Genomic DNA, 60948 nt, shown 5'->3' with positions numbered 1-60948 from the left:
ACCCCAGCATTCATCCACCTCTGAGGGCTGTTGTGTGATTTGATTACGGCAAAATCCTCTCCCCTGTGCAAAAGAAAGCAGCTGGATCAGGCCTGGCTGGCGAATGAGGACAGACAAAGGGAAGGATTTAAGTGGCAGGCTACAACTTTACTAACTTAACACAGGGGTATTACATGCCCTGCCTCCCCCAACTCTCACATACCAGGCATTTGAGTGGATCTAGTTACCAGGCTCCCACAATACACCCCCTAATTTTGGGTAGATCTTTCCTCAGCCTACCCCTAGGATTCTGCTCACTCTTCTGAACCTGTCACCCAAACCTTCATGAGAGGGACAGAGGGTTCCAAAAAGGGCCCTTGGTCTGTGAAGACTTCAGGCCTCCCCTTTTCCCATAGGCCCAAGATCCACCAGGTCTCTTTCGTCTCTGGGAGCTGGCTCTTTTGGCCTTTATTTGCCCTAGACAATGGGGTCACCAGCAGTTAGCTTGGTCATACTCCCCACCCACACTGCCTAGTACCTATTTCCTACCTGATCCAATCCCTAATGTCCCAAAGCTAGATGTTGGTCCCTGTGTCAGACAAGTACACTCCATTGTCCCCCAAAAATTCAAGTAAATTGTAATGGATGCCTCTATGTGTGATTATGGGATCATCAGTATCCATAATGATTCTGGTAACCTTATGGTTCATATTATTTCATGCCACCCTCTTGCCAAAACCATCCTTCCACAATCCGAGTGTGGTTTCAGACCGTCTTGGGGCACCACTAGCATGAATTCATTGCACAGCAGATCCAGATTTATTTACGTAACTAAGGTCTTTGCTTCCATCAATTGTGAAGCATTATGGAAGGTGCTGTCTAGGTTCAGTTGTCCATTGAAGTTCATTCATGTGCTCAAGATACTTCATGATGGGATGACCATCACTGTCCTCTATATTAGGTTGGAGACAGACCTTTTCACCATCCATACTTGTGTTAAGCAGGGCTGTGTTATTGCCCCACCCTTTTTTCCTTCTATCTTGCTGGAATCTTGATTCTTATTCATATACTTCTGGAATCGGGTTTCAGCATCGCATGGATGGCCAGCTCTTCAATCTGTGACGTCTTCATTATAAAATTAAAGTAATCAGGACTCTTATTACCAACCTCCAGCATGCTGACAACTGTGCTGTCCTCACACACATTAAGGCTGACTTGAAATCCACCCTAGATCTCTTCTCAGGTGCCTATCACAGCCTGGAACTTTCCCTCAAAATTGGGAAGGCTAAGGTTCACCACCAGCCTTTTCCAGCACAAGTCGCCTCTGTTCTCCCACAAATTGTCATTGGTGGCGAACCCCTGGAAAACGTTGAGCATTTCCCTTAACTTGATAGCCACCTCTCCCAGGCAGCCAATCTTGATGTGGAGATTGAACATAGGATCCATTGTGCCCACGTATCCTTCAGAAAGTTGCTTCATCATGTCTTTATTGGATGGAAACTAAGATCCTGGTCTACTATTCAGTAGTCATCCCCACCCTTCTTTGTGAGTGTGAGACATGGGTGACATACTGACGCCCTCTTAAGTGTCTGGAGCAGAACTAACCGCACTGCCGTAGGAAGATTCTCTGTATCAGATGGGAAGACTATCGCACCAGTGCCCGCGTTCTCTCTGCAGCTAACATCACCAACGTTGAGGCGAAGATTATGAAACATCCACTTCGGTATTGTCTATTTAAAAACAAATAAAAAATGAGTACATAAAATTTGATGACAAAACTGTAATGAATCGGCCATTAGTATATTGTGTTGAAGCAGGCCACAAGCTTATGAAATGCTCTGGTGGGCCATGTATGGCCTGTGGGCCATAGGTTGGGCACTCCTGATGGTCGGTTGTAATTCACCTATAAATAAGTGCAGAAGAGGCATGAGCTCATCCCACAGTATGCCTCTCCTGCCAAACCACTGAATGCAGATTTCAACACTGAAGATCACCTGCCATCCACTCACCAACCTAGCTGCCTTCTTGTTAGCCCAATGCACTATAGAGTGCCCATGAGTTGGGACATCAGCCTTGTTTGGGATATTTCCTGAAATCACAGGCAGGGTTAGTTACTCTCCTTGTCTGCCCCAGTAACATCTCCCTAGGGGCAAACATAGGTCTTGCAACAGTTCTTTTTCCAGCACTCTGTTGCCTAGCTCCTCTGGGAGTTAAAACCCTCTGAGGCTGCAGGTGTTTCTGCCTCCATCCTGAAGGAATGTGTGCCAAAGTTAGCTGTATTGAGCCCTAAGTAGGCTAATGCCATCTTCACTGCTGCATCAAACTGATAACTGGTCAGGTTTCTGACATCCCCATGTACAAATAGTTGATCTTGTTTGTGGGTTCTGTATGACTAGAAAAGCTTTGACTGTTTTTACAGGCCACAGGTGTTCATTCAAGCATCTGTAGAAGGAAGAGAGCCTGAAACATAAGCCCATGTATCAGAGGCCTGGTATGAGGTCTGAGGCCTGAGCTAAAGTAGTCAAAACTTTGCTGATATAAAGCAAAGTTAAGCTGTGTGCAAGAGGCAGGCCCTGCTCACAGAATTTGGCAAGATTAGGGCTGATATTGCAAAAACATATATTCCTAAGAGTTTCTAGGCACAAAGCACTCACACAAGCACCGTCCAGAAAGGTGGTACCAGAACATCCTGACACCAAACACATTCCCCAGCGATGACAGGAACACGCTGACCCATCTTAAGGATAAGGTCAGGATGACCACATGATGAATACGGATGTTTTGATCAAACCTACAGGTACAAGGCAATGGGTGGCACCCAAATATGTCAGAGAGTGGCATCCTAATACATCAAGGGTGATACATAACTTGTTTATATCGGTGTATAAAGAGGTATCTCAGAGGGAGTGTCTTTGTCCAGCTGAGGGGGCAGTAGAAAGTCCCACCATTGGGACTGAGCCGTATCCATTGTCATGGGCATACATGTTCTAGTGTAACTGTAGACATTGATCCAGGGACCTAGGACTGTGCTTTGCTGACAATAAACCTGACCAAGTGCCTTTGCACCTTAACAGATTTTGTGGTCATTGGGCAGTTCACTTGAGATATACTGTGCCATCTATCTGCGCAGGGCTGAAACAGCACACAGGGAGAACACACATGCAGCCGAACATCTGATGACAGCATTCTCTTAGCATCACCAAGGACACCGGTTTGATCTGTTTTTGAATACCTCATGTGCAACTGCTCCTGTGTAAACCATATGTCCATTCATTCTGTTCCTTTCCTTCGTACAATTGTTTATTATATTTTTATTATATTTGTATAATATGTTTATATTCTGACGCACCCTGTGGTCTGGTTATTATGCAGGTGTTTGTTTATGATTATCCTATTGTATTTCTGTATTTTGGTTTTGCTGAATGGAGCTTAAACAGCTAAGCCTATAGTCTCATTACAACTGGAAGTATTGCTGCCTACCTGTGTACTTACAGGTTATTACTAATAAAAGCTTTCGTGAGATACAGCTCACTTCATGAAGTGAGCTGTAGCTCACGAATGCTTATGCTCAAATAAATTGTTTAGTCTCTAAGGTGCCACAAGTCCTCCTTTTCTTTTTGTGAATACAGACTAACACAGCTGCTACTCTGAAACCTACTAATAAAAGGTTATATTACCTATGTTGTAACCACATGTTCCTGTCTGTGCTCCTTGTTCCTGCCTGTACCACAACATGATACAGTTTTGGGGCCTTCTTCTGCAGACCCTAACTCTGGCATGTAGTGTTCAATGTGGGTCCCTTGGGCAGTTGCATGGAAGATTTCATGATGGTATTTATTTTAACTATATATTGGCTTCTGGTGAAGGATAGAACTTGGGCAGAGGACATTGAAGGCCCATTGAAGTAGGCTACTCTGACTCTACAAGATTAGTGTTCAAACCACTGTGGAGAAAAGTGAACTTGCACTGAAGTTGGGTTAGATCAACAAAAAGAACTGCCTAAGGGTACGTCTACACGTTGAACTGGAGGTGAAAATTCTATCTTGAGGGGACAACATACCGATGCTAGCTCCGATCAAACTATGGGCTAAAACCAGAGTGTAGCTGCAGCAGTGGGAGGGGCTAGCTGCCCCAAGTACAATCCTGTCCGAGACCTAGATATACATTCAAAAAGGCCTAGCGCCCTTTCCCCCTGCCATTCCTAATTATGCTGCAATGGCTACACTCTATTTTCAGCACCCTAGTTCAATGAGAACTAGCATGGGTAGGTCTCCTCGAGCTGGAATTTATACCTCCGACCTTAAGGTTTAGACATACCCCAAGAGACTTCAGCATTTGTGCTCAGTATTCTCAGGGTACCAGGTAAGAGTACTGAAGGGGGAAAAAAAGCAACAGCAGCAGCTGGCATTAGGCCTATGGCCTGCTACTCAGTGCTCACGTTGCCTGACCTAGGTAAAGCTGCCTAGGAAAGGGAACAAACATAGGGCCATATTAACTATGCCCAATGAGGCCCGACAACAATTCTGGAAGAGTTGATTTGCTTGTTTTTAGGCCAAGAGAGAGAGAAAGAAAGAAAGAAAGAAAGAAAGAAAAGGAAAGTTAAGCATCCTGTATGTGGGTGGGATTTTTTGTTTCTGTATCATGAAACTTCTTTGTTATGTCTTGCATAACCATGCACTTCAAAAGGCCTCCTTCTGTGCCCACCTACCCCTCATTGTTTTCTATATGTTTTGGTATTTTTTAGTTTTACGTTTTCCTGTCCTTTTATCTGTGTGTTTCGCTAGTACTATTTTGTGATATGGGTAGCCTGGGGTCGGGGTGGGGTGGTGATAACACCAAATACGTTTTCCGGTTCAGTTTGGTGAAAAAATTCTGCTCAGGAGAGACAATGTTCTGACCGTTTAAATATATCAGCTATGCAAAGTTACAAGTTACCTGCCCCTAGGACTGTCAGAGCTTTGTGCCTGATCCTCTACCCATTTACTACAATAGGAGCAGACTGAGCCATTACAATCTAACTTGGAAAAGATTCATATGTAGCACAAGTTAATACTTGGTGTAACTCCACTGACTTCAGTCAGTTATATGAGGGATGTATTGGGCTCATTAATTTTTCAGAATTATTTTTTAACAGCAAACCTGTTCTTTACCTCTGTTCTTTAGCTAACATTTTGATGAACATTTTATTTTCACAGTAAATTATTTCCCCATGTTACTCTGTTATTTTTTTTAAATGAACGTAGGCTTTTTTAGTTTTTTACATTTTACTAATTCAAATATCTCAGTAGTCCTATCTATATTAGTATTAATATTCAAATACAGTATTAGTTATAAGATGCCAAATCTTGTAGTCCTTACTCATAGGAGCATAGGAGTTACAATACCATATTAAATGGACAATCCATCATTTCAACATTCTATATCTAACACTGGCTAGTCCCAATGCTTTTATAAAATTAAATTTTAAATTTGTCACTTTTAAATTTGTCACTCTTAATTCATTGGGTGTCTCCTTGTTCTTTTATTATGAGAGAGTAAGTCAGTCCAAGTAAATTCTTTATGTTACTATATACAATAAGCACCATACTTGGTATGTTAAAATAAAAAATTATGCTGCAAAGCCAAGTGCTCAAAAGTAAGGAAATGCCAGAATTAAGGTGACTTGTGGAAACTTAATTCTTCTGCCTTGTGCATTTGCATTACGATACAGTCTTTAATTACATAATAACATACTGTTCTTTCCACACAGGGTGGATAAAAGTTGATGAGTGTTTTTCAAAAAATAAAAAAAAATCAGATGTTGTTGATTTTTTTATTTAAATTATATATTTTTCTTTTTACAAATAAAACGGTTTAAAATGAAATCTGACTTTAATACAAAATAAGCTAAGGGCCAAATTTATAATTTAGTTGTAAACGTGAAACATTTTGACAAGAAAAGTTCATGTTTCCTAAATATTTAAGATTTTTTTAAAATTTTATATGCCGTTTTGTGTGTTTGATTAAATTCCAGTTACTATCCAAATGCAGGTTGACACAAATTGTAAGCAAAAGTCAATTATCCAGTAAATAAACAATATACCATTCACTATTTTCTAGCATACTAAAAATGTACAATTAATAAGAATTTGAGAATGTTAAGCTACATAATTGCTTAAATAAAAGTATATAGTTATCATGTATACTCCTAAATAGGAAAAAGATGTACCAAATCTAGTGTAAAGTCTTTATTTAGTTGTAAATCAACATATTTTAATGGTTATATCAACCAGTGAGAATGCACTGTTTTTTAGAAAATAATTGAAGTACAATGGAAAAGTCAATTAAAATAGATGATTATGGCTTTCCACTTGGTAGAATTAAATCACCTTGATTTCAATCTATCCACCCTGTTTCCACAGGACCCTTGTCTCATTTAGTGTACAAGATGGATCGTGCTCAGAGACTGAATCACAGCTGAGTAGTGAATGAGGCTATTGTGTCAAATTGTGTGTATTTCCTCAGCCTCAAGTGCTGTAGAAGTTGGAAGGTGGGTAGAGAATGAGGCTGGGGAACTACAGGAAATAAGTATTGGGGGGTAGCCGTGTTAGCCTGTATCCACAAAAACAACAAGGAGTCTGGTGGCATCTTAAAGACTAACAGATTTATTTGGGCATAAGCTTTCGTGGGTAAAACACCACTTCTTCAGATGCATGGAGTCGCATGCATCTGAAGAAGTGGTGTTTTACCCACGAAAGCTTATGCCCAAATAAATCTGTTAGTCTTTAAGGTGCCACCAGACTCCTTGTTGTTTTTACGGGAAATAAAAGATTGGTCTTGTGGTTAAGGCAGTTGAATGTTGCGCTGGAGAACTGGAATCTATTTCTGCCTTTGTCACAGAGTTCCTGTGTTATGCTAGGCAAGTCACTTAAACAGAATTTTTTTCTGTTGCCCACTAACTGTGTGTTCTTCATTTTCTGAGGGCCCAACTAGATACACCTATGAGCTGACATTCAAAAATGCTGAGCATGTCCAACTCCAATAGAAGTCAATAGGAGATGCAGATACACTCAATAGCTGTAGCTATAAAGGTAGTATAGTTTGGAGAAATCAGCACACGAGTAAGAAGCAGGTGATCCTGAGTTCTAATTGTGGCTCTGTCATTGTCTCAGTGTATAGCCATGGGTAAGTCACTTTCTCTCTGTTTCCCTATCTGTAAAATGGAGAAAGTAATATTTACTCACTGTGATGTTTAAAAAAGAGAGGGTAGGACAAAAGCCAACCATGAGGCTATTAACAATTCTGTATACAGTAAAGGCTTTGCGTGGTGTTCCGTAAATAAGGCAGGGGCCACACAATGAGGATAAAAAGAAATGTTGAACAGCTGCCTTATTCCCTGAGAATGTTTCATCCTGTTCACAGAATGAGGCAAGAGAGTTTTGTGTGTTTAAAAAAAAAAGTACTCATGTAATTAAAGATTTTTTCATAATGCATAAGAATGGCCAAGAGTCCCTCCAGCCCAATATTCTGTCTTCCACAGTGACCAGTGCCAGATGCTTCAGAGGAATGAACAGAATAATGCAATTATCAAGTGATCCACCGCCCATCATCCAGCTTCTGGCAGGCAGAGGCTTAGGGACCCCAGAGCAAGGATTGCATCCCCTGCCCATTTTGGTTAATAGCCACTGATGGACCTATGCTCCATGAACTCATCAAAGTCTTTTTTGAACCAGTTTCACTTTTGGTCTTCACAACATCCCTTGGCAACGAGTTCCACAGTTGATAATCATTGTATGAAAAAGTACTTCTTTATGTTTGTTTTAAACCTGCTGCCTATCATTGTCTGACTCCCTGGTTCTTGTGTTATGTGAAGGGGTGAATAACACTTCCTTATTTGCTTACTCCACACCAGTCATGATTTTATAGATCTCTATCATATCCCCCCGAATCATCTCTTTTCTAAGTTGAGTCGTCTCTTTTCTAAGCATGCACACAAGAGGACAGAATTAAGGTTTCTTTACTGTCACATACTTGAGTGAGCTGTAGCTCACGAAAGCTCATGCTCAAATAAATTGGTTAGTCTCTAAGGTGCCACAAGTACTCCTTTTCTTTTTGCGGATACTTGACTTTGCAACCTAAATAAAATAACTTCCTTTTAACAGTTTTTGTACATAACTTTGTAAGTATTTTCAAAAGAGGAGAAATAAAAAAACAGCCTGTTTTGGGCAACTGTATCAATTGCCCCTCCACATCATCACCAGAGTTTGAACCCTGATCCTTCCATGCTTAACTGAAAGCCTGACTACATTAGCTGGAAGTAGCCAACAGAGTTAACCACTGTGGACCAGCTATTAGAACAAGATATGTAACACTGAAATAGCTGGTTACATATGCAGGAGTAGCCTCATTTTACGAAAATAGACAAGCAGAGATATTCAGTAAACTCTCTGTGTCTAAGGGTCTTACCCCCTGTTCTCTATGTCTCATTCTCCCTCCCCTCAACCCCCCCTCAGCACACATGGAGCTGCTGCCAAATCCATTTTCTCTGTGTCCCGTCTGAGGTTCAGCTCTGGGGAATGGTGCAATTAGGCACTGGGGCAAGGCACATGCACAGATCATCAGAATCTTTATGGGGTTTGTGGGGAAATGAGTCTGGAAATTAGAGTTTTCAGCTGTTTATAACTTAGCCAAATATGAGCGGATTTATATGGTACAAGCGAAAAGCACATCCCTGGCTCCAAGGCAATCCCTCTACTAAATTTCAAAGGTCTTCTGCCAACAATGGAAGTGTTAGAGCTATTTTAAGAAAAAGGTCATAAGAATGTAAAAATATATAGTACTGGTTGGTTTGTAAATTTAAAACTTGAAGTTTAAGAAGATTTCCTTAATAAAATATTTGGTGCTCTATATTTTGCCATAAAGTCACATGTGGAACTGCCCATTAAAATAGAGCTAGTCAGGAATTTTCTGTCAAAATGATTTTTTTTTAAATGCAGTTTATGAAAAAGTTCAATTTTTCTAATTTATATTTTTCACTGGGAAAATCAAAATGAAATATATTGTTTCAGTTTGGTTTGATGTGAACTGAAACATTTGAACTGAACCAAAATATTTTTTTTCAACCCAGTTCGATGTTACATCTGTATCTGCCTATGATACTGCAGTGCCTCATGGGAGCTGTAGTTTGGATACATCATGCCCCATTTTCTCCTATGGCAGGGGTGGGCAAACTACAGCCCGCGGGCTGGATCTGGGGATGGCCTGTGGGATTGCCACCCCCGTGGCACTGCTGACACCATGCCACTCCCAGAAGCGGCTGGCACCATGTCCCTGTGGCCCCTGGCGTGGGGGGCAGAAGGCTCCGTGCACTGCCCTCACTTCCAGGCACCACCCCCGCAGCTCCCATTGGCTGGGAATGGGGAACTGCGGCCAATGGGAGCTTCAGGGGAGGTATCTGGAGGCACAGCAATGGCAGTGCGTAGAGCCCTCTGCCCCCCCTCCCCCAGGGGCCGCAGGGACGTGGTGCTGGCCGCTCCCTGTAGAGGCGCGGCGCGGGGCCAAGGCAGGCAGGCAGGGAGCCTGCCCCAGCCTCTGTGCGTGCCGCTGCCACCCCGGAGCCTCTCCAGGTAAGTGGCGCTGGGCCGGAGCCCAAACCCCTCCTACACCCCAACTCCCTGCCCTGTGCCCCCTGCACCCTTCCTGAACTCCAACCCCCTGCCCTGAGCCCCCTGCCGTACCCCACACCCCTCCCTTGAGCCCCCTCCTGCATTCCGCACCCCTTCTGCACCCTGACCCCGTTCCCTGAGCCCTCTTCATATGCCCTGCACCCCTCTTCTGCCCCAACCTCTTGCCCTGAGCCCCTTCCTGCACAGCGCACTCCCTCCCACACCCCGCACTCCGTCTGTCCCGCACCCCAAGCCCCTGCCTTGGCCCTGCATGCAATTTCCCCACCCAGATGTGGCCCTCAGGCCAAAAAGTTTGCCCACCCCTGTCCTATGGGCTGGGCTACTTGGCTGGACTACAACTATCATGATGTCACACAACCTCCCCTCTGACTAAGCTATGTGGTGCATCATGGGAATCAAACAGCTGTGGTTGCACTATGGGAGATATAGTCCAGCCAGCAAACCTGGCCAATAGGGGAGAATGGGAGCAAGAGACACCTGAACTACTACTCCCATGAGGCACCACAGCACCAGAAGCAGATGCAGTTGATGCTGAAGTGCCTCAAAACAAACCATTTTGGTTTGGTTCAACAAATGCATATTTTGACATTTCCAAATCATTTTTTTCAGAGCTTTTCATGCTTTGAATAATGTCTATATTTTTGAAAATAAATGTTGAAATATAAAAATTTCCTATGGGATGGAAATTCCAATTTTCACTCAGCTCTAACTGAAACCAATGTGGAATTCTGTATGAAGGTCAATGGTTGTGAACAATGTGGGACAGACCTGGGAGGGCCAGCTGCAACAGTTCCCATCCACCTGGGTAGGACATTAGCATAGGCTGTGTCAGTGTTGCTAGAGGTAATGCAGAGATTTGCTTTGAGGTGATGTAAGCCCATGTATGGTGTCTGCACAAAGCAGAGGTAAACTTTGTGCACTGGTTCAATTATACTGATTTAGAAACAAATGTGGTTAAACCAAAACAAACACCTCAACTGGATGCTCTTAAATAGATGTAAACCTTACTTATTCCAATTTAGCTTAATTCAATAAAGGTTTGATCCAGCTGCCTACACGGATCTCATGGATCTTAATGAATGCTGCTTCATGACATGTGAAGGTTGGATGGTGAGGTAGAAATCAGGCAGCTTTTTATATTTATTTGGATCCTCACTGTTTAATAGGAGTCAAATTGGAAAAAAATGTAGTGGTTCTTTCTAAAGCTCCACCCTCAGGAGATGCAGGTAACCCTAACTTTGCCATGTTCAAGCTTTTGTGAGCTCCACTTTACAACCAGAACCTTCTTTTAATGAAGATTTTTATCTTTCTTTCTTTCTTTCTTTCTTTGTTTTTTAAAAAAGAGAAATGATGAATAAATGTGCAGCTATAGAAGGCTATTTCTTCCAAGAGGCAAGGGCCAGGGCTCTGACCTTTTCTGCTCTCACATAAACTGTCATATACTATTTATTTAACAAGTTTTACAGAGAATAGAATAATCATAGAATCATAGAATATCAGGGTTCGAAGGGACCTCAGGAGGTCATCTAGTCCAACCCCCTGCTCAAAGCAGGACCAACCCCCAACTAAATCATCCCAGCCAGGGCTTTGTCAAGTCTGGCCTTAAAAACCTCTAAGGAAGGAGATTCCACCACCTCCCTAGGTAACGCATTCCAGTGCTTCACCATACCCCTAGTGAAAAAGTTTTTCCTAATATCCAACCTAAACCTTCCCCACTGGAACTTGAGACCATTATTCCTTGTTCTGTCATCTGCTACCACTTAGAACAGTCTAGATCCTCCTCTTTGGAATCCCCTTTCCAGTAGTTGAAAGCAGCTATCAAATCTCCCCTCATTCTTCTCTTCTGCAGACTAAACAATCCCAGTTCCCTCAGCCTCTCCTCATAACTCATGTGTTCCAGTCCCCTAATCATTTTTGTTGCCCTCCGCTAGACGCTTTCCAATTTTTTCACATCCGTCTTGTAGTGTGGAGCCCAAAACTGGACACAGTACTCCAGATGAGGCCTCACCAATGCTGAGTAGAGGGGAACGATCATGTCCCTCGATCTCCTGGCAACGCCCCTACTTGTACAGCCTAAAATGCCATTGGCCTTCTTGGCAACAAGGGCACACTGTTGACTCATATCCAGCTTCTCGTCCACATGAACCCCTAGGTCCTTTTCTGCAGAACTGCTGCCAAGCCATTCAGTCCCTAGTCTGTAGCGGTGCATGGGATTCTTCCATCCTAAGTGCAGGACTCTGCACTTGTCCTTGTTGAATCTCATCAGATTTCTTTTGGCCCAATCCTCTAATTTGTCTAGGTCCCTCTGTATCCTATCCCTACCCACCAGCGTATCTACCACTCCTCCCAGTTTAGTGTCATCTGCAAACTTGCTAAGGGTGCAGTCCATGCCATCCTCCAGATCATTAATGAAGATATTGAACAAAACCTGCCCCAAGATCAACCCTTGGGGCATTCCACTTGATACCGGCTGCCAACTAGACATGGAGCCATTGATCACTACCTGTTGAGCCCGACAATCTAGCCAGCTTTCTATCCACCTTATAGTCCATTCATCCAGCCCATACTTCTTTAACTTGCTGGCAAGAATACTGTGGGAGACTATATCAAAAGCTTTGCTAAAGTCAAGGAACAACACATCCATTGCTTTCCCCTCATCCACAGAGCTGTATACATAATACAGCTGAATTTCACTCAACCTTTTTATGCACAGATTGATTACTGAAAGATTTTCTATTTAATGTGAAGTGTCAATGGACCATGCCAGATTGTATAGCTGTAGAAATATATTCAGTGTACAAGCATAAAACACATTGTAAAAGTTCTTGTAAGATGACCAAATCAAAACTGATGTTCACTAGACTATCAGTATGCATATGTAGAAATTAAGCACTATGTCTCTGTCAAACGTCAAGTTTCCATCATGTCTCACTGATACACTCGAGTTATTAAAAATCAACATTTTTGGTAACTGAAAAAGTGTACGTTTTCATGCTCTGTGCTTGAAAACACCTGAACCATTTTTGCTTTAAATTTCACCCAGGCAATGTTCCAAATTTCAGCCAAAAAAAGTAAATGTTTAAGAAAGTTATGAGAAATTGAAAGGGGCCATTTAAAATGAAAATATCTAAGCAACCCTAGCTATAAGTATAGCTACAGATTCTGGGCAAATGTTTTTCTTTTGAAGGCAACTGAATGAGAATAATTTACACCCGCTGAAGATGTGACCCTCTGCTTACAATACAGGGACCTCTTTTTTGCTAGCTTTTGGAGGAGTGTTCCTAAGACTTCACTTCAGCTAGTAATACATGAGGGGGTATAGTGGTGGTTGTTTTTTGCGGTGGTTTTATTTTTTAAACTGGATTATCCTTGTGGGAAAAAAACTGATTTAAATTACAGGGAGAAAAAAGTTCAGAAATTCATACTAGTTTTACAAACCCCAAAATATAGTTCAACAAGGCTGCAAAACCTCATAATTTAAATAGCTTGTCCATCCTTTGTTCCATATATTCTCTCTCTTGCAAGGTTCACAATAAGTGAACACTATGGTTAAGTCTGAGAAGGAAGAACTTTCTATTCTAACTGCTATTTTCAGTTTTTTGTAAGTTTCTTACACCTTTTGGGCTGAAAATATCCATGCTTGGGTGTCAGTTTGTGCATGCATTCAAGCCTCAATTCGGCAAAGGAGTTATGCACATGCTTAAATCCATCCTTCTTCAGCAGCGTACTTAAGCATGTGCTTAAATTCAGCCATGTGGCTAGGTCTCATTGACTTCAATGGGACTGAAGCAAGTGCCTACAGTTAAGCACTTCCTTAAGTAAATTGCTAACTAGGGATGGACTTAAGCATATGCTTAAAGTTAAGAAAATGCTTAAGTGTTTTGTCTCACACAATGTGAAAAATCAATGGCACCTGCACACTTGATTCAACCACCTAGTGAGGAGGGCTTTAAACTAGATTTAAAAGGGGCAGGTGATAAAAGCCTACAGGTAAGCATAAAAAAGGCAACCTTAACAGAAGAATCTGCTAAAGTCCTTTGCTGTCTATACAAAAATGCAAGAAGTAAGAAGAATAAAAGGAAGAACTGCACCTATTATTTATAAGATAAATTATGACTTAACTGACATTACAGAGGTCTTATGGGCTAAATCTCACCCTGAAATATTGGTACAGAGGAGTATAGCTTGGTCAGGGAGGACAGCCAGGGGGAAAAGGAGGAGGTGTTGCATGATACATCAAGAATGTATACACCTGTTCCAAGGTCCAGAAGAAGGTGAGAGGCAGATCAGTTAAAAGTCTCTGGGTGTGAAATCATGGTAGGGGTCTACTACAGACCACCAAATCAGGAAGGGGAGGTGGACGAAGTATTTCTAGAACAAATAATTCAAATATCCAAAACACAAGACCTGGTAGTAATGGGAAACTTTAATTAACCAGACATCTGTTGGAAAAGTAATACAGCAAAACAGAAAATTTCCAATAATTGCTTGAAATGTGTGGGGGACAACTTTTTTGTTTAAAAAAGCAAAGGAAATAACCAGGCAGGAAGCCATTTTAGACTTGATTCTGATCAACTGGGAGGAATTGGTTGCAAATCTGAAGGTGGAAGATAATTTGGGTGAAAAGTGATAATGAAATATGCTAGATTTCATGATGCTAAAGAAATGAAGGAGTGAGAGCAGCAGAATAAAAACAATGGACTTCAAAAAAGCAGACTTTAGCTCAGAGAACTGGTCGGTAAAGTCCCATTGGAAGAAACTCCAAAGGATAAGGGGTTCAGGAAAGCTGGCAGTTTCTCAAGGAGACAATATAAAAGGCACAACTGCAAACTATCCCGATGTAAAGGTATGACAGCAAGAACAGTAAGAGACCAATATGGCTTCATCAGGAGCTCTTTAATGACCTGAAATTCAAAAAGGAATCCTACAAAAAGTGGAAACATGGACAAATTGCTAAGGAGGAGTACAAAGAAAGAGCAGAAGCATGCAGGGACAAAATCAGAAAGGCCTAGGCACAAAATGAGTGACACCTAGTAAGGGACATAAGAGGAAATAGTAAGAGGTCCTTTAAATACATTAGGAGCAAGAGAAAAAGGAAGGAAAGCATAGATTCTCTACTTAGCAGGTAAGGAGACCTAATAACTGATAACATCAAGAGGCTGAGGTACTGACTGTCTATTATGCTTCAGTAAAATGGTGATGAGATACTCAGCACAATGAAGATTAACAAAAAGGGAGAAAGAACAGAAGCCAAAATAGGGAAAGAACAGGTTTAAGAATATTTATATACGTTGTATGTATTCAAGTCGTCAGGGCTAATGAAATTCATCCTAAGGTACTGAAGGAACTAGCTGAAGCCATAGGTGCTGACTTTAGCTGGGGCCAGTGGGTGCTCGCACCCCCTCCCGCACCCCTGCCCCCACCCCAACTCTGCCCCCCGGCCCCGCCCCCGTTCCAACCCCTTCCCCAAATCTCCGCCCCCGCCTCCTCTCCCGGGCGTGCTGCATTTCCCCTCCACCCCCCTCCCTCCCAGGCTTGTGCGCAGCAAGCCTGGGAGTGGGGAGAAGCAGAGCGGTAACACACTCAGGGGAGGAGGCGGAGCGGAGATGTGCTGGGCGAGGGGGTGGGCGCAGGGAGGGCCGTAGGAAGCAGAGGTGAGATGGGGGGGAGTGCAGGGGAACCGCTCCCTGCCCCAGCTCACCTCAGCTCCGCCTCCTCCCCTGAGCGTGCCACCGCTCCGCTTCTCCCCCCTCCCTCACAGGCTTGCCACGCGCGAAACAGCTGATTTGCGGCAAGCCTGGGAGGGGGGGAGAAGCAGAGCGGTGGCAGCGTGCTCAGGGGCGGAGGCGGAGGTGTGGTGGAGGTGAGCTGGGTGGGGGGGCCGGCAGGGAGCTGCCGGTGGGTGCTGAGCACCCACAATTTTTCCCTGTGGGTGCTCCAGCCCCAGAGCACCCACGGAGTCAGCGGCTATGGCTGAAGCAATCTGGGAACCATTAGCAATTATCTTTGGCCTTCTCTACCCTACAAAGTTTTGTCAGCAAAAGCTGCATTTTGCCGAGAAAACGGTGGAGGTGTACACACCACAAAGCTACTTTTGGCAGCAAAACTGCTGTTTTGCCGACAAAAAAAAACCATCTTGATGAGAGGCGTAAAGCTTTTTGTGGCAAAGTTAAAGCGACAACACATCAGTGTAGATGCTGCTGTTTGTTTTGTTGACATAACTGGCTTCCACCAGTATCCCACAATGCCTGCTGTGACTGCTCTGCTCACTGTTTTGATCTCGGCTGCCCTGCAGGCCTGCACCCCTCCCCTTTCAAAACTGTGACGTATCTGACAGCTGAGCGTGCTGCTCTGCTCCGGGAGCAAAGAGCAAATCATTAGTGTGGAAAGCTCCTGTTCTCCACTCCACTAGGAACACAGCAGCAGGCAAACTGCTGCTGCAGAGAGTGTGTGTGTGTGTATGGGAGGGTGGGGGAGCGGGACATTGCTGTGCTGCGTTGATATTCCTCAGCACCCAGAGCTCACAGAGCTGCTCAGGATGCTGCTCCCCACAGCTGAGGAGGCTGTGGGAGAACTCAGAGGGAATCACAGAACCATAGGCAGGCTGGCAGAGCAGGCTGCTTCTTCCGGGGTGGGAGGGGCAGAAGAGACTGCTGTGTGGAGCAGAGCCAGGAGCTGATGTGGGCGTGGGGGGTCTCCCCAGGCCTCAGGATAGGTCAGTCAGAACCATTCTCCGTTCCCACTGCCCCCGCCACTTCAGATGAAAAGCAGCTGACAATCTACTAGGATGCCCATGGAAGGATCGGATTGAGAAACCTGCATCATGCGACACTGTACCTGCCCCATGAGGCATTGCAAACCCTTTCCAAACCACCCTGTGGCCAGTTGCACAGTGGGATAGCTACCCACAGTGCACTGATCTCTGTATTGATGCAAAAGCTGCTAGTGTGGATGCACTCCGCTGACACAAGGAGCATAGTGTGGACATGAACCAGCAGTTTTAATTATGGTGGCATAACTTTTGCTGACAAAACTTTGTAGTGTAGACAGGGCTTTAGAGAACCCATGGAGGATGGGAGAGGTCCCAGACGACTGGAAAAGGGCAAACAGACCTATCTTTAAAAAGAGGAACAAGGAGGACCCAGGTAATTATAGACCACTCAGCCTAATTATGATACCTGGAAGATACTGGTACAAATTATTAAACAATCAGTTTATATGTATGTACAGTATAATAATGTTATATATAAGTATAATAGCCAGCATGGATTTGTCATGCCAAACCAACCTGATTTCCTTCTTTGACAGGGTTACTGGCCTAGTGGATGTGGGGAAGCAGTAAATGTGATATATCTTGATTTTAGTATGGCTTTTGATCCAGTCTCACATGACATTCTTATAAGAAAATTAAGGAAATGTGATCTAGATTAAATTACTCTAAAATGGGCGCACAACTGATTGAAAAACCATACTCAAAGAGTAGTTATCAGCGGTTCACTGTCAAACAGGGAGGATGTATCTAGTAGAATAGAAGAATATAAAACTGGGTCAGACCAATATCCTGGCTTCCAACAGTGGCTGGTGCCAGATGCTCCAGAGGGAACGAACAGACCAGTTTATTGAGTGATCTATCTCCTGTTGTCCAGTCCCAGCTTCTGGCAGGAAGAGTTAAAGGGACACCCAGCGCATGAGGTTGTGTCCCTGACCATACTGGTAGGGATCTACCAAATTCACGGCCATGAAAAATGTGTCCCGGACCACGAAATCTGGTCTCCCCCGCCATGAAATCTGGTCTTTTGTGTGGTTTTACCCTATACTATACAGATTTCATGGGGGAGACCGGGAAGAATTAGTAGGGGAAGCTAAAGTGGATGGGAACCTGGGAGGCAGTGACCATGAGATGGTCGAGTTCAGGATCCTGACACAGGGAAGAAAGGAGAGCAGCAGAATACAGACCCTGGACTTCAGAAAAGCAGACTTTGACTCCCACAGGGAACTGATGGTCAGGATCCCCTGGGAGAATAACATGAGGGGGAAAGGAGCCCAGGAGAGCTGGCTGTATTTTAAAGAATCCTTATTGAGGTTACAGGGACAAACCATCCCGATGTGTAGAAAGAATAGTAAATATGGCAGGCGAACAACTTGGCTTAACAGTGAAATCCTTGCTGATCTTGAACACAAAAAAGAAGCTTACAAGAAGTGGCAGATTGGACACATGACCAGGGAAGAGTATAAAAATATTGCTCGGGGATGCAGGAGTGAAATCAGGAAGGCCAAATCACACCTGGAGTGGCAGCTAGCAAGAGATGTTAAGAGTAACAAGAAGGGTTTCTTCAGGTATGTTAGCAAAAAGAAGAAAGTCAAGGAAAGTGTGGGCCCCTTACTGAATGAGGGAGGCAACCTAGTGACAGAGGATGTGGAAAAAGCTAATGTACTCAATGCTTTTTTTTGCCTCTGTCTTCACGAACAAGGTCAGCTCCCAGACTACTGCACTGGGCAGCACAGCATGGGGAGGAGGTGACCAGCCCTCTGTGGAGAAAGAAGTGGTTAGGGACTATTTAGAAAAGCTGGACGAGCACAAGTCCATGGGGCCTGATGCGCTGCATCCGAGAGTGCTAAAGGAGTTGGCGGATGTGATTGCAGAGCCATTGGACATTATCTTTGAAAACTCATGGCGATCTGGGGAAGTCCCAGACGGCTGGAAAAAGGCTAATGTAGTGCCCATCTTTAAAAAAGGAGGAAGGAGGATCCTGGGAATTACAGGCTAGTCAGCCTCACCTCAGTCCCTGGAAAAATCACAGAGCAGGTCCTCAAGAAATCAACTCTGAAGCACTTAGAGGAGAGGAAAGTGATCAGGAACAGTCAGCATGGATTCGCCAAGGGCAAGTCATGCCTGACTAATCTAATTGCTTTCTATGATGAGATAACTGGCTCTGTGGATGAGGGGAAAGCAGTGGACGTGTTGTTCCTTGACTTTAGCAAAGCTTTTGACATGATCTCCCACAGTATTCTTGCCAGCAAGTTAAAGAAGTATGGGCTGGATGAATGGACTATAAGGTGGATAGAAAGTTGGCTAGATTGTCGGGCTCAATGGGTAGTGATCAATGGCTCCATGTCTAGTTGGCAGCCGATATCAAGTGGAGTGCCCCAAGGGTCAGACCTGGGGCCGGTTTTGTTTGATATCTTCATAAATGATCTGGAGGATGGTGTGGATTGCACTCTCAGCAAGTTTGCAGATGACACTAAACTGGGAGGAGAGGTAGATACGCTGGAGGGTAGGGATAGGATACAGAGGGACCTAGACAAATTAGAGGATTGGGCCAAAAGAAATCTGATGAGGTTCAACAAGGACAAGTGCAGAGTCCTGCAGTTAGGATGGAAGAATCCCATGCACCGCTACAGACTAGGGACCGAATGGCTCGGCAGCAGTTCTGCAGAAAAGGACCTAGGGGTTCATGTGGACGAGAAGCTGGATATGAGTCAACAGTGTGCCCTTGTTGCCAAGAAGGCCAATGGCATTTTAGGCTGTACAAGTAGGGGTGTTGCCAGCAGATCGAGGGACGTGATCGTTCCCCTCTATTCAGCATTGGAGAGGCCTCATCTGGAGTACTGTGTCCAGTTTTGGGCCCCACACTACAAGAAAGATGTGGAAAAATTGGAAAACATCCAGCGGAGAGCAACAAAAATGATTAGGGGGCTGGAACACATGAGTTATGAGGAGAGGCTGAGGGAACTGGGATTGTTTAGTCTGCAGAAGAGAAGAATGAGGGGGGATTTGATAGCTGCTTTCAACTACCTGAGAGGTGGTTCCAAAGAGGATGGTTCTAGACTATTCTCAGTGGTAGCAGAGGACAGGACAAGGAGTAATGGTCTCAAGTTGCAGTGGGGGAGGTTTAGGTTGGATATTAGGAAAAACTTTTTCGCTAGGAGGGTGGTGAAACACTGGAATGTGTTGCCTAGGGAGGTTGTGGAATCTCCTTCCTTAGAAGTTTTTAAGGTCAGGCTTGACAAAGCCCTGGCTGGGATGATTTAATTGGGGATTGGTCCTGCTTTGAGCAGGGGGTTGGACTAGATGACCTCCTGAGGGCCCTTCCAACCCCGATATTCTATGATTTCTCACATTGGGGGTCCTGACCCAAAAGGGAGTTGCCGGGGACGGGGTCACAAGGATTATTGTAAGGGGGTTGCGGTATTGCCACCCTTAGTGCAGCGCTGCCTTCAGAGCTGGGCGGCCGGAGAGTGGCGGCTGTTGGCCAGATGCCCGGCTCTGAAGGCAGCACCACCGCCAACAGCAGCACAGAAGCAAGGGTAGCAGTACCCCGACCCCTCCTACAATAACCTTGTGACCTCCCCACAACTCCTTTTGGGGTCAGGGCCCCTACAATTACAACACTGTGAAATTTCAGATTTAAATAGCTGAAATGATGAAATTTACTATTTTAAAAATCCTTTGATAGTGAAATTGACCAAAATGGACCATGAATTTGGTAAGTCCCTACATATTGGCTAATTATTTATGGACCTATCCTCCCTGAATATATCTAATTCTTTTTTGAACCCAGTTATTCTTTTGGCCGTCACAATATCCCATGGCCATGAGTTCTGCATGTTGGCTGTGCATTTTGTGAAGGAGTACTTCATTATGTTTGTTTTAAACCTGCTACCTATTAATTTCATTGGGTGACTCCTGGTTCTTGTGTTATGTGAAGAGGCAAAAAACACTTCCTTATTCACATTCTCTACACCAGTCATGACTGTATACACCTCTATCATATCTCCCCTTAGTAGTCTCTTTCCTAAGCTGAACAGCCCCAGTTTTTAAAATCTTTCCTCATATGGAAGCTGTTCCATCCCCCTACTCATTTGTGGTGCCCTTCTCTGTACTTTTTCCAATTCTGTCTTTTTTGAGATGGAGAAGACCAGAACTGCATTCAGTATTCAAGGTGTGGGAGTACCATGGATTTATATAGTGGCATTTTGATATTTTCTGTCTTATTATCTATTCCTTTTATAATGGTTCCTAACATTGTTAGCTCTTTTGACTGCCACTGCAAACTGAACAGACGTATTTAGCGAACTATCCACAATGACTCAAACATCTCTTTCTTTCATGGTAACAGCTAATTTAAACCCCATCATTTTGCATGTATAGTTGGGATTATGTTTTCCAATGTGCACTATTTTGCATCAATGAACAATGAATTTCATCTGCCATTTTGTTGCCCAGTCACCCAGTTTAATGAGATCCCTTTGTAACTCTTCACAGACAGCTTTGGACTTAACTATCCTGAGTAATTTTATGTCATATGCAAACTTAGCCACCTCACTGTTTATTATTTTTTCCAGATAGTTTATGAATATATTGAACAGCATTGGTCCCAGTACAGATCCTTGAGCAACCCTCCTATTTACCTCTCTCCACTGTGAAAACTGACCATTTATTCCTACCCTTTGTTTCCTATCTTTTAACTGGTTACTGATGCATGAGAGGACCTTCTCTCTTATTCCATGATTGCTTATTTTGCTTAAGAGGCTTTGGTGAGGGACCTTATCAAAGGCTTTCTGGAAGTCCATGTACACTATGTCCACTGGATCACTCTTGTCCACGTTTGTTGACCCTCTCAAAGATCTCTAAGAGATTTATGAGGCATGATTGCCTATTACAAAAGCCATGTAGACTCTTCCCCAGCATACTGTGTTCATCTATGTATGTGATAATTCTGTTCTTTTCTATAGCTTCAACCAATTTTCTGGTACTGAAATTAGGTTTAGTGGCCTATAGTTACCAGGTTCGCCTCTGGAGCCTTTTTTAAAAAATCAGCATTACATTAGCTATCCACCAGACATCTGGAACAGAGGCTGATTTAAGCGATAGGTTACATACCACAGTTAGTAGTTCTGCAGTTTCATATTTGAGTTCCTTCAGAACTCTGAGGGTGAATACCGTCTCCTCCTGGTGACTTATGACTATTTAATTTATCAGTTTGCTTGAAAACCTCATCTACTGACACCTCAATCTGGGACAATTCATTATATTTGTCATCTAAAAGAATGGCTCAGGTGTGGGAATCTCCTTCACATTGTCTGCAGTAAGGACCGATTTAAAGAATTCATTTAGCTTCTCTGCAAAGTCCTTGTCTTCCTTAAGTGCTCCGTTAGCACAATGATCATCCAGTGACCCCACTGATTGTTTGGCAGCCTTTCTGCTTAATTATACTTTTACACTTGAGTTGCCAGAGTTTATGTTCCTTTCTATTTTCCTCAGTAGGATGTGACTTTGAATTTTTAAAAGATGACTTTTTGTCTTCAACTGTCTCTTTTACTCTGTTAATTAGCCATGGTGGCATTTTTTTATGTCCTCTTACTGTTTTTTTTATTTGGGGTATACATATAGTTTGAACTACTATTATGTGTTTTTTTTAAAAGTTTCCATGCAGCTTGCAGGCATTTCACACTTGTGACTGTTCCTTTAATGACTTGGATAATAGAGAAGAGAGGACACTTCTACAATTTGTGGATGATATCAAGCTGGGCGAGTTTGCAAGCACTTTGGAGGACAGGATTAGAATGCAAAATGACCTTGACAAACTGGAAAATTGGTCTTAAATCAACAACATGAAATTCAATAAAAACAAGGGCAACACAGTATGCTTAGGAAGGAAAAATCAAATGCACAAGTATAAAATGGGGATTAACTAGTTAGGTGGTAGTACTGCTGAAAAGGATCTGGGGGTTATAGTGGATCACAAATTGAATATGAGTCAACAATGTGATGCAGCTGCAAAAAAGGCTAATATCATTCTGGGGTGTATTAACAGGAGTGTTCTATGAAAGACACAGGAGGTAATTGTCTTACTCCACTTGGCACTGGTAAAGGCCTCAGCTGGAGTCCTGTGTCCAATTCTGGTTCCCCTACTTTAGGATAGATGTGGATAAACTGGATAGAGTCCAGAGGAGAGCAACAAAAAATGATAAAAGATTTAGAAAACCTGACGTAGGAGGAAAGGTTAAAAAAACTGGGCATGTTTAGTCTTAAGCAAAGAAGACTGGGGGGGGGCACCTGATGACTCTTCAAATATGTTAAGGGCTGTTATAAAGAGGACAGTGATCAAATGTTCTCTATGCCCACTGAAGGTAGAACAAGAAGTAATGGGGTTAATCTGTAGCAAGGGAGATTTAGATTAGATATTAGGAAAAACTTTCTAACTATAAGAGTAATTAAGTACTGGAATAGGTTACCAAGCGAGGTTATGGAATCCCCATAATTGGAGGGTTTTTAAGAACAGGTTGGACTAACACCTGTCAGGGAAGGTCTAGGTTTACTTGGTCCTGCCTCAGTGCAGGGGCTGGACTTGATGACTTGCTGAGATCCCTTCCAATTAGATACGTCTATGATTATATAATTTTAACACTGAGATTTAGAGCCACAAAAGCAAGGACATTCTTAATTCAGGCGGACAGCTTTTTCCAAGCGCAGAATACTAAGTTCTAAAACAAGAGTCACAGGTGAAACGTTCTTCTGTTGCTTTTCTTCCCAAATCAGCTGTGCCTACAGAACAAGGTTCCATGTCATTCTTACCCTGTAGAGCTAAGAGACCTGCTCTGTGTCTCCTCAAAACATTCATAGGGCTTTAAGACTCTATCTCTGATATGTATCATTTACCTACTCCGTTAATGATAATGTGTAACAACCTAATAAGTTTCAGAGTAACAGCCGTGTTAGTCTGTATTCGCAAAAAGAAAAGGAGTACTTGTGGCATTTTAGAGACTAACCAATTTATTTGAGCATAAGCTTTCGGGAGCATGAAGTGAGCTGTAGCTCCCGAAAGCTTATGCTCAAATAAATTGGTTAGCCTAATAAGTCTATAACAACTTTTACAGTGTTCAGGGAATGGAAAGCTACTATAAATTGTTTCTATTTGTTCATTCTTATTTTATTTTTATACTAGCTGGATGCTCTTTAAATGTCAGAGTTTTTTTGAGGGGGTAGGTTATAATTTTGAATAGCAAATTAACCGATAAATTTGATCCTTTCTGAAGGGATCCCGGGTGAGCAGCACAAATTAGGATTTCCATCATCTACAATATTCCAGTAGACTGGGAGGAACTGCCTATGTATTAAATTTAGATTGAAAAGTAGGGGTTGCCGGATACAGGCACAATGTTACACATTTTGGAGTTTTCTTGCAGGAGGATGCACTGATGTCATTTTATGTTTTGGTAACAACGATAGCTGTCTATTCTAATGGCATGATTTGTGGGTTTGCGGCCAAAGTTTCACAAGTGCTGTTGCGTTTCAAGGGGGGCGGAGGGAGTCGGGATGTAACTTTTTGAAAGGCGGCTAAACTGATTTCCTGTTTCTCGGGTCCCCACACTGGAAGGGCCGGCCAGGAGGGCTGTTATAAAGGGGCTGGATCCGGGCTTTGGTGGTAAATAAAGCTGCGCTCAATTGCCAGCCTCCCTACCTGCAGGCGGCTACAGCTTGGCGCCCGGGCAGGATTCAGCGGGCGGGGCAGAACGAGCCTCGTGGCTGCCTCCTGATTGGCTGAAGAGCCCGGCCCCAGGTTATAAGAGCCGCCGCCCGCGGGCGCCGGGCGCTGCCGAGCCTGGGAGCCTGCCCGCGCCGCCCGGAGAGTGCCGAAGCGCCATGCGCCGCGCCAGCCGAGACTACACCAAGTACCTGCGCGGCTCCGAGGAGCTGGGCGGCAGCGCCCCCCACGAGGGCTCGCAGCAGCAGCCGCCGCAGGCAGCGCCGCCGGCCCATCCGCACTCGCCGCCGCCGCCTCCAGCCTCCGCCAGGGCCCTGCTGGTCCCGCTGGTGCTGCTCGGGCTGGGGCAGGTGGTCTGCAGCGTTGCGTTGTTCTTCTGCTTCAGAGCCCAGGTAGCGTCGCGGCGCCTCTTGTTTGCACCCTCGCGCCGTGGCTAGGGCGGGTGGCTGGGGCACAGAAGGCGGGAGGGGAGGACGTGGGTGCTGGGCGCCTCACAGGCTGGGCAGAGGCGGAGGTCAGGTGCACAGACCCAGTGTCTGCGGAGTAACCCAGGGGCTCTGCTCACTGCAGGGGTTGGGTTGTGAGACGCGGGCTGCTTCTTTACACTTCTTACTTACTCTCCACGTGCTCTTGATCTGAGAGTTGGGGGGAGAAGGGAGGAGGGTTGGAAGAAGGTGGGCTCCGGTCAAGGGTGTCTGGTCCTGGAGGGTGAGCTGGGCAAACTGAGTTTTCTCACTTGGGAAATACGGAGTCTAGTTCAGGACAAGTTAGTTTTACCTACTTCTGTTTTTTACCACTGCCCCGCTGAGTAAAGGGAGCCCTGGAGTGGGCAAGTTTAGAAATAGTCATCAGAATATAATGGTGACATTGTGTCCAGGACATCCGAAACATGCAGGTAAATGAGAGTTCAGAAAATAAAGGGAATAATTTGAACAAATCTAAACTCGGTTTGTATGTATGTATGTATGACCCTAACAAATAGTAGTTTCCTTGTTGCATAGAACAAATAGGGCCCCTGCCTTTTATTTAAGTTATCATTGTTTCCCCTTTGGAGGATAACTACTTGCAGCCTACTATAAGAATTGTCCCAGGTTTCTTTTTAGAGGCTATCTTCCTTGTGAATTTGATGCTGCTGCTCTTCACTGTGGAACTTGGGTGTGTAATGGCTGGCACAGGGAAAAGGTACCTTCTGTAACTTGTTAGCTCATTTCCCAGGAGGGGAGAATTAGACTGCCCTACTAGGCCACAAAAATATGGCAAAGTAATGTTTTCAATTGGGCAATGCTATGCACATTAGATCTGAGCTGCAGGGAGATAGGATGGGAGGGGTTGGGCTACAATGTTATGCTTTCTAGTGGTTTAAGCTTTTAGAAAGAGATTATTTTTTGTTCTTGGAAATTACACTACATTGGTTGGATTCACTTACGGTTTTTTTTGCCTGGTACTGTGAACTTTCTCAAAGGAAGTGGGGGGCTGACGTTTGCTCTTTCTCAGGGGTAAAACAAAAGATTGTGCTCTTTAAGTTTGCAAAAAAGATTACTAGTTCAGAATAGGTGAACTAAAGATGCTGTAGGATCTGATATAAGTTTTACTGTCCAAAAACTGGATATGAGTTTTAATTAGGGTGTTAAGAAGTTTTTATATGTATAGTACGAACACTAGTCTGTCTTCATAGAAATGGTTCTTTTATTTTATTTTCATTTGAAGTCAGTGAAGAAGTGGAAATCTATTTTTCTTTCAGGTCATACTTTAAGTAGACAGAATTGCTCTTGGGCCCCAGGACAGACTGGATACATTAACAACAAAATCTACTCTAAATCTAGACCACCTACAGATTGGATGTAGTACAATTGCATGCACATTTAAACGAGTGATTGAAATAAAACAAGTGACAGTTCCAAATTTATTGTAATATTGTTTATATTTGTTACTTGCACCTACTTATTTATTCCTGTCTGTTTTCAATTATTGGCAAATGCTTTGTGTTTATTAGTTACTTTTTAAAAGTTATGTATGACCTGTTCCATGTTTATACATACTTAATTGACTATACCTTAGCAGAGTGACAGTTCATTTATGGTACTTATTGTAAAGTAGCTTAGAATTACTTGTTTTCTTGACAGTGAAATAGACTAATGTATACAATAACTCGACTTGTAGGGTGAAAAATTATTCTCTCCATTACAAACCCATTGAAACATCTCCATTAAGACATCTTAACTTATAGAAAACATCCAATAGTATGTTTACTTCAAAAACAGGCCAAAAAAAGTCAGGATTCTATATAACTAAATGTATTTTGTTTATTTTGACAAGTAAGTTTAGTTGCAATGACTTCATAGCATGCTAATTAACAATGTGAAGTCTGAGGTTATACAGGTGTAACAAAGGGCAAAATTATTCCCATGGCATACACATTATCCTTTAGTCTGCATAATGTAAAAACAGCAATATAAACATAATTCTACAATTAGAGCCTGATCCTCTAATTGATCTGAAACTCCTATTTATTTTTAAATCTGAACTAGTTCCAAAATATCTGAATGACCCAACTTGATACAAGATTTGCCCAAAATATTTCTCTACAATTTGTAGACACAATGAGACTTCAATATTTTTAATGTCATCTCTCTCTCTCCGGATAAATAGAATAGTGCACATAAAATACAAGAGAACGTCATTAATTCACACTATTGAATGGTAACCTCTTCCAGATTTTCAGAAATTTTGATATAGTCAGGGAAACAGAAAATATGCTTCCTGACAAAATGCACTTAATCATGCAGGGCCTGATTCAACTCCTATGAAATCAATGAAGAGACTTCCATTGACTTCACTGTGAATTGGAGCATGACTTTTGAGCAGTATAGCGTTAATTGTTTATGATGCTGATGTACTTCATAGTATACTTATGTACTTTTTAGTATATTTTGTTAGGTAATGACAGCTTAGCAGTAGGAATCTTCAGAGCACTCTTCTCAAAGATGCTGAGCTACTCAGCTAGCTAGTAGTTGTGTGTGGATTGACCAAGTGTGAATTAGAAAGGCTTTACTGAACATTTGGAAAATATACCTTTTAACACTAGACCATTTTACAAGCTTTTTTTCATATACCAAGTCTTTCAGATTTCTGTTCTATTCTGTGAGTAAGCTAACCAACTGGTGGATAAATGAGAACTGGCTTGTGTAATTTATTTGAACTTTCAAAAAGCCTTTGTCAAAGTGCCGAAGAAGAGGCTGTTAAGGAAACCAAGTAGTCATAGAGTGAGAGGCAAAGTTCTTTGATAAATTGGAAGCTGGCTAAAAGGCAGAACAGCAGCAGGAATAAATGGTCAGTTTTCAATGTGAGAAAAAGTTAACAGTGGTTCCATACAAGGGCAGATGTTTAATAAACAAAGCTGATTTAAATATTTTATTTAAAACTTTTTTCAATGAAACTGTCATCTTTGGAAAAAAAAAGTTTTTTGAAAGTGTTTGGATTTTTTCAATTATAAAACTAAAACTTTTTCCAATTTTCATGGAAAATGTTTTTGGTTTTGTTCTCCCTTCTCTCCCTTTCCCCGTTTTCCTTTTGGCCACCAGAAGAGGGGAGAGAAGGAGTCAAAAATGAAGTTTTAATTTTTTTCCAGAAAACTTGAAATTTTTAATGAAATGTACTTAACCATTTTTCACCAGCTCTATAAATAAATGTATTTCTTTGTGTGTGGGGTGGGGGGGTTTAGTAGAGTGACAGACTTTACCAGTGAGATAATATGTAGGTTAATCAAAGCTGAAAGACTGAGGCACTTCAGTGGGGCATAATGTGCTAGAATGATGGGCCACATGTTGGCAGGTGAAATTTAGTCTTGACAAATGAATGGTAATATATGTCAGATTGAAAAGTATGTAATGTTTGTAGATTCTAAGTTGTGTAACTGCTCACAAAAAGTGACAATTTGGTACTCTGGAGTATCAAATTGAAAACCTCAACTCATTGTGCAGTGGTGGTGTAAAAAAAAAAGGCAAGCTAACTGTTAAAATATGTAATAGGATAGAAAAGAATACTGAAAATATTGTAATGGCATTCTTTTTACCTGAATATCAACCAACTTCTTGGAAACTATTCTGATATTTTATTTTGTTTGTATGTGTGATTAATTCTCAGTGCCTTTTCTAAAAAAAGTCTTGTCAATGAGTTCTTGCCTGTAGCTCTCTTCCCCCTTCTCCTCCCGCCTCCACCGCCTCCCCCCACTCTGTGTAATGTCTATTTGGTGACTAACTTTTATAATGTTCCTCTTATTAATATTGTGGATTCCTATAAACTTCTGTTTAGACTTTACTCAGGCAAGCTAATTTTCAAAAAACGTAAAAACGGTATGGGTGTAGCAGTGGCTGGGTGAATATCCCTTGAAAGGCTGCAGCAATAAGCTACATTAACTGACCACCACAAATCAAATGTTTTCCCTGAAGCCCTACAGCTTTCTAACTTTACCAGAATTATTTAAACTAATCCTGCACATGTTTTCAAAGCCATCAGTAGTCACGTAAATTTCTCAGCATATCCCCATCAGCCTTTCTAACTACATTTGTGAAGACGTTCTCTGTGCTATTGTCCAATAGCATTTAGTAAATGAGGTACTAAATTAGAGATAATCCAGAAAAATACTTTAATACAATCCACTGTTGATCTTGTTCAAGCAACTTTCCATTTGACACACAAGATTTATTGCCTATTAATGTCTATGAAGTTATGCTGCAGATGAATTTGACTTGCTGTGTACTGGATCTGGCCCCTACAAAGTTTGATCTCCCCGGTTTGTGTTACAACACCCATGTCAACTTTTTTCAGAAGCTTTTATTTTGATTACATTAAAAACTGCAATAGTAACCTCTTTTCAGTAGTGGTTGCCACTGAAAAGTAAACATATACTTGAAGTTACTATATTGTAGATAAGAATTTCAAGGGGGGGCTATACGAGTTTGAAACCCAACTCCTGGTGAATAGTCCTTATCCCTTAGGCCCCTTTGATAATTCCAGTCTACATGTATTATTCACTGCAGTTTGGCATGTATTAGTAAATATTAATTTGTTCTAAATAGTGATCACTGTGTTCTAAAATTCACTCTTGATCAGGAGTTTTTGTTGTTTGTTTTTTAGGCTAGCTTGAATCTTTCATTCTCATGCTTTAGAATGCATATAAAGGAATTCATTTGCGGTTTTTGGCTAGCAATTCTGTATCCTGCTAACCCTACCTCTGGTATTCCATTAAGTTCAATACTTTCTTTAACATGCTTTCCATTGATCACACATTACATTTGCATGACCCTGTGTCCTGTCTTCTTGAGTACGAATGATACATGTTTGTTTTTGTTTGGGTTTCTGAGAGAAGGCTGCTTTATTTTCTATCCTTCAGTATGTGAAATAAATGGTTTTGTGATTCAACTCTAAGATGCAGTACTTACAATATTTTAAGTTCCAGTCACTCTTTTAAATGTAGAAAGAGCTGCTTCAAATTGGATGGCAATAGATTCTAAGCCTATGCTTCGAAATCTTAACATGATATATTTGAATCAATCATAGAAGTTAGAGCCTAACAATACTTTTTAAATCTTCAGTCCATCCCTCTGCTAATGTAGGAGTATTCTCCATGGTACATTTTATAGTGGGTTTTCTAGCTGAGTTTGAAAGTTCCAAGTATGGGGCTTCTACCACATCCCTCAGGTGGCTGTTCCACAGACCAGTATGTCTGGCTATTGAGATGTTTTTCCTGATATTTGGCCTAAGTTTTCCCTTTGTTCATTTCATTGCGTTTCTAGTTGTCATAACCCCCATGAACCATGTTGAGTAATTCCTCTCCCTTCATGAGGTTTGAACCCTTCAAGTATTTGTAGACTATTATGTTTTCTCCACACACTTGGTTATCACCTAGCCATGCTTATGTGTATTTTGCATCTTTCCTTATAAATTCCTCAAAGCTACTGATCATTTTTGAAGTGCTGTCCTGAACTGCTTCAGTTTGTCAATAAATGTAGTGTGGTGTCCAGAGTTGAAGGCAGTTTTTCTATGTCACATACGAAGCAGAGAGAGAAAATTTACCATTTACAAAATGTTCATCTTTTAAATCTGTTTGACATAAAGACACTGATCCATGTCCTGGCGTCTAAGCCTGACGAATCCATTTTTTTTTAATGTTAATATCCAGTGGTTACAGTGGACACGAGATCATTCTCCATGTGATCAGGTTCCAAATTTGCTGATCATTTGTCTGATTCATTCTAAGCTTATTAATTTTCATGATCTCCGTTCCATTTGCTGCACAGGCAAAATATAGAGTCCCTTTCAAGATTTCATGGAAATACTCTGTCCTGTTATCCCATCTCCTACATCTACATATCCCTAGGAAATTTGGGGAAAACCTTTTTTATGCTCCTACTATATCTGAAAGTCCTTATGAGTTTATTTGGTGTGATTTACTTTAATATAAGACATCTGTGTTTTTTGCTTATCATTTACTTATTTTGTGTGAATAGAAGTTTTGTGTGTTGAGAATATATTTTATAGCGGTAAGATTAGTATGATATTGCATTGAGTGGCATACAAGTGTACCTTTCGGTTATACTGAGTTAAGGTCTATTGGACAAACTTAAATTATGGATGTTCTTAAACCTATTTCAGATGGACCCTAACAGAATTACAAAAGAAGACACTCGTTGTTTCACAGCACTTTTAAGACTTCAAGAAAGCACAGATTTGCAAGAGACAACACTGGAAAATCAGGAAACAAAATTAATGTCCGAATCATGCTGGAGAATAAAACAGGCTTTGGAAGGAGTTATGCAAAAGGTCAGTGCACCCTAAGAATTAAACTAATATTTAAACTTAAGTGAGCTTCTGAAAACCTGGAGAGAGATAAGTTTTAGGGGGGAAAAACCGCGTTTTCTGTTTCACATAGAACTAGTGGTTGCATTGTAATCTTTAACATCTTTGGTATTTTGTTGCATTTGTTCATGAACCCCTTGGTAGTGGTTCATCATGTCTGTATGCAGATTAATTGTGCTTTGACTAGCATTTTTTTTAAGAGGGGAAAGTTTGGATTCACACTAGGAGGAAAAACAATGTTTGTGGTTAGTTGATTGGCCAATTTGTCCCTCAGGCTAGTCCAAATGGATCCCAGAATTTTGGTTTTGAGAGAGTTAGACTATCTTTTTATCTCCAATCTTCCTGATTGTGTTCCTGATGAGTCAGATGTGACATTCTTTTTCCAAATAAAATTCCCAAGCAGAGGGAAGGTGGTTGGGCAAGCAAAATATTAGATGGAGGGCATCTACTCTCATTTCCTTGTGAAGGGAACAGCGCATCTCTCCTTTTTTCCCCCCTTTGCCCTCTGTGCGTGAAGTGGGATTCCAAGAATGTGACTCCCCCATGTGTGAGAGATAACCGCTCCTGTTCTTTGCACAGAGAATTCAGTCTCCCACAAGCCAGTTCTCTGTTCTGTGTGGGGATCGTTCCTACTGACGTAGAATGAGAACTATGTAGGCCCAGTAAGGGAGCTGACACCACTGAGTGGAGTGCCGGATAATCTTAGAGCGGTAGGATAGGGGGATAATGAGGACAAACACAAGATAGTTAAAAGTAATGCAAAATACGTAGCAGTCCTCTTACTTAACCATATTCTCAGCTACTGTAATGTCTAAAACTACGTAACTTTTAGTGACACAGCTGTGCCGCTACTTTCGGGGGTGCATTTTTTTCACACCTCTGAACAACAAAAGTTTTGTTCAGTTTCCAGTGTGGACAAAGCCTATGTATCTGGTAGAAAGGGGCTAAAACTAGACGACACATCTTTTAATATAATTTTACAACAGTTGCATTGCACACATGGAATTGCACACATGCCCATTAGCAGATCCTTTGTGTTAACGAGTCTGAACAATGTAATGAGGAAGTCTTGATTAGCGTGATAAGTAGGTAGCTCCTGCTTGGCATCGCAGAGGTAAAGCTTACTCCCAAACACTAAGGGCACGTCTTCACTGGCAGCGTTAAAGCACTGCCGCAGCAGCACTTGAACACGGCTTGTGTAGCTGCGGCACAGCGCTGGAGGAGAGCTCTCCTAGTGCTCTAAAATAACCACCTCCATGAGGGGCGTAGCTCCAAGTGCTGAGAGTGTGGCTCCCAGAGCTGGTGTACCGTCTCTACTGCCACTTTACAATGCTGAAACTTGCAGTGCTCAGGGGTGTTTTTCCGGTAAAGTGCCAGTGTAGACAAGCTCTAACAGGGAAATTAGTCAGATAAAGTCATTAGCCATAATGGGGGTGTGGGGAGAGGGGGAACTGGACAAATTTGGTGTACCTGTCACAATTACCCAGGTTCCTAAGGGGAATTTATACGTTTTGATCTCCTAGCACATTCATATGAGTATTTTGTGCTATTTCAACCTAATTGCCATCTAATAAAGAATTATTTAAATACCAAGAGTGTTAAATCCTTGACTTCTTTGTTTTATAATAGTCTCGTGTCAGAATCCCTTAGTCCATACTTCTTTGCTGCCTTCATATGTACCATGAATTATACCATAGGTTACATGAATGGTAGAGACTATTTGTCTGAGGATAATTATATAAACTCCCTCAGTTATATGAACTCCTATACATTCCTAAGATTTCAGATATTTGCCCCTTCCTTCCATCCAGCTTGTCTCTTTCAAAGACTTTTGGGAAAATTTGGGCTTAGCTGTTTTTCTTCTAATATTTGCTGAAATCATCCACTGTATACGTTAGAGGGGGGGAAAAAAGGAGTTAATGGCAAGCGTTTATATTTATATTCTGTGTGCATATAGTGCATTTCTCTTCCAGGGAGCTCTGTGGATGGAGTGTATAGTTCCAGTAAGTGAATGAGAAGTACTATCTGCTGGTATAATCAACAAAGGCATTGGCTTTAATGGAAGCTGCATGTCCTGTCATCCTGACTATAGGTTGAATGACTAGGGGTGATTATTTTGGTTGATGGCCATTAATTTAAGTGAACAGTAAAATTTCTCTTGCCAAAATAATCCGTTTTTAAATTTATTTGAACGCAGTAAAGGAGAATGTATATATGAGACACTGGGTAACCGGGTCTGCATCCTAGTTCATTTGGCCCTATATGTTGACACTGAGGGAGGTAAGTCAAAATAAGAAAAAGAAATGTTAACTTAGCCTCAGGTGCATCTCTTCAGCTGAATGAGCATATATCCCAGATGTTAAAGGGCCAATGTCAAGGTAAAAGTCCTGGGTCAGAGTCTGTGGTTTGCACCATCTCTGGCAATGCAAATTGGCTGGATCTCTTTCTCTATTGGGTCTAGCCCCAGGTATAAGGGGCATACCAGGGGCATGGATGGAGAGTGCTTTCCTGAGTTCTCTAGGTGCAGTTTCCTATTGGAGAATATTCCCCATGTATGTTTTTAAAATCCACACTTCCTTATTTGCAATACTAATTTATACAATAGGTTACTGAAATGCAACACTTTAAAATCTAATTAACTTCTTGTCATTTATGACTTTTTACTTTTTGCACTTCACTCAGTTTGGCCAATGAAAATAGACTAATCAGTTTCATGTTCTATGTAGCAGGCTGCATTTTCAAGATTTTTTTGGGTGCACTGGTATATATCTGCATATGTTCCTTGTATATGTGTAGAGTAGTGTTTACATCCACAACAGGGACTAATCTGGAACTATTTTAGTGCTCCCACTAAAGTCATTTGGGAGTTCCATTGCAGGGTGGGGCCCAAACATTTCCCCCTTAAAAAACAAAACAAAAAAACCCAACAAAAAAACCAACCCAAAAAACCCAAAACACTCATTAAAGCATTTTCTAACTAAATCTAATATTTATGCCTATATTACTTGACATGTTCTTGGGTGATGGAACTGTTGCTTAGAGAGCAGCATGTTCAGGGCAGCACATTTAAACTATTGTTTTACAAGCATCAATAATGCATTACGGGATTGTTCACCTTAAGTGTGGTGATTCCTCATCACAGACCAGATTCTGATCTCAAGTACCTGTGCAATCTGGAGTAACTTTGTCATCATCAGTGGAGTTACCTTAGATTTACACTGAAGTAGCTGAGATCAGAACCACAGCTTTAGGTAGACAAGTAATATAATTTTCTTGTTTTGTGGCTGCTTGGCTTGGCTTGGCTGCTTTTTTTCTTTCATGTAACCCTAAGAGCCCTTTGGCAGTCCAGATACACTGACCACACTTTTTGTAAAGACTACCATAAGTCTGGCAGTAAAGAGAGAACGACAAACACATAGCTGGGGGTCAATCCATGAAGTAACACTTTTTTGGCAGTGCTCCTGGACCCTGGCAGCGTCAGGCCTAAACTAGTCACCCACATGGCAACAAAACACTTCACTGTTAGACCTCCAGGATGGCCCTTATAAAGACTTAACAAACATTCTAAGCACATGTGGTTATTAACAAAGTGCTTCAGAGGCAAGGTTTCAGAGTTAAAAGTTGTCCAATATTTGTGATCCTGATCCTGCAACCTCTTGCAGGTACTGGGAATACTCATATTAAGAGTTACAGGATTGGTGTCTTTAGTGTAGCTTCTGGGGAATTCTTCAAACTGCTGAATTTCCTGCAAGATGATCAGAATCTCTTCCTGGTATCAATTAGTTTTAAATGAACAAAGGTGGTAGCATTAAAGATAGATATACTACAGCAATCCCTTATGGTGCTATTTGGGCATAAGCTTTTGTGGGTAAAAAACCACTTCAGATGCAACTGGATGCTACTGGACTCCTTGTTGTTTTTGTGGATACAGACTAACACGGCTACCCCCTGATACATGTAATATATTTGAATGTCAGAAGGGTCCACTTAAGTTTCAAAAGCCTGGAGGCTTTTTCAAACATATTTACATCCCTTTGTTTGAGACTGTGGGAAGGGAAATTGCACAAAGCCTAAGAGAATAGAATTATACTAAGCTCTAGCATTCATAAATTTAAAATAGCTTTTCTATAAATTTTCATAAGTACAATTAGACTTAGGCTCCTATGTCAGTTAGGTGCTTTTGAAAGTTTTACTTGTTGTAATTTTAGTTCTGATATCTAGCTATCTACCAGAGGCAAAGTGTTGCATCCTTTTGGAAAGCAGAATTTCCAACTCTCCGGGAATATAAAGCACCCTACCCCTTGATGGCTTGTGAAATGTTAGACTAGCAATCTAGTGTAAACCCCCTAAAATAGCCTGCCTTTATTAATGCTAAAATTGCTGTGATGTTTTTCTGCTGGGCTGTGTGAAAATCCAAGGGGACCTTTACTGAAATAGGCGTTCTGTTTAATAAATAAAATAAAAATTCATAATATACCAGGATAGTCTCAGCAAAGGCTTTATTCTGTTTTATGAAAATAAGACCTTTGTAAATGCATCACATGTTAAAAAATTCATTAAACTACAGATTCATTTGGTTTTGAAATGCTTGCGTGGTTAGCACTGAAGATTTTGGGGCACTTTAATACTTGCTGTAGAGCAGTCTAAGTTGAATTTCTGGCCTATCATTGTGGTGGTTGCTACATGATTATAGTAAGCCCAATCCTAAAAACATGCACTACTGTGAGTAGACCCATTGAAAATGTAGATGTGTCTAAGCGTTTGAAGGATCAGGGCCTTAGAAGGTTTGAGTAGGTGACTGTGACTGACTGCCTGCAAAAATCAAAATATTGTACATTGTAGTTTTTAAAAGGAAATTATAATAAACTATTAAGATCTGGAACATTGCTTATACCTGGGTTTAAGTATACAGAGTAAGACTGAAGTATGTAACTGACCTGAAAATTAACCTATAACTGGGAGTAATCTGGGGTGTTACCTGTGTTCTGTTCCTGCTTTGTGCAAATCCTAATTGTACTCAGTTTGCTGTAAATGTTAGTGAGGTAGAATCATAAAGTGAATACATCTGTGACAGGGTAAATCTCACAGCAAAATGACCAAGTATTATCAACTACAATTGGTTAATATAATAGAAGCATACTAATTGGTTAACTTGTATTGGTTAATTATTAAATCACAGTGTGTTAATACCATGTGCTGTGAAGAGCTTCAGGAGGCACATTAAAGAGACGCTTGCGGCTCATGAACTGTACTCTGAGTATCCCTGGGGTAGATGATCCCTGCCTGGCATTGTGCCAAAAAGGGATTAGTCTCCTGTGTTAGATACTCCTGAAACCACTGCTTGGATTGTAGAAGAACGCAACTTTGTGAGTGCTTTACTACAGTTCGCTGTACAATGAAAGAAATTAGTCTTTGTTCGGTCTCTCAAGAAGGATGTAATTTGCAGTAAATATACTTCCTAATCAATTGGACAGTGAACTAATCCCTTCAGACAAACAAATCTAGGACTAAATAATCATGTCCCCAAATTACACGGAAGGGGAAAATTACCAAGCAAATACTTCCATGGCTCTGAAGCAACACAATAAAGAGCATTATCCCCTCTAGAGAAGGCAGATGGAGGGTGTGTGTGGCTGGAGCCAAAGGGCACTAATCTCATGGATGCTCTGAAATAAAGGGTGTCCTCTCAGAGGTCCTGAACGTTGTTATGCTCCCTAGATCTGTCCTCTCATGGTGGCATGTCCTCTCCAGGAACCTTGTAGCTATTGGCACAAGGGAATATTCAATGCCCACCATTGTTGCTCTTACCCCTTCAAGTGAGGTAACAAGGCTCGTGTGGGTGGCTAAGAGGTTGGTGCTGTCGTTCATATTGCCACAGTAGATTTTTGCTTGCATCCAGTCTTCCGTGTGACTAAGCCACAGCTTGTGCTGACCCACATATTCTAATAACTGGCATGAAAGCAGAAGAACCAGTGAGGGCAAGGGGAGTTAATTATAACTTTCCCACCAACATTGGGGAGGGAACGCTTTGCAACTTCAACAAAAAATAAAATTCATCTGCTACTTTGCTGTACAGCTGAGCAGAGAATCTTATCTATAAACTCATCAGCGTTTCAGCAGGCCTACATTACTTTGATAGTCATACTATGACTTTCATGCTGCTGTGGCTTTCCATTTTGGTTTAGCATTTAGACGCCTACCTAATTATGCTCACTTTCCCCTTTCAGCAGATATCTACACACACACAGAGCACCTTCATTTAATTGTGGTTACAAAGTTACATAAAAGTAACATTTCCTTGATATTTAGAATTGGTGTTACATGTCAAACTCCACAAGATGGCACTAATTCAGAATACAATAGAACAGGAGTTCTCAAACTGGGGGTTGGGACTCCTTAGGGGTTGTGAGGTTATTACATGGGGGCTCGCGAGCTGTCAGCTTCTACCTCAATCCCCGCTTAGCCTCCAGCATTTATAATAATGTTAAATATATAAAAATGTGTTTTTAATTTATTGGGGGTGGAGGTCCGCACTCAGAGTCTTGCTATGTGAAAGGGGTCACCAGTACAAAAGTTTGAGAACCACTGCAATAGAACATTGCAAATTTAGATCAATATTATTTACAACAGATCTCCTAGATATTATTCCTGCCAATTCTCAAACAGTAAAAGAAATAATAATGCATTACAAAATGCACTTGATTCATTTATTTCGACAGTCCCTGTTCCAAAGAATTTAGACTAAAGGATAAACGTATAGAAAACAGGGACACGTTGAAAAATCTGACATGAGGGATTGATTATGATGTCTGTATCATAAAACTTCTGATGATCATTTATTTGTATTATTGTGCTATCTAGAGGCCAACTAAGGTTCAAGTTCCTTTGGGCTAGGCACTGTACAAATCCAGTATGACAATCTCTGCCTCAGTGTGCCGTCTAATTACACAAGACATGTGCTAGGAGAAGGAAAGTTTTACCCCTGTTTTAGATGGGCAACTGAGGCACTGAGTTTGACTTGCCCAAGCTTGCGAAGTCTGGGGCAGCGCTGGGAACTGTACCCAGAATTCCTGACTCCCAGTTTTGTGGCTTACCCACAAGACACTGCTTCCAGTCATTAAAGTTACAATTTCAGTATCTACTTCTGAAGAAGATCAGGACTGGAATGTTGGGGAGTGACTGTTCAGGAGCAGAGGTGCATATGTGGCAGCTTAAATATCTCTTGGTTGTGCTATGCCTGGCTATAGCCAATACATAGCCTGTTTTCATTAACATTGAAATTCACTTACAATTTTAATTAACACTTGTCCAGGCTGTTCTTGGGCCTTGTATGACTGTGCAAGGCGCCTTACCCATCTCATTCTTGCATACTTTACCAAGGGCCAGGCACACTTGCGATCCCTTCACTCATTTGTGTGCAGGGACAGCTGCCTGCTGACATCTCTAGGGCACAAGCCCCATCGCAAAGGAAGAAGGATCATTGTCCTTCTGCAACAGCCCACGTAAATGGCTGGTTGTGAAGGAGAGAACTCTCTTCAGCCTCCTAAAACCCATAAAGGGTGATGCAGTTAACATGCTCAACATCCCTGAATTCTTGTGCATGTGACTGCATGCTGCCCCTGTATGGCACGGTCTGGCCCCAGGTATCTAAATTACTCCATATTGCACAATGTTCAGCGTGACAAATATTTACTTTACTTTGCTCGATACTTGGTTGTTCTGATTGTTCATTTACATTTACAGAAATGCATTTGCTCTAAGCACAGTAATAATAAAGGGTTGTAGCCATCCTTTCAGCATGATCTTCAGTTTTCAGACCGTACCCCTGATAATTGTGTAGTCGAAGATACTGTGAAGTAATTATAAACACCATCATTCTATTTTCCTTTTTCAGAAGTATTGGACGTAGTGCCCCCATTATAGAAAGGAGCTGATTCTTGTAAGTTGACCCTTGTGGCCATATTTTATGTCCTGGAAGGTTGAAAACGTATATTCCAGACACCTGAATACACAGTGATAAATTATTTCAACATTATGTAATGTAAGCCAATAAATTTTCAGCAGTACAGTACATTACTGGGGACATGACCGTATGGAGTAATAGCTCTTTTTCATTTTAGGAGATACAGCGCATCGTTGCTGGAAGAGAGCCACCAAGATCAGGAAAAGGTAACAAGTGGCTTATAATAAGTATTTGAAATCCTACTAAATTTGTTTCTTTGAGTTAATGTAACTTTTTATCTCTAGCTATAATGGAAGCATCATTGTTTGATCTGTCCAAGAGAAACAAACCTGAGAAACAGCCCTTTGCACATCTCATTATTGATGATAAAAATATTCCAGCTGGTAAGTTCACTTTTAATCAAATGTTTCTGTAAAAACATTTTGGCTGCATTACACAGTTTTGAACAATACATAAAGCCCTGGGACAAAGACTTTCAAAAGTGGCTGATGATCAGGCCTAGCAGGAAAATGAAATACAAACGAAGAATGGATTTTAAATTGGAAAGCTGTAATTTTGTTAACTTGAATGGAGGTCTTATCCCCCACATCCAAATTCCAGACACTGGAGTGCAGTGTGATGCTAAATGGCCTCTGTGCCAATATCCAGGTTTGAGTCTAATCCTTAGGACTCAGCACTCCTCTGGATTTTCGTGCTTTTTCCTTCCGGGGGAATGAGGGTAGACATGAAGGGCACCTCAGTCTGGAAGGCTTAAGGTTTCCTCTTCTTCTGCCAGGCTAACTGGGGCCACCATTCTGGGTATTATGTTTACTTCTGGGAACTGGCCTCTTTAAGCCTCTCACTTGCACTAGACTGCAAATATGGTGGTGCCAGCAGATAGCTTGCCCACACCACACTGCTGGGTATCTGCCTCCCATCAGTCCAGTCTGTAAGTTCTCCCAAACACATCAGTCTGTGTGTCTGATAAACATGCCCATTTTCCCTGTAATGCTCAGGAACACCCTGAATCTTCAGCATGTCATCCCTGTGCCATCAGTGTTCACAAAGACTCTGGTGACCCTTTTGGTTCACATTCTTCCAGGCCCAATCCACAGAAGCAGGCTTGATTGCTTCAATCATACCCACCTTGTGAGCATTTCCGTACAACCATGGTTGGTAACCAGCAACAGCTGGGTACTCTGGCTGATGTTCCTGTTAGCTCACAAGTCTCAAATCTACCCCCATCTAAAACCCAAGATCATTTTCCCTTCAGTGAATATTCAAGACATAGATGTGATTTGCCCATCAGGGAGCGCAGAAGAGGCATGGGCTTGGCCTACAACATGCTCCTCCTCCTAAATCATTAGAGACAGACAGCTCTGCCCCGAAAACCCATCTGTGACTTGCCTGCTGTTTTCCTTTCCTCTTGTGGGATCAGTGCACTATCAGGTGTCTGCAAATCCAGACATCTGCCCTTGTTCCCATTGTAGGGCAGGCATAGGCTAGAACATTCCAACCACAAGAGTCAAGCCACCTGGACGCTTCAGCTAATCAAATGCCTCAAATGTTGCTGCACTGGTCATGAAGGAATGCATACCAAAGTTTGCTGGATTGCACCTTACACACAGACTAACACCTTTCTCAGTATTGCAGCAAATGGATATCTGGTCAGGTAGCTGCCATCTCCATGTGCAATACAACATCTGGCTCTTTTGTAGGGCCAGAAATGTTCCTATGGTTTTCATTGGACATACCTGTTCATCTGGGTATTCTCTTAGCTCTGTTATGGCTCCCCACTTCTGCTTGTTCTGACTTCGACCCTTATTTCACCTTCCCCTCTGCCAGTCCAGTTCATGTCCGGACTGTCCCTTAGTTTCCTAGGCATGACCCGACCAACACTAAATGCTGCAAATGCTCAAAGAGCAATGCCTCTTCCCTGCCAAGAACATACTGTAGAGGCAAAGCCTCAACTGACCTAAAAGATCTGTATAGTTATCTGTTGCCTGGCAACTTCTGTGCAGCCTTCACATTTGGACCAGCCTTCCCAGAGCTTCTTGACCAAGATTCCTCTAACAGATCAGCAAATCTCACCAGCCTTTAATGAAATGACAGGCCGGGGAGATTACCTGATGTGGTGGATGCTACCAGTCTGTGGTGTACTAACAACTCTATATATCTAGTCACTTGAAACGGATGCTGAATGTCAGTGAGGCACTGGAATTTTCTCAGTCCTAGCAATGTTAGGAGCCAGGGCTCTAAATAAAAAAAAAAAAAAAAAAATCATTGGCAGTGGGTCTTTGGTGAATGGTGTTATCTCCCTGAATCCATACTATTGTCAATACTGGGAACATGTTCTTTGTTGAACATCAGAATATTTTTCAACAAAGAATACAGATGTCTTTAGCTGCATTGCCCATGGCAACCTTGCAGATTTCTGTTAATGCAGTGGACCACTGCCAGGTTGTCCCACCAAAAATGAACCTATTGGTTACTAAATTCTTCACCCCAATGGTGACTGCCACCAATACTGGAAGAAAGTCCAAAAGAGAGATCTCTCAGTATACTTCTTTCTAACTTCTCCTCAGGCCATCTCTGGGCACACCAAGTCCTTCAGTCATATGTTCTAAGCCCAACTACATCGGGCACATCTCCTTGTATTTGTAAATGTGAACCTAGCATCCAATGGGATCACCAAAATGATACTCCCTAAAACTATTCCAAAAATTCCTTCCATGCTATCAACTATTCCCTCATTTTTTTTAAAATCCCCCTTACAAAGCATTGAGGTTTCTTAACTCTTAAGGTGGCTGCTTCCAGGTATGCACAAAAGCCATACCCAGAATCTGCCAGTTTACACACACTTTAAACAACCCATATTTACCTATAACCACTTTGGAATAACTTAGGACCTTGATCACCTGTACTACCACCCCTAAATTATGCAGTTTTACACCTTCCATTGATTGATTGTTTGATTCCCAAGTATATCGGCTTTCATGGGAGGAGTGGGGGAGCAGGGATTTTGGGTGCCTTAGTTTGTGAGTCCCCAGTGTGAGAACTTAAAAGGGCCTAATTTTCACACCGTGCTGAATATTCACCCTCTTAAATTGGACCCTTTTAAAGGTATCTCAAGTTGAGGACCCCAGAATTCGAGCCCTCTTGAAACTCTTGGCCTGGGAGCTCCACTAATTTGACCACCTAGAAAATAAGGATCTTGTTCCTGTACAGTTACTACAGAGCTAGAATGATGTATGAATCACTCTCAAATCTACTGTGATTAAGTCATACCCTAGAGTCTTGTATTCATTCAAGCTTTGAGTTAAGCCTGTAAGCACATAATTTTGTATGTTAAAGCTTTTTATTACGTAAGTATTTGGAGTATTTTCCCACTTGCTTATTTTATGTACCTTAAGTACAATATATGTTATGCTGTAGCAAAAATACACAATTATGGTGATTTTTTTAGTTTTCCTTTATCTCAAGCTAAAACCATGTTTACTTTTTATTGCCTGTGTTTTTATGAAATTTGCTGTGCCCAGTAAATTAAATGTGGAAGAAATATGAAGCTGTCATGCAGGGGAGAAGGAGAACCTACTACTGAACTTTCCAGACTTAGTTTTCAGATACTGTTGTCTCTTTATTACAAACGTTGTCATGGTGCTGGGAACCATAATCTGGCTGAGTTTACATGGTAGACACTTTATGTGCAAGGAGCTAATATCCCATGTACCCCACAATGTTAAAATGCATTGATGAAGAAGACTAGTAAACCAAATAAGAAAACTGATAAGCCAGGATAAAGAGGTGTATCTTACACCAGTTAACGAATGCGCCCAACCTTAGGGTTATGTGTATTTCCAATAGTAGTGAATTCCATTGGCAAAGGGGAAATCTCTCTCCCTCTCCTATGTGATTTGACACACATTACCAGCAGATAAGTTAGGCAGGTCTACACATAGTCCATGTAAAAACATGCTTATTTTTTCCCCTCCCTCCAACCTCCACCCATGTTTGTTACATCCACTTGTTGCATCATATTGACCAAGTTAAGCTTTTCTGGGCAGGGACGGTCTTCTTTAACTACATGTACTAGGCACTGTGCAAACAAAGGAGCCTTACTGTGGTAAGCACCTTTCCTGGTGCTACTGCAGTACCACTAATAGGGCCCTGGTTTGAAGACTGCCCTGCCTCTCGTTCCTGTGAACCTCACCTTTGGGACAGTTGCCTGTGTTCATATGGGACACTAGTGGGTCAGAGGGAGAGGTCATTGGAGGCAGGTGGTTGACAGGACAGTAGGGCTTTGTGTGTGGTAACCATGTTTTATTTATTTGGTGCCAGAAGTGTGCGTGGCTCTTTAAAATCAAAAAATCCCTCCACCAAAGAGCTCCCATCTGTTAATTGTTAACCAGAACCTTGAACTGCATACAGAAGTGTACTGCCCGCCCATGCAGTGTGTGATACACAGATGTATTTGCTCCTCCACCTATCTGGATTGGTAGGAGAAATAGATTAGCATAAAGTTAGGCAAGTGCAGGTAGAGCAGCAAGCAGAGGTTGCTGGGAGTCATTGACACTGTCAAAATCAGCTGAGAGATTGAGAAGAACAGACAAGAGGATCATAGATTTGGCCAGGAAGAGGCCATTGATGATTTTATAGTGTCTTTAATGGAGTGGAGAGATGGCAAGCAGACTTTAGGGGAGTTGGAGGAAAGAAAGTTTAGATAGCGTATGTGGGAAAGCACATTCTAGGATGGGGTGGCCAAACTTACTGTCCCTCTGAGCCACATACAATTGTCAGAAGTTCAAGAGCTGGGGCATGCATACCAGGGCTCGGGGTTTCAGTCCTGCAGGGAGTGGGAGGTCGGGGCTTCAGCCCAATGGGAGGCACCTACTCTGGCTCAGGGCTTTGGCCCATCAGGCATACCATGCGGGGCTGAAGCCGTCGGACTCCCCTCCCCACTGAGCAGAAACCAGAGGCGACGGGGGACGGGAAGTGTCACGGGAGGGGGTCACATGGCCCTCCAGATTTTTGCCAGGGTTTGCTGGCCCTGCTCAGTTACATGGTGCTGCTGGGCCCTCTCCCTGCATGGTCACTGCAGCAGCTTTGGCCCTGGGGAGAGGCAGCGGCTAACAGCTGGGAGTTGCAAGGAGAGCTGCTGCCTCTCTTCGTGGAGCTAAAGCAGTGACCCTTCTCTGCAGCTCTCAACTGTTTGCTGCTGCTTTTCCCTGGGGCACTATCACCTGGGAACTGCAGGGGGAGGGCAATGAGGGTAGTGGGGGGGCATATCTGGTGGGCGTGACTCAAGCTGTTGCAGGGGACCTTTAAATTGTGCCCCCCCACTCTCAGTAGGCACCAGTTTTCTCTGGCAGAAGCCCCTAACACCACCACTCCACCACAGGGCAGAAGTCCCAAGTTCCCCCCAGTCTGGTAGGTGGAGAAAGGGGGACTGGGGGGCTCCATGAGCTACACTTTAACTGTAAAAGTCACATGCAGCTTGTGAGCCATGGTTTGGCCACTCCTGTTTTAGGAGTTTGGAGACAAAGGATTGAGGGAGATGGGTAGTAACTATAAGTCCAAAAAAAGAAAAAAGATGAAGAAAAGGTGCTAGATTAGAGTGAGGTTGACCATAAAGGTGAGGGAGAAGATATGGCATGGAGCGAGAAAAGTCAGGATTTGGGATTAGTTTGGATACTATGAAAAATCTCTCTGAAATTAGAAAGAGGAAGGGAAGACTAGGAGAGGCAGAGAAAGACAGCTTTGTTCAGAGAACATCTGTTTTGGCTTTCAAGATACTTTGAGAATCTCAGCTGAGTCAGGGAAATTATTAGTCATGGGAGCTGCAGATGCAGGAGTCTCAAGAAGTAGATTTATTTAGCAAGGTAAAAGGCAGAGGTGAAGGAGGAAGAAACGTACCTGAAAGTACAAAGTCATTGTGAACTTTCTTCAGAGGTGCTTTGCAGCATGAGAACAGGAAATGGGGAGGGGAGAGCATGAGATGAGAAGACAAGGTTACTGTTCAGTGGGACAGGCACTGTGGGAGTGGGCACAGAAGAGTGTGTGGTGTTGGTGGTGGAATCAACAGATGATGAGAGGGGGAGAGATGAAGGAGTTGAGTACTGTAGAAAAGCTAAGTGAGTCAGTCTTGAAATGAGTACATGCTTGGGTTGGTAGTGAGTAATATTGAAACATATTATGTGGTGATGGAGAGCGGTACTTGGTAAAGTCCCGATTAGCTATCAAGACAGTGGTTACCCTGATTATATCAGAACTATACATTATATTAATACTAACCAAACCATTTAAGAATAAATAGTTAAGGAGAGCAGGCATTTTTCCTTGGCCAGTGCAAAATCCACTCTGAAGTACGTTAAATAAACATGTTTTTTAGTTGGGACAGTTTTTAGCAATTGATTCCATGTAGGATTTGCCTGATCTGATTATTGGTGAAACAAACCTCCTGTCCTGATTCATGCTAATAGCTGATGCTCCAGAGTAAGGGTGGGTAGGAACAGCTAGTTGTATTCACAAGGGGAGAGGAAACTTCTTCCTGTCCTTTGTGGCAATTGGCTTATATCCTAAAGCCTGAGACTTATTTGACCTCATCTTAGCCTTTTGGCTACAGTGTCTCTCTCCCCTTCACTTTGACTCTTTACCTTAGCTTATATAGCTACCTTTGTTACTGACACTAAAAATCCAGCCATGGTATCTCTCAACTTTGTAGAAAATGTTTGTGAGCAAAAGTAACATTCTGCTAAACCCTTTTTCCCTAGGCACACGCAAAGTGAACCTTACATCCTGGCATCATGACAAAGGCCAGGCAAACTTATCGAATATGACCTTCCGTGATGGAAAACTAATAGTCAATCAAGATGGGTTTTACTACTTGTATGCCAACATTTGTTTTAGACACCATGAAACTTCAGGAGACCTAACTAGAAGAGGGCTTCAGCTGATGGTGTACATGATTAAAACAAACCTTAAAATAAGACACTCTGATGTCCTGATGAAGGGAGGAAGCACCAAATATTGGGCAGGAAATTCAGAATTTCATTTTTATTCTGTAAACATAGGAGGATTTTTTAAACTAAAGTCTGGAGAAGTAATAAGTATCCAGGTATCAAACCCATCATTACTGGATTCATCTCAAGAAGCAACTTATTTTGGGGCATTTAAAGTAAGGGATATAGACTGAGTCTTGATATTTCCTGTAAATTAATATGTATTTTTTAGGACTTTAAAAAAAAAGTTTGATCATTATATAGCTGGGCCAGAGACTACTGGGAGACATGATTGAAAAAAACCTTTAGGGCCCAGTTGCAGTAACTGTAGGCAGAATATCACTCTTCAGGTTGAATTTTGCTCTAGGATTACTTCAGAGGGATCCCCAGAAAAACATTAGGACAAAATTACACAATGGGCCTGATTCTGATCTTACACCAGTTTCATACCTGTATAACTCCACTGGCTCTACTGATTTTACACTGACATAACTGAAATTTGAATCAGGCCTGATGTTCTTGCATCTTTGAACTGCTAATTATAAATTCTGCCCTGACATGCTGTTACCCTGTTGACTTCAGTGTAAATATAGGACAGGGCAGAATGAGCCCCTGATGAATGCTATGGCCACAGTCTTAAAAGTGCTGAGTGCTCTGGCCCTGATCTAGCAAAATAATTGTTTGTAGTAAACTTAAGTATGTAACTAGTCCGATTTAAGCGAGTGGGCTATGCAGATACTTAGTGAAGCATGTGCTTGCTTGTTTTGCTGAATTTGGACTAGAGTGGGTCATTCCTGTAAGGGCTGACCATAGTTCACACCATATGTGTTGTAGCTAATCAGGTACTACGTTTGGATTATTTAGAAAGGGCTCTTTTAGGAGATCTGACTTTACATTTTACTTGCAGTTACAGAAGACTAATTGCAAGTCTGATTAATTATCATTGCACATCCAATTACAAATGAAGAAATCTGAAGTGTTAAATTCCTTTGAACTGTTACATTGTGCCGGAACCTGCAAATACTTTTTTTAAGAGGCAAAATATGTATTTTTATAGTCTGTAATATCTAAAGTTATATTTCAGATGTAATGTTTTGTGCAAAAAAATTGTAAATTATATTTGTCCTATAGTATTTGATACAAAATATTTAAAATCTCTTGCTGTTTGTATATTTAATGTTTTTAAACCGTTTTTAATGTATGTTTAACTGGTGCACTTTGTTAATCCCAATGGGAAAAATTGCAGCTAAAAGATTGTTTGCAATTAGCAAATGTAATATATTCTTTCTTTTTAACTTAATAGATTTCTGTTAAACTTTTCAGTATTATAGAAAACCAAACTGTCATGAAAATTATACCAGAAGGTTGGTCACCAGATCCCTTTCAAATTGGGAAGGTAAAAAAAAGTACATAATGGGACATAGAAATCTGTCAAGAGTATTTATGTAATTATTGAACATGCATTTTTTCCTACAGCAAATTGTAAATCCTGTAGTAGAATTTTTGTACAACACCAAACATGTTTTTACACCTCCTCAGAGGTTTATTTACTGAAGCAACCAAGCTGAATTCAGTAGAAATTATTTTATATTGTACAATAAACATTTCTTTTGAATGTTAATATTTTGTTACAAAATATATTTCTGAAGAAAAGAAACTGTGGCTTATTTTTTTTCCTCTTTCATTTTGGTGCTTCTGTGAGTGACTGAAGCCTGAACCTGGCAAGTGGCAGTGGCCAGGGGTACAGAAACCCAAGCCCTCCCTTCTCCACTGGGTTCCCACCCAGGGCCCTGCTCCCTGGGTCACTTCCTATTATGGCTTCAGTTCCTCCATTAGCGCCCCTGGTACGCATCTGGATTTCCCCAATGTCCCCTCAGATTGCTCTCCAGGGGGTTTTCCACTACCAGTTGTGGTCCATCATTCCTGTCCCCCATGGGTTAAGGGCCTGTGGTGGCTTGGTGGTGGGGCCTGGGCCTGGCCATGTTTAGGCCCAGCAGGGCGTTTGCTGGAGCTTTTAGCACATGACTGCTCTCCTGCTCTGTCTGCCTAGAGGCTGAGCTGAGCTGCTCCCTTTTGGGCACGCTCCCAGTGGAGGCTGAGCCCAACAGGTAAAGCTAGGCAAGTCCTTCAGGCTCAGAGCTGCTCATTAACTCTTAGTTCACCATCACACATCCTCCCTCTCAGGCTAGGACCTAGCACTGGGTCTTTCTCCTCTATTCTGAGGGGGCAAAATGGGCATTTGCATGTGCCCTTCCCAGGTGGTGGCAGTAGGGTACTCTCTTGATCTGTTTCAGAGTAGCAGCCGTGTTAGTCTGTATTCGCAAAAAGAAAAGGAGGACTTGTGGCACCTGAGAGACGAACCAATTTATTTGAGCATAAGCTCAAATGATGAAGTGAGCTGTAGCTCACGAAAGCTCATGCTCAAATTGGTTAGTCTCTAAGGTGCCACAAGTCCTCCTTTTCTCTTGATCTGGGCATTAGTGTTCTCAGTTGGCTAAACTGTACGAAGAAGGGCATGGTCCATAATGAGTAAGGAGGAGTTCCCTAGTAGGTAATTGCACAGGGCAGGGGTAGTTAATAAGTGGGCTGCAGGCCAAATCCGGATTGCCAGATGCTTTTCAATGGACTGCACAGACTGAAGCTGAGCCAGAGCTGGATCTGCAGAGCTGTGCTGCTCCCCAATGCAGGGCTGCTGTGGCTGGGCCAGGCTGCGGGGCGCTATCGTGTCCCTGGGTGGCTGCTTGCGCAGCCACAGCAGCCCCACCAGCAGCAGTGCAGGCATGGGGGTGGGGGAGAGGCAATGTTTGGTGGGGGGAACGTCTCCATGTGCACACCCCTGCAGGCAGCCTGTGTCTCTGCTACACCCTGCCCCTCCAATCAGGGAGCAATAAGGTATCACATGCTCACTCTGCAGCCCAATCAGATGGCAGCGCTGTAGGGGCTCTAATTCACATTCTCTGCTTTCTGTGGAGATGGCAGGGCCAGCTGCACTGTAGAGCCATGACTGGGTATCTTGCTGGTACGTGCTCAACTGGGTCCTCCAGCATCCATTTGTGCTGGGGTACTGAGCCTGGCCTCATGCCCTCTGCCCTTCAGTGGTTCCTGGAGTACCAGCCTTGTATCCTCCCTGGTGCCGTGCCCCCCTCACCCCCCAGGAGCCCTCCTGTCCCAACTGGCCTCTCACACACTCCAGTCTGCCTCCACTCACCTGCTTCTGCCACATCTCTGCCTCCCGGCACCTCCAAAGGGCTGCTATTTGGAGTCTCCTTCCTGCCCATCTGCTGTCCCAGCGGCCAAAGGGGCATTGCAGTGCTAGCTGGATCATAGTCCAATAGCTTCACCTTTTTGGCTCTAAGCTCAAAAGTACTCTCACTCTGCTTGGCTGCCCAGATCCACAGCCTATATCAATTCCTCCTGCCCCTGTCTCTGCTACTTGGTTCAACTGGGGACATGGGGGAACGTTTTTTGGTGGGGGAATGAGTGGCAATGCCACATGGCTAAGGTCAGCCCTGTGTGTCCTTTTTTCAGTTCAGGGAAATATGGTTACCCTACTCTCTGGGCAGGAGCTGGTGGATGACCGGGGGGAGGAGGGTTATATGCCTATGATGATTTTATTTGACAAAACCGAAGTTTATATTCTTTGTAAACTCAAAACCAATTCAAAACTTAAAACAGTTTTTCTAAAAGTATTTTAATGCTAATATTTGCATATATTTGACATTTTATCTTAATACTTAGTCTCAGATGTATTACATCTTTCTTAGAGGTTATTTTTAGGTTATATAGTGGTTAGATTTTATTTTTCATTTAATGCACTCAAAATATAGGCAACTGGCTGGGTATAAGATTGTGTAGTGTGTTTGTTCACACTGCTCGTGCCCCTGTTCAACAATGTTTGTCTGGAGTCTGGACCTTGACTATATCTTGACCAAGAAATTTGGATCTTGACAAAAAATAAACTACCCCTGGCTAGGGTCTCTCTGGCCTATTTCACAGCCAAGGCCTCCTTCTTGAGCATCGAATAGTTCACCTCCTGTGGGAACAGCTTCCTACTCAGATATATCAGATGTTTCTCTTTTACCTCTTGGGATAACACATCGCCAAGACCCACTTCTGCCTTGTCCATCTGAAGAATGAAAGGTGTTGAAAAGTTGGGGTGGAAAAGGACTGGCCCCTGGGTTAGCCAGTTCTTCAGTGTTCTGAAGGCCTTGTTGCATGCATTGGTCCATTGCACCTTCCTGGAACAAGTGCCTTTCATTAGGTCAGGAAGTGGGCAGAGGGTGATGACTATTGTGGCAAAGTCAGGTGCAAACTGCCCATGATAGCTGTCCAGGCCTAGGAAACACCACACCTACTTCTTGGTTGATGGGATTGGGCAATCAGTTAGTGCCTGGACCTTATCTACCCGGGTGGGTGTAGCTGGCTGTGCCTCATGGTGTATCCGAGGTATGACTGTTGGCAGGATCTGTAGTAAGCGCCACCTTCTCTAGGGCTTGGGTGACCACGGTGACATGCTGTAAGTGGTCATCAATGTAGATGTCTGTATTGGTCATGGGGCCGCAGCATCTAGTCTATCAGTCAGTGAAAGATGGTAGCTGCCCCATATAGGCCCCAAGGCAATTGTTAAATTGATAGGACTGAATGGAATAGGGAAGTCTGTCTTCCCAGGATGCCCTCATTGGGGGATTTATCAGTATCCTTTGATTAAATCCAGCATGGAGATGTAGTCAGTGTTCCCCAATCTCACTAATAGCAGGTAAGCGTTGAAACTTGACATCATGTTGGCCTTTCTAAAGTCTGTGCAGAACCTCGTTGAGCAGTTGGTTTTTAGCACCAGCAAGATAGAGCTCTACTCACTGTGGGACTCTGATAATAACCAACATAGCCTGGAGCTCTTCACAAACCGTCTCCCACATCTTTTACAGCAGGAGTTGCTGATTTTAACTTACCCTCTGTCCAGGTGTCACTGCAATGTGGTGGTGAGTGAGGTACGTCCTCCCTGGGAGGGCTGAGGACACAGTGGGGAAGGCCTGAGTCAGCTGCAGCATTTGGGGTTGCTGTGTTGGCCTGAGCTCCAATCCCATAGACATGGGGATTGGACCCAGGAATGTTATGGTTTCGGGGTGGGAGGGTACAGGGCTATTGGAAGGCTCTTCCAGTTCTTCAGGAGGTTGACATGATAAATTTGCATCTCCTATTTCCTGAGCTGACAGATTTCATAGTCAACTGACCCAACCCTCCTTACCACTTCAAATGGCCCCTACCATGAGGCCAATAATTTTGACTCTGGCGTTGGGAGTAACACCACCACCAATGACCTGGTTCAAACATTCACAACTGTGCCCCCTTGTTGTAGGTACATTCCTGGACTTGCTGGGCTTTCGAAAGGTTTTCCTTAGCGTAGCTCTCTTGCATATTCAGCTGTTCCTGTAGTTGGAGCATGTAGTGGATGGAGCCCATGATCCTGTTCCTCCCAGGCTTCCGAGAGGAGGTCCAAAATCCCCCAGGGACGTCTCCTATATAGAAGTACAAAGGGCCAGGACCCTTTGGAGGCCTGAGGGACCCTTCTGTATGGTGAATAGCAATGATGGTAGCAGTTGCTCCCATTTCTGTGGGGCTGTGTTGACAAATTTCCTCAACATGGCCTTCAGAACCATTGAACCAGTCCATCTGTCTGCGGTGTCATCTTGAGTGCTTTGGTCCTCAGCAGTTTGCACAATTCCTGAATCAGTTTGGATGAGAGATTGGATTTCCTGGTCTGTCAGAATTTCCCTTGGTATTCTGACCCTTGCAAAGACCTTCATGAGTTCGTTTTCTATGGTGGGTGCATTTGTCATGCATAGCGGGATGGCTTTGGGGGTACCGTGTAGCAGAGTCCACTATCACTAATATGTGACAGTACCCTGGTATGCTCTTCTTGAGGGGCACTAGATTTATTCTTACCTGTTCAAAGAGTATGCCTACCAGTGGGAGTAGAACCCGTGAGGCCTTTGGCATCCCTTTGGGCCCTGCTAGCTGGCATTCTGGGCACAAGGCACAGAAATCGTGAACTTCTGAGTGGATCTCCATCCAGAAGTACCAAAGGGCCACTCTCTCTAGTGTCCTTTCTCTCCCCAAGTGCCCAGCACATGACCCTGAGTGGGTTAAATGGAGAAAACTCTGATGGAACTTTTTGGGGACTAGCAGCTGTCACCATATTTCTTGGGATTGGGGTCTTCTTTCACCCAGTAGAATCGCTTGTTCTGGAACTAGAAGTGGGGCCGCTGCTTTAACCATTGGGTTTCACCCTCCTCCCCATTGGCAACAGCTATTTGCTCCCATGCCCAGCTCAAAGTCTGGTCCTCTTGTTACCGCATGAAGTCCTCATCTTCTGATAGCCCCGTGTGGCTTACTTCCTCAGATGTCCTAGGGCTAGCAGACTGCCAGGTTGGTGTTTCTGGCTGTCTGGATGGGCCCTTTACAGGGTCTTCCACCTTGTCTTGGCCCACAACCCCATCGTTTTGGGGCCTGGGTTAGTTTCCATTGGTGGGGGGAAGGTGTGTGTGTGGGGGCTCTGCTCCACTGCTTCAGGAGTTCCCCAAACCATCTTCAGTCCTGCCCTAAAATTACTGGGTAGGCCAGGGTGGCTGCTAAGCAGACCAGGAAAGTTTCAGCGTGGCCTCCTACTCTCAGTTGCACTTTTGTCATGAGGTAGGGTCACACTTCCCCATGGATGCACTGGAGGTAGACAGGGGCATCCAGCAAGTTAGTGGACTCTACAGAGCTTACCTGTACAATGGTTTGACTACACCTGGAGTCCATCAGGCCCATCACTTCAGTACTATTAACCCGTCCTGGCAGCAGCATCTTGGCCAGGCCTCGCTTATGGGTTCTGGTGACTGCCATCCTTGCCCACCTATAGCTATTAGTCCATGAAGGGGCACTCCCACCTAAAATACAACTTCCTGACCACACTTGAAGCAGCTCCCCTTCAGAGTCATAGTTGGCTGGCTTGCTTTCGGGGCCATGGGGCCTCCTAGTGGGCCATACTCTTCTCCTCGGTGACCCCAGTCTCCTCTTCGCTCTGCCTCGGTGTCTGGATCCTGTCTTCTAGGTAGAAGCAACCCAAGTGGAGGAGGGAAGGCCTGTTCAGCTACCCTCAGCCTCCCCTCCTGGCATGACCCTGACAAGGGGTTGGCATCCTGGTTCCAGGGGTCCCTGTCTTAGGTGTTGGCAAGGCTGGACTCTCAGCCACCACGTAGTTCTCCATTAAGGTAACAGCCTCAGCTAGGTTTGATGGCTCTTCACCCGCTCCTTCCTGTCAGCTGGGAGAACCTGGATGAACTGCTCTAATGCAATTGCCTCCACCACCTGTACTGTGCTCTGCTTCTCTGGGTCCAACCAGTGTCAACCCTGTTCCTTCAGGTGTTGGGCCATCAACCGAGCCAGGCTCCTGGCAGGTCTCTCTCTTTTCGGAACTGTTGGTGAAATGTCTCAGGGTTGATGTCCAGGTACTCAAGGATGGCGGCCTTTTCCTTGGTGTACTCAAACACTTCCACTTCAAATATGGGGCTATCAGGGTGGCCCAGTGCTTCTGTGACTAGCTTGCCACCATGACTACCCATTCAAAGATGACCAGAGTGAGCCTGATGGGGAGGACATCCCCGGCGGGTGAAGGCACCATGACGTTAGATGCCCTTTGGGACTGTAAGGCTGCCACCATCTGCTCAATCAGTTGCTCTTCTTGCATCTGTGTTGCCTTATTCCAGAGTAGCTGCCTGCTGTTGCTGGCTCTCCACCATCCACTTCAGTAACTTTTCCATGTCAACGGCTTCTCTTGTGTTGGGTTAATGGTTACACCTGCTGTTCTTTTAACATGAGTTTGTTGCTGTCCACATTCTTCACTATGTGTCAGGGGGCTGAAATCCAAACCGGGCAACACCACCTAGTGTGAGAGTCAGTGTCTGTGTCACCCAGTGGTGAGAATCATTGGCTGAGTTAGGGGAACCCAGGCCCTCCCTGTTCCACAGGGTTGGAACCCAGGGTCCTGTAATAGTTTAACTGTGTGGTCATGGGATGGGCGCCCCTGCACCTGCTCCCTGGATCACTTCCTAACCTGGCTTCAGTTCCTCCACTGGCTCCACTGGTCTGCATCTGGATTGCTCCTGGAGTCCTCTCCGATCATGCTTCTCTATCAGTTGTAGCCCATCATTTCCAGCCCCATGTGGCTAGGATGAGGCAGTGACTTGGTGGTGGGTTCCTCATCCTAGCCACATGGAGCTCCAGCAGCTTCTCTGTGGAAGCTTGCAGCACATGGCTGGTCTGCCTAGACTGAACTGAGCTGCTCTCTTTTGAGCTCAGCCTCCGCTCCTAGCATGCCCAGTAGGTGCAGCTGGGTGGTACCTTTTGGGCCCAGAGCTGCTCGTTAACTCTTAGTTTACCTGTGTGCGCCCCATCTTGTTCACAGTACTGGAATATGCAACCTGTGTGTAGTATAGCTCATTCTAAGGAATTACACAGAAACATGAACTTCATTGTTATTCAGACACAGATTATATCTGTTGGCATTTGGTTTCCTGGACTCTTTGTTTTATGGTTTTTGTGGAATGAGGTAAAAGAGAAAAAGAGATTAATGGGCTCAAATCTGCATTCACTTACACATAAATCAGGAGTATCTCTGCTGAAGTAATTGGAGGTACTTACACCCACTCTGCATAGCTGTGAGAGAAGAATCAGTTCTAAATGAGGGGAGAGGGAACACCAACTAAAGTTTGGCCTTTATGGCCAAAATAATGCAAGTCTTAATTGTTTTTGGCTAAGATATTACAGTGATGAACATTAAAAATGTCTGTGATCGAATGATAGTGCTCATGATGGTGGTCAGATAAGTTTGGTAGTTGAAATTTACAGAACAGTGACAGCAGTAGTCAGGGTTGCTGTGATTCCCCTGCCTCTTTGTCCCCCACACCATCTCGGAAAAAAGTTTTCTTGTTGGGGGGGGGAGAGACATTGCCCACGTCTCATAACCCCAAGGCGGTTTTATGAAGCCATACAGCTATTGTATGATTAACTTCATAAAGCATTTTATTCCTCAACATAAAAACACAATAGTTGAGTCCCCAGTCCAACTCATTGGATCTACCGCTCTTTTGGGTCTAACATTAGCCACCATTACACTTTTACAAACTTTTTTTTACCAGTTCCTAGACTACTAATGATTTCAACCAAACCTATCTAAGTGTGTTTAATGCATGCTTGATTACTGCTGAGCTGACTGAACAGGAGTACAGGTATTTTTTAAAACTGATAACATTCTGAATTTAACTTTCCATGATTTTACTTCCACAATTTTGATGCAACATACTGATAGAATCTTCTTCACAAACATAGATTTGGGGGTAGAAATATGGGTCTTCAGCTTCATCTGCTCGAACAAAAAGAAGCAAACTCAGTGTTATATTCCCCCCTACCATTTTCAGGCTCTTCTTCCCATTCTAGTCTCAATTTATGTCCTTTGTATTTGGTTCAGTCATGGGGGAAAGTGATGGAAAGGGTCCATAACTTAGCTTCTCTGAATTGTCCTTTCACCTCTTTGTGATTCCGTTTGAGTGATTCCATTTCTTTGTTAATTAGATTAAGTCAAATTTCCACTAAGACTGCAACAATAGGGCTGTCAACCAGAAATCTGTCAAATTCATCTGAAACCTCAATTGCTTTTGTAAATTTAGCACTTCTCTGTAGCATCTCATGTGTAGCATGGTATGTATTGATCAGTCATCCTCCTGCTTAGTGCAAACTTCCAACCTATGTGGTTGGATGCAAATGCAGAGATGCAATACAATGAGTGTGACTGAATTCACTAGCTTTCAGGTAGTTCTATAACTTATTGTTTCATAAGTCTAACAGGAACCTTGATGATCTAATCACTTCTCCTTCAAGTCCTCTTTTGAATAGTTAGTTTTGCTTTACAGATCAAAATTGGCACCTAATGTTCATAATTGTTTTCTAGTTAATTTCAGAATGACATTCATGTTTGACAAATGAGGGTGGGGGAAGCACATAAATCTTAAAGAGGAGTGGGTAGGAGATGTGTGAGCTGAAGGCTTTTTAGAGAACAGAACAAGAGCAAGTTTCTCTCCAGCTCTGGAAGTAGTAGTATTTTTTCCCTGCATCACCCAGACATTGGTATCGAACCTGTTCTAAGGGATGGTCTCTAGTGATATAGGTAGACTTCTGAGAGTGCCAACAGCGGGGCCAGTTTTTGATGGTGCTTTGTGTCTAAAAGATTTTAGCTGTTCAAAATAAAGTCTAAAACACAAGTATCAGCTGGCTTAATACCTTTTATTCAGTACCTACCAGAGCTACAATTGAACTCACAACACAAATGAAAGGCTTCAAGTCCCAGTTCTGAGAATCACAATCCCCAAAAGTCAGAGAGACAAAGAATTTGTTTATTGCTCAGATCGTTGGGGGGGTTTTCCTGCTTGGTAGAATTGAAAAGGGGAGGTTAGAGGGAATTTCTTTGGTTGGGGTCAAGTGGGGAGGCAACGTGTGTTTCTAAGACTGAGACCTTGGTATGAAAAGGATGAAGATGGGAGGCTGGTGTCACTATGATGACAGAATTAGGCTGTTGGAGTCTCTGTGATTTCCCATATTTTCAAATGATTTTTTTTTAAGTTTAGTCTTAACTCTGCATTTTTTGGACCTCTAATGTATTTTCAGTAGCTACAATGGTAGTGTAAAGCATTGGGTTTTTTTAAATCCTAGAATTATTGATATGTACTCATAGCCTTAACTCCATTTTAAATAATATTTTTGTCTAGGAGTGTTTACATGCCCAATGCTCTGCATTCCATCTACTTGACCAGTCACCTCCTGTCATCTTCTCTAGATTGTATCAGGCACAGCTCTTTAGTTCAGATGCTGTACAAAGAACATCATGTCACAAAATTTGGATCAGCTTACATACGGTTTGACTAACTGAAATAATCCCAATTATATTCAATGCATATGTGCTGAAAGTTAAAAAAAATCATTTTTACTGTTCTAACCTTTCTGCTATTGATTTAGTCTGTTTACGTTCTCTTTCAGCTCTGTCCTCTTGGTTCTCTTCCCTAGTATGCTCTTCCCTTTGGCACATTCGGAGCTCCAGCTGAAATGAAATACAGTAAATGGTATAGCTTGTGTATCCAAATTTCTAGACTGTTACCTGTTTTCCTTCAAATTCCTTGCTGTTATAATTCCATTGAATCTACACTAATCATCAACTGTATGTAGAAGTTCTGTTATTTTTGTGTTAACATCCCATTTATTGCACTTTCTGTATTATTCAGAACAATTTCACAGTCAGTTTGACTGATTCATTAGTTATGTCACATTTTGCAAAGTTAACATTACTAAATACTTTCCTTCTGTGTAGCGTCAAACTGAGGAAGATAGGAATTACCATAGCAAATCAGAAGAGTGGTTCATCTCGTCCAGTATCCAGTGGCCAGAATTCTATACTTTAGAGGAAGACACAAGAAATTTGAAAGTGAGCAAGTCTGTAATAGCCAATCCAGAGAGGAGATTTTTAATTATCCCACCAATTTAAAATGCCTTTGTTTATGGTTTATGGTTCAACTTGCTGTTTACATGATCAGTCTAAACCCCCTTCTTTCAATGCACGTTAACCAGTTCTCCTATTTTATCACTGTGAATTTGAAAAAAATTCCTATTATTTGTAACTAATAACTGTGGATTTGTTTTACTATCAGTATTGCGTTGTTTCCCTTTTGATCCAACAAATAGCCAAGTTTGGGGACCCGTAGGTTGTTTCCATTAGGAGGGGAAATTGATGATCGAGTTCAGGTATCTTTGATACCCTCCTGTTTATTTACAGAGCATGTAAAAAGTCTTGTTTCCCTGAACCCAGGAAGATATCAAACAAGAGATAGTTTCTTTGCTCACAGATCCAAGTCCCTTTCAGCCATTACTTGGCACAAAAGCTCTCTTTCTCGACTTTCCTCAGGGCCACTCTCTGTTCAGGCCTTGTCTGGCTTCCTGCTCTCTTCTCCCTGCTCGTCTCTGGCGTCTCTCCCCTTCTCTCACACACATATACCACCCCAAGAATGATACCCAGCAAAAAACCCTCTGTCCACACAGTTCTGATTCCTGAGCAGACTCAGATGTGCCATTGTTTTGGGCAGTGTCAGTGTTTTGGTTTGGGGCCCCTACCATTTCTTACATTTTCCCCGAATGAAGGAGGGTGCTGCACTAACCAGGTTCAGTGACGTTGCCCAACCCAGAAAATATCAAAAATAAGCAGTTTTAGCTATCCGTCCAATTTAAAGCATTGCAGCCTTTGGATTAATAATACTTTTATTATGCTTGTTTCTTAGAGTCATAAAGTCAAATTTGGTTCAAATTAACGATTTTATGAAACCAAAAACTTTTAAAAAATGAAACAATATCTAGTGGGCTTAGGTTTTAGTAAAGTCCAAAGAATATTTTTTAAACAAAAATTTTCTTCTGCAGTGTTTACAATCTGTACATTGCAATATTTTGCTGAGGTATGAGCACCTGGATGTACATTTGACTAGAAAAAACAGCTGTAATAAAACATGTAACTGACTAGTCCATTGGTGCAGCTGTGAGACTTGCTAACTGTAAAAAAACCAACCCTCTGAAAAATACACATATTGGTGATTTAAAAAATCATTTTAATAATCTAGTGTGTTACTTGTAATATAGTACCTGAGCCTTCTCATTGAAATCAAAGGGAGTTTTTCTACTGATACCAGTAGAATATAGATGAGATTTTTCTAAAAATATGACAATTTCTCTGAAATAGTTGTTGATCCTTATAGTTTATGCTTCTACCTGTTTACTCTGTGTTGCATTAAACTGATTAAAAAAAACCCCAAACAAGTGACAGTGTTGCTCTATGTGAGCTATTCTAATTGCCTCATATAAATATAAATAGGACTATAACATGGTTTAAAAGAGAACTGGATAAATTCCTGGAGGTTAAGTCCATTAATGGCTATTAGCCAGGATGGGTGAGGAATGGTGTCCCTAGCCTCTGGTTGTCAGAGCGTGGAGGTGGATGGTAGGAGAGAGATCGTTATCTGTTAGGTTCACTCCCTCTGGGGCACCTGGCAATGGCCACTGTCGGCAGACAGGATACTGGGCTGGATGGACCTTTGGCCTGACCCAGTATGGCCTTTCTTATGTTCTTATGTTAAATTTATGTGGTAAAAATGTGATTGATGATAATATTGGATGTACATGTTCTATGGTGTTTGCTAAAAGTGATGACATATTATCTATCATGCTCTCATGAGATCTTTCATAAGGCAAGATTCTAAAAACACACCCATTCAAATTGTATTTCAGTTCCTATGCCAGTTTTATAAAGAACAATACAAAATTAATCATCTAGCATCAACTGAAATTAAACAGATTGAAATGGGAAACATAAGGCATCCTCTGCTGCCTCGCACCTTGTATATATACCTGTGCAAAATGGATGCAAAACATGATCAAATCAGAAATCACCCCTCACTCCCATTGGTGGTAGTTTTGGGGATCCACTTTGCACAGGGTGTAATTGACCCTAAAAGGTGCTAGGCAGAGGGAAGCCATGCCCAGCATCTTTTGTCCCCATCCCTTCAGACAAAAGCCTGAGAACCCAGATGGGCTTTATGACCATTATGGGTTAGAGACACATTAAATTAAGAGCAATTTAAGTTCGCTCAGCAAAAGTATATGAATGTGGGTTGGCTACCAACATGAGACAGTCTGAATCAACAATGGGAATGGGCCAGCTACCAAAGAGTCTGCTGGAGAAAGTCACTGCTGCCAGTGCAGGATCTCCCCATCCCTCTTGGCCATTAGAGGGAGGAAAAAACAACAAACGCTAAGAGCCACTAAAATAAGAACCAACACCAAGAATGTACCATGGGTTTAATACCAGCTCCTCCTCTTGAGGTAATGATAGTTGGTGCTGCCCAATTGTTGCAAATGAACTATTTTGTACTGAAGTTTGTCCTTTTGTGCCTGGGGCTGAATACCAGAATTAGCACACACCAACAGGATGCTCACAGACAGCAAAATGGAAATGAAGGGTATAGTAAGTAGAGTGCTGCTTCAACCATGATAATAGGCAGTAAAATTAGGCTACAGTAAAACCCTTGAGGACTTGTTTGCTTCCTACTTATGACCGTCACCTGAAAGTTCACCACAGTGCTCACTGCAGAGTGAGAGAAGGTTACGCTGCATTAAACGCTGGCATTTCTCGTATTAATGTGACTACTGCATGCTCGGAAACATTTTGCTTGTTAAAAATGTATCATTAAACTCAGAAGTTTTCTCTGAAATTCTTAATGTGACCTAGATTTGAATGGTGCACGTAACCCTGGAACGGCTGTGTTCTATGAATTATCTCTTGTATGTGGAAATGAGACAATGTATTACTAGTACCACGCTTTCCTGTTACCTTCATGTTTTTAATCAATTGTTTTGCATTAGTAAGAATAATAGCCTGGCTTGTTTCACTTATTTATGCACATCTCCAGGATCAAGTTCTGTATTGCTCTGGAAAGTATATTCTTTCCTTTTCTGAATTACAATACAGTACATTTCAGTGTCCCTTCTACTAGAGTACTGAGCTGGTCACTAAATGCGTGGGTCATTACACCAGAGCCATTGTTATTATAAACATGATTTTTGTTAGTCTTCAGTTTGGGGTAAGGAAGAACCTCCATATTAATTCCACCAATGTTTTATCTGGCTGAGTGAAGTGAGGCCCTCCTCTCAACTTGATGGCATTTCACTGCTTGGCTCTCTGTTTGTTTGTCTGGGTGTAACATGATAACTTTTGAACACCGCATCTGATCAGGAAACTGGAAGGGGGAAATGGGGGACACACTGGGCTAGATTCACAAAGGGGACTGAGAGGCACCTACAGGGGCAGTTAGGCACAAGTCCAACATTTAAACACCACTGGCATTCACAAAACCCCTGCTCAGCTGCTGACTAGCCCTGTAGGCACCTAA

General features: G+C 42.7%; 1 protein-coding gene across 1 annotated transcript; it reads left to right on the top strand.

Annotated features, from left to right (window-relative positions):
• Window positions 1–24291: 24291 nt before the first annotated feature.
• On the top strand, window positions 24292–46125 carry TNFSF11 (TNF superfamily member 11). The gene is made up of 5 exons (XM_077806839.1): window positions 24292–24525; window positions 30788–30955; window positions 39112–39160; window positions 39239–39337; window positions 45704–46125. The coding sequence occupies exons 1-5, from the start codon at window positions 24292–24294 to the stop codon at window positions 46123–46125; spliced, it is 972 nt and encodes a 323-aa protein (XP_077662965.1).
• Window positions 46126–60948: the final 14823 nt, after the last annotated feature.

Source organism: Eretmochelys imbricata, chromosome 1, assembly GCF_965152235.1.
Source record: "Eretmochelys imbricata isolate rEreImb1 chromosome 1, rEreImb1.hap1, whole genome shotgun sequence".
NCBI classification, from domain to species: Eukaryota; Metazoa; Chordata; order Testudines; family Cheloniidae; genus Eretmochelys; species Eretmochelys imbricata.
Note: the sequence above shows the minus strand (reverse complement) of the source record. Positions and strands in the feature narration are given on the sequence as shown.

Excerpts from the sequence above, each read along its gene's own strand:
- TNFSF11 (XM_077806839.1), top strand. The coding sequence starts at position 24,292 with ATGCGCCGCGCCAGCCGAGACTACACCAAGTACCTGCGCGGCTCCGAG. Across the intron at positions 24,526-30,787 it reads TCTTCTGCTTCAGAGCCCAG|ATGGACCCTAACAGAATTAC; the intron begins GTAGCGTCGCGG and ends AACCTATTTCAG. Across the intron at positions 39,338-45,703 it reads TGATAAAAATATTCCAGCTG|GCACACGCAAAGTGAACCTT; the intron begins GTAAGTTCACTT and ends CTTTTTCCCTAG.